The sequence below is a fragment of the Malaclemys terrapin genome, chromosome 2 (genome assembly GCF_027887155.1).
Source record: "Malaclemys terrapin pileata isolate rMalTer1 chromosome 2, rMalTer1.hap1, whole genome shotgun sequence".
Taxonomy (NCBI): Eukaryota; Metazoa; Chordata; order Testudines; family Emydidae; genus Malaclemys; species Malaclemys terrapin.
In genome coordinates this window covers 142662163-142731406 of record NC_071506.1, presented here as the reverse complement: position 1 = coordinate 142731406, position 69244 = coordinate 142662163, and the positions used below count along the sequence as shown (strand labels likewise).

General features: G+C 55.7%; 4 protein-coding genes across 4 annotated transcripts; 2 read left to right on the top strand and 2 right to left on the bottom strand.

Annotated features, from left to right (window-relative positions):
- Positions 1-6002: 6002 nt before the first annotated feature.
- On the bottom strand, positions 6003-19482 carry LOC128832631 (N-acetylglucosamine-6-sulfatase-like). Its single transcript, XM_054020165.1, has 13 exons — positions 19290-19482; positions 13803-13862; positions 12998-13201; positions 11795-11860; positions 11104-11202; positions 10016-10180; positions 9549-9631; positions 8897-9015; positions 8502-8605; positions 8099-8200; positions 7678-7788; positions 7011-7118; positions 6003-6669 (listed from the first exon to the last, which is right to left on the bottom strand). The coding sequence occupies exons 1-13, from the start codon at positions 19437-19439 to the stop codon at positions 6526-6528; spliced, it is 1515 nt and encodes a 504-aa protein (XP_053876140.1). The 5' UTR covers positions 19440-19482; the 3' UTR covers positions 6003-6525.
- On the top strand, positions 18396-26748 carry POLM (DNA polymerase mu). Its single transcript, XM_054020166.1, has 12 exons — positions 18396-18661; positions 20041-20256; positions 21009-21189; positions 21422-21511; positions 21737-21907; positions 22326-22397; positions 23574-23694; positions 24137-24269; positions 24574-24676; positions 24857-25090; positions 25521-25604; positions 26521-26748. Exons 2-12 carry the CDS (start codon positions 20075-20077, stop codon positions 26605-26607), a joined length of 1458 nt encoding a protein of 485 aa, XP_053876141.1. The 5' UTR covers positions 18396-18661; positions 20041-20074; the 3' UTR covers positions 26608-26748.
- A 9155-nt stretch (positions 26749-35903) lies between these two features.
- Positions 35904-37891, top strand: LOC128832326 (heparan sulfate glucosamine 3-O-sulfotransferase 1-like). The gene has a single exon (XM_054019616.1). The coding sequence runs from the start codon at positions 36136-36138 to the stop codon at positions 37048-37050; it is 915 nt and encodes a 304-aa protein (XP_053875591.1). The 5' UTR covers positions 35904-36135; the 3' UTR covers positions 37051-37891.
- A 2056-nt stretch (positions 37892-39947) lies between these two features.
- LOC128831848 (histone H2A.V) lies at positions 39948-60005 on the bottom strand. Its single transcript, XM_054018653.1, has 5 exons — positions 59877-60005; positions 47328-47405; positions 46128-46241; positions 43329-43458; positions 39948-41931 (listed from the first exon to the last, which is right to left on the bottom strand). The coding sequence occupies exons 1-5, from the start codon at positions 59877-59879 to the stop codon at positions 41870-41872; spliced, it is 387 nt and encodes a 128-aa protein (XP_053874628.1). The 5' UTR covers positions 59880-60005; the 3' UTR covers positions 39948-41869.
- Positions 60006-69244: the final 9239 nt, after the last annotated feature.

Sequence of the window (69244 nt, the reverse complement as noted above, 5' to 3'; positions counted from 1 at the left end):
TGGTCTGACCCAGTCTGGCCGCTCTTATGTTCTAACCAACTCTAATCTCTCTGCCTGCTACTTATAATCCCTCACAATTGATCTTTCTGATAATAAATCAATGTTATATTTCACCGAACACAGTGGGGTTTTGGTTGACTCTGAGCTCAGGTTAACAGGGACTGATGCCTGTTCACTACCCTTTGTCGAAGTGGTGAACTGATGAATGTGTGTGCACTGTCCAAGGGGCCCTTAAGCAGAGGAAGACGGTGCAGTTCTGGGGAGTGAGGCTGGGGGCTGGGTGAGGGGCTGGGGATTCGTGCGAGGCTCAAGGAGCGTGTGGTGTAGCTGGCTGTGGGGCTCCCCATGCTGGCGGTGACACTGATCACGGGCTGGCGTTGCTGTTTGTCACTGGCAAGGCTCTGCGAGGGACAGTCAGGCTGGCGAGCTGGGCGGGGGACTCAGGCTGTTCTGGGGGATCCCGTCACACCCTCCACACAGGGCAGGCTGGGGGAGCAATGCAGTCACCGCAGCACCGGCTTAGCCAGCGGCTGCCACCGACCCCCCAGCTCCTGGGGTTAGGACCATCACTTACCTGGCCGCTTGGGGGGTGGAGGCGGGGTCTGAGGCCTGTGTGGAGGAGACACAACAGGAGCCCCATGAGCCTCCCTGCTCCATCCCTACTGTGCCCACATCAACCCCACCCTGCATAGCCCCCCATGCCCACATCACCCCACTGCCCCACCCCCCAAATTACCCCCACCCTGCATAGCCCCCCATGCCCACAGCACCCCACTTCCCCCTCACGTTACCCCACCCCACATAGCCCCCCCATGCCCACATCACCCCACTGCCCCACCCCCCACATTACCCCCACCCCGCATAGCCCCCCATGCCCACAGCACCCCACTGCCCCCTCACGTTACCCCCACCCCGCATAGCCCCCCATGCCCACATCACCCCACTGCCCCCCCACCCTGCATAGGCCCCCATGCCCACATCACCCACTGCCCCACCCCCCACGTCACCCCCACCCCTCAAAGCCCCCCATGCCCACATCACCCCACTGCCCCACCCCCCACGTCACCTCCACACTGCATAGCCCCCCATGCCCACAGCACCCCACTGCCCCCCGTCACCCCCACCCCACATAGCCCCCCATGTTGACATCACCCCACTGCCCCGCCCCCACATCGCCCCCAACCCACATAGCCCCCATGCCCACATCACCCCACATTACCCCCACCCCGCATAGCCCCCCAAGCCCACATCACTCCACTGCCCCACACCCCATGTCACCCAACCCCACATAGCCCCCCATCACCCCCATGTCGACACCACCCCACTGCCCCGCCTCCCACATCACTCCCACTCCACATAGCCCCCCATGCCCACAGCACCCCACTGCCTCCCCATGTCACCCCACCCCACATAGCCCCCCATGCCCACATCACCCCACTGCCCCACCCCCCACATTACCCCCATCCTGCATAGCCCCTCATGCTCACATCACCCGCTGCCCCACAACCCACATCACCCCCACCCCACATATCCCCCCATTCCCACATCACCCCACTGCCCTGCCCCCATGTCACCCCACCCCCACATAGCCCCCCATGCCCACATCACCCCACTACCTCCCCACATCACCCCCACCCCACATAGCCCCCCATGCCCACATCACCCCACTGCCGCACACGCCACGCCACCCCACTCCGCATAGCCCCTCATGCCCACATCACCCCACTGCCCCCCCACGTCACCCCCACCCCACATAGCCCCCCATGCCCACAGCACCCGACTGCCCCACCCCGCATAGCCCCCCATGCCATCACCCCACTGCCCTGCCTCCCACGTCACCCCCACCCCCGCATAGCCCCCCATGCCCACATCACCCCACTGCCCCACACCCCACAGCACCCCCAACCCGCATAGCCCCCCATTCCCACATCACCCCACTGCCCCACATCCCACGTCACCCCCACTCCTCATAGCCCCCCATGCCCACATCAACCCACTGCCCTGCCCCCCATGTAACCCCACCCCCACATAGTCCCATCACCCATCACCCCCCTCCCCGCCTCCCACATCACCCCCACTCTACATTGCCCCCCATGCCAACAGCACCCCACTGCCCCCCCACGTCACCCCCACTCCACATAGCCCCCATGCCCACATCACCCTACTGCCCCACCCCCCACAATACCCCCACCCCGCATAGCCTCCCATGTCGACATCACCCCCCTGCCCCGCCTCCCATGTCACCCCCACTCCACGTAGCCCCACATGGCCACAGCACCCCACTGCCCCGCCCTCCATATCACCACCACCCCACATAGCCCCCCATGCCCACAGCACCCCACTGCCCCCCCACATCACCCACACCCCACATAGCCCCCCATGTCAAGATCACCCCACTGCCCCGCCTCCCACATCACCCCCACGCCACATAGCCCCCCCATGCCCACATCACCCCACTGCTCCACCGCCCCACCCCCCACATTACCCCCACCCCGCATAGCCCCCCATGCCATCATCCCACTGCCACAACCCCGTCACCCCCACCCCCGCATAGCCCCCCATGCTCACATCACCCCACTGCCCTGCCCCCCCACATCACCCCCACCCCGCATAGCCCCCCATGCCCACATCACCCCACTGCCCCACATGCCACGGCACCCCCACCCCGCGTAGCCCCCCATGCTGACATCACCCCACTGCCCCGCCCCCCACATCACCCCCACCCCGCATAGCTCCCCATGCCCACATCAGCCCCATGCCGACATCACCCCACTACCCTGCCTCCCCACGTCACCCCCACCCCACTTAGCCCCCCATGCCCACAGCACCACACTGCCCCACCCCCCACATCACACCCACCCTGCATAGCCCCCCATGCCATCACCCCACTGCCCCACCCCCCCACGTCACCCTCACCCCCACATAGCCCCCCATGCCCACATCACCCCACTGCCCCATACTCCATGTCACCCCCCCCGCATAGGCCCCCATGCCATCACCTCACTGTCCTGCCCCCACATCACCTCCTGCCTGCATAGCCCCCCATGCCCACACTGCCCCACCCCCCACATCACCCCCACCCATGTATAGCCCCCTCATGCCCACATCACCCCACTGCCCTGCCCCCCCACATCACCCCCACCCCCGCATAGGCCCCTGTGACGTTATTGACATAAATTGTAACCGTTTAGATCATTGTTGCAACCACTGTTATATATTTGCAGCAAATATTGTACAAAGGTTGTCATGTAAGGTGTCTATGGAAAGGTTATGATTTGCTGATTGTGATTATGCTATCTGTATGGGTGTACCATTTTTGTAGTTGACATTACGAATATTGGCTATGTACTTGTATCTCAATGTGTTTTGATTCTAAGTAGCCTCAGTGAAGCATTTGGTCAGCTTCTTGAGAAAGGACTATTCTCAGGGCTAGTCTACACTACCCGCCCAGATCGGCGGGTAGAAATCAATCTCTCGGGGTTCGATTTATTGCGTCTCATCTAGACGGTAAATCAATCCCCGAATCGACGCGCATACTCCCACCTCGTCAGGAGGAGTAAGCGCCGTCGACGGGGGAGCCGCGCGGTCGATTTGCCGCCGTCTTCACAGCAGTGAATAGGATATGTCTGTATCTTAAATCGATCCCTCCCCCTAGTGTAGACCTAGCCTCAGTAAGTGCCCAAACAAGAAACCCTTAACTGATAATGGACTTTGGGAGACGCCAATCCACATCTGAGCTTTCCTGGGAACGGTCAAACTAACATGTAAACAATGGCATCAGCCTGTAAAGAACTGAGTCATGCATGGACATGTGACTTGCCCATGTGACTCCAAACTCCATCTTGCTGCTGTAATTTCCACAGTAAGAATAAAGGGGTGTCCTTCCACATTTCAGAGTAGATAAAAGGCCTTGGAAACCCCTCCATCGTCTTCAATCCTGCTTCTTGCCTCTGGAGGAACCTTGCTACAAACTGAAGTTCTGAACAAAGGACTGAATGACCCATCCCAGCTGGGGATGTATTCCAGAGACTTGATTTGAACCTGCAGTTTATTCTATCACTGCTACAAGCCTGAACCAAGACTTTGCCATTACTGTATGTAATTGATTCCATGTAACCAATTCTAGCTCTCATCTCTATCTTTTTCCTTTTATGAATAAACCTTTAGATTTTAGATTCTAAGGATTGGCAACAGCGTGATTTGTGGGTAAGATATGACTTGTATATTGGCCTGGGTCTGGGTCTTGGTCCTTTGGGATCAAGAGAACCTTTTTTTTTTTTTTCTTTTACTGGGGTATTGGTTTTCATAACCATTCAGCCCCGTAACGAGTGGCACTGGTGGTGATACTGGGAAACTGGAGTGTCTGAGGGAATTGCTGGTGTGATTTGTGGTTGGCCAGTGGGGTGAGACCGAAGTCCTCTCTGTCTGACTGGTTTGGTGCCTTGGTGTGCAAAGGACCCCAGCCTGGGGCTGTAACTGCCCTGCTCTGAGCAATTTGTCCTGAATTGACACTCTCAGAAGTGTCCCACCAAGGGCAGCATCGTTATAGCCCCCCATGCCCATATCACCCCACTGCCCCCCATCATCCCCAGCCCCTCATAGCCCCCCCCAGGCCATCACCCCACTGCCCACCCCCACATAGCTCCTCCAGGCCCACGTCACCCCCTGCCCACACATTTTGCCCGCACCCTCCCTGCCTAGGCTGACCAGACAGTGTGAAAACTCGGGACATTTTCATTTTCAGGGTGGGGTGGGGGGGGAGGGGATAAGACAAAGCCCCCAATATCAGACGTCTGGTCACCCGATCCCAGCCCCCCACGTGCCCGTCCGGCCTCCAGGGACTGATCCCCCGGCAGGGACAGGGATGAGCCCAGAGGGGGCAAAGGGCTGGTGCTCCCTGGGCTGCCCCTCGCCCGGATCAGCTGGGGCTGCTACTCACGGGCTGCGGCTCCTCCCGAAGATGTTCTGCAAGGAAGCCAGAGTGGGGTCAGGGCAGGAGGGGGGCAGTGGGGAGCCTATCCCTGAACCAGCCCCCAGCATCCCCCTCTTCCCTCCCCATGGCACCCCCACTCCCCATGGTGCCCACCACCTGCTACGGCATCCCCTGCTGGATCTAGTAGCCAGCCCTGTCTCCCCTGCCCCCAAGGTGGGACCGGTCAGCCTGGGGGTGAGGCCAGGGCTGCAGGAGGCTCAAGCTGATGTTTATCACTATGGGGAAGCAAAAATGTAATAACAGCTGGGAGCTTTCCCAGGAGAGCCCCAGGGCTGGGCTAGCAGGGGCTGTGGGTCGGGACTGAGGGGCACCGGCAGAGCTGTGGGGGAGTCCAGGGCTGGGCTAGCAGGGGCTGCGGATCGGGAGTGAGGGGCACCGGCAGAGCTGGGGGGGCCCAGGGCTGAGTAGCAGGGGGCTGTGGGTTGGGAGTGAGGGGCACCAGGAGTGAGGGGGGAGCCCAGGGCTGGGCTAGCAGGGGCTGTGGGTCAGGAGTGGGGGGCACCAGCCGAGCTGGGGCTCAGGGATCCCGAAGGTGCTCACACCCCTAAGCCATCCCTGCATGGAGCTGCCCCCCGCAGTCCCTGCTCTCTGACCCCCCCAAATCCCCCAGCGCTCCCTGGACTCACCATGCTGGGAGACGCAGACCAGCCCTGCCAGCCCAGCAGCAGCACGGATGCAAATGGCCCAAAGGGCACAAACCCGCATTGTGCCGGGGATTTGCATGAGCAATGGGAGGGGGGAAAGAGACAGGAAGGAGCAGAATCTGCCCCCCCCCGCCACGAGTCCCTTTCCTCCTTCCCCCTCCCGAGCCCCAGGATCTGGCCGAGGAAGAGGGGGAAGGTGCTGGAGGAGTCTGCGGGGGAGCAAGGGAGGCTGGTTCCTGCTCCCTGATGAGGCTCACGGGGGATCTGATGTCTTGCCAGCTGCCCAGCTGGGGTGGCAGGGCCGAGCCCCCTCCCCCAGGGGCCGAGCCCCCAGGGAGGAACCCGCAAACAAACAGCCAAGCCCCTTCTACTAACCAGAGTTTATTTCACCTTCATGTCACAGGGCGGGGGGAAGATCAGAGACCCCAGCAGCTTCCAGGGGGGAAGGCGGGGAGAATCATCAGGGACGGGGCAGGGATGGGGACACCAGAGGCAGGGGAGGGGGCACTAGAGGCAGGGGAGGGGTGGAGAGGGGGACACCAGAGGAGGGGAGGGGCCAGGATGTTGGGTGGAGCAGGCACAGCTACAAATGGGTGAGGACAGAAATATCCCTGAGGGCAGAGCCTGAGTCTGGGGCAAATACTCCTGCCATATGGGGGGCAGCAAATGGGGGGTGGCTGCTGAGACCCCTGTCCAGGCTCAGGCTGGGGGAGCCCCTTTATCCAGCCCCAGGGCCCCCTGGCATCCTGCGCTGGGCTCCAGGCAGCATGCGAAGGGGCCAAGGTTGGGGAGGAGGGGGGCAGGGCCCATCCAGCCCTGGGTGTTTAACGTGTGCTGAGTTGTTGGCACTCGCGGGCGGGTTCCTGGCACAGCCGGAGGCGGGCGCCCCTATGCCCGGCAGCTGGGCCCCTCGCAGGCCTGGAGCTTGATCAGCCGCTGGTTCAAAGCCTCCAGCAGGGTGGGGTCCACGCTCCGGGCCACGTTGTGGAGCTGGTGGGGGTCGGCAGTCAGGTTGTACAGCTCCACGAAGGCCTGCAGGAGGCGCACTGGTCAGTGGGGAGCCCCCACCCCACCAGGCCCGCCTAGAACACCTGGCAAACCAAGGGGCTCAACGAGCCAACGGCCTCCCTGGGGGCAGGAACCAGGACACCCTCGGAGCCCCAGATCCCCCACCAGCCCCGGCATAGGTCCAGCCCTGCCCGGCTCCCCACACAGGGGACAGGCCCAGCCCTGCCTGGCTCCCCCCACCTCACCAGGGGGCAGAACCTGCCCTGCCCGGCTCCCCGCCCCGGGGGACAGGCCCAGGCCCATGCAGCCTAGGGGGCTGTGGCCGGGGGCACAGGGCTGGCTGCAGCGCCGGGCACCCAGCTCACCTGGCGGTCGGCGAACTCGCAGTACTGCAGGCTGTGTGGGTGCAGGGCTCGGATGCAGGCATAGGTGTTGTTGAAGGCGTCTTCGCACACGCAGTCGGGGAAGCATTGCTGGGGGCCAGGGATCACCGTCAGCGCGTTACAGCCTCTCCCGCCCCCGCTGACCGCCCCAGTCCCCCCTCGTCCCCGACACCTCCTTCACCATGGACCCGCCTGCCGCTGATATCCCCCGGCCTTCTGACCACTCCACAGCGGGGGGCCCAGCCCCCACAGCCAGCTGGGCTGAGCTGTGACAGGCCATCCTTGCGGGGTGCAAGCCCTCCCCCCAGTATCCTGCAGCCAGCGGGGCCCCCAGTCCATGTATTAGGAGCTGGGAGCCAGCTCTGGGCACAAGGGACTAGCGAGCCCTGGGGAAGGAGGAGGGAGGGTTGATGGGGGCCGGAGGGGGGAGGGAAGATGCCTGAGGGGGCACCCTGGGCGCTGGGGTTCTGTGCAGGGCCAGGCAGGGTGCCAACAGGCGAGAGAGTGTGGGGGTGGTGGGGGTTTGTAAATGCCATTGTGGAGAAATCAGCTGCTTTGCATGGCACCACAGGTGGGGGGAGGGGAGGCCTGGCCCTGACTGCTCCCCCGCCGGCCCTGGCAGCAATGGGCTCGGCCTGCACAGACTCACCGATACCCCTGGGCCCAGGGCTGGGCAGGCTGGGTCCCCGTCCGGATGCCCCTCCCCTGTGTACTGCACCAGGAAATCCGCCCGCCATGTGCTAGGCGGCGCCGGCGTCACCTGGGGCCAAGCACACGGTGGTTAGACCAGCCCCCCTGCATGGAGCCCCACCCAGCCAGAGGCTGCCCCGCTCCCCACAGCGCCCCTTGCTGGGAGAGGCCAGAGCTGGGGTCACCAGAAGCTCCCCCCAGCCAGTGCTCCAGCCCCGCTCCCCACAGTGCCCCCGCTGGGGTTGCCGGGAGCTCCCCACCAAGCCAGCGGCTTCCCTGCTCCCCACAGCGCCCTCTGCTGGGAGAGGCCTGGGCTGGGGTCGCTGGGAGCTCCCCCCACAGGTTTGCCCCTGCCCCCCACGCGCCCGGCGCAGTGTCACCAGCAGCGGCAGGAAGGACTGCCCGTCCATGGCGGTCTGCGAGACGTTGAGGCCGGCAATGTCCAGGAATGTGGGCCCCAGGTCAATATTAAGGATCGGCTCCTGGGCAGGGGAGAGGAGCACAAATCACCATGAGTCCTGGGGCTGGTGGGGGGAGGGCGGGCCCTGGCCTGGTCCCTGCTCTGGCTCCAGCACGCCCGCCCACCCAGCTCCCACCCAGCCCAGCTCCGGCTGGCCTTGACGAGCAGGGGCTAACCCAGAGCAGGGCCGACAGGACCCAGGCGTCCTGGTTCCTGAGGAGGGCAGGGCTGTGGGGACAGGGAGGGGACCCCAAAGGGCACAGGAACCCAGAATTCCCATGAGCCTCGGTGGCAGCATTGCCCACCGGGAGGGTGTCACCTACCAGTCGTGTCTGGTTCGCTTTGATGCCCGGCCCCCGCACCAGCAGCGGCACCCGGATGTCAAACTCGTACAGCTGGCGTTTATCGATGGGCAGGGAGAACTGGCCTGCGGGGAGGGCAGGGGTCAGCACCAGCCCCCACCCAGGCAGCCCCCTCCCCCACTGCCTGCAGGGACCCCACGGGGGGACCCCACCCACCAGGACCAAGGGCTCAGCTGCCCTGGCACTGGTGTGACACTGGGCTCCGGGGATGGAACCAGCGACCCCTAAAACTGGAGCCCCTCTGTGCTGAGCCCACAGGCCTGGCTCCAGGGCCCCCAGCCTGGGTCCAAGGCCAGGCCGCACTGGAGGGAGCCCGGGCGTGGCGCTACCCTGCAGAGGGGTGGCCGGGGGCTCACCTGCATGGTAGCCATTATCCGAAGTGTAGAAGACATAGGTGCTGGCCAGCAGGTCCAGGGCCTTTAGTCGGCACACCACCTTCTCCACCAGGTCGTCCACAGAGAGCAGAGTCTGCCACCTGCAGGCACACGGGGGTTAAAGGCCCCAGCCCCCAGCCAGGGACCTGTTCCCACACGGGCTGCTGCACCCCAGGCCGGGATCCCTCCCCCTCCGGCCACCAGCCAGCACTGCCCCTCCGGGGCAAAACCACCACCATGGGTCCCTCTGCCCTTAGAGCCACCAATCTCTGACCAGACCAGACCCGTGTCCTCCCACCAGATATCCCAGCCCTGCCCATCCCAGACCAGACCCCGAGGCTCCGCCCCCCCCCCCCCCCCCGCTGGTACCCCCCGCCCGTCCCAGATCAGACTAATGCAGTCTCTTCCATAAATCCTCACCCTCCCCCCCCACAAGCCAGGCGGGGTCATCCATCCCTGGGCGGAAACCTGGGCCATCTCCTGACCCCCACCCAGGCCCTCTATAACCCTCCCAGTCCCCTCTCCCAATGAGTCTCCCAACTCTGCCCCCTCCCAGCCAGCTCAGCTGCCTCCGGCTCTGACCTGTCCTGCACTGGGCTCCCTTTGACCCCCCCGCGGGGTGCAGCCCCCTCACCTCTCCCTGTAGACCTTGTCCAGGAACTCGATGGACGTGTTGGCCATGGGACTTCTGGCCTGTCTCACCAGCCAGTGCTTGTCCTGCAAGGAAGGGGGGGGGGGTTATGGGGGGAGCATCTCTGACTCCCCAGCCCGGGGCACAGCCTGGGAATGAGGCTCAAGTCCCCGCAGGGCCAGCTCAGTCCCCCCTCCTCCCATAACCTCATCTGCCCCGAGGGGCCATCACCAGCGCAGGGGACTGCATGGCCACGGTGCTGGGGGCAGGGCTGGAGAACAGAGCGTGGGCTCCTGGTGCCCAGCCCCGTGATCACACCACTAGCCCACAGCCCCCCGTGACAGCAGGCGTTTGCCCGATGGGGTATCGGCCACACCAGGGGAGAGACCCACCCCCACCCCGGCCCAGCGTGGGATGGGCAGGGCTGCAGGATGCTGGCACGGCGTGGCGGGCGCCTCGTCCCCATTCACCTTGCCGTGGACGTTGAAACTGCCGTTGCGGGGTGCCTTGGTGGTGTTGTAGGCCGTGGCGTAGCCTGGCGCCGCGGTCCAAGGGGAGTGGGAGGCGGGCGGGGCCAGCACCATCAGGAAGGGCGGGTGGGACCACTTCTGCAGGAATTCCAGGCTCCGATTGGTCTGCAGGCAGGAGGGCAGAGACCAGGGAGGGGATGGAGGTGGAGAGCTGTGGGCCAGTGGGGGCGGGGTGGAGCTGTGGGGGGAGGCTTGTGTCACCCCTCAGCACCCGCTCCAGCCAGGGATCAATGGGGTTCTGCGGAGGCCTCCCCCACCCCTACTGGGCAGCCATGAGAGGCGGGTGGGGTGGGGTGGGGCAAGGCTGGGGAAGGGGGGTGGGAGGAGTGCGGGCATTCCTAGGAAATGTCAAGTTTTGTCAAAAAGCTGAAATGGGGAATATTGCCCAGGGGCGATGCCACCGCGGTGCCTCCTGGGAGCTTCAGTTCAGGCAACCGTCCTCCCCATGGGCTGGGCTCCCCGGTTAGACTACATCTCCCATGATGCACCACGGCCTCCTCTCTTGGCAAGGGAAGGTGGACATGGTGACTGTTGCATAGGCACAGTGCATCATGGGAGATGTAGTCCGAGAAGGATGGGTAATATGGGCAGCTCCGTCCGGTCCGCCCCTTCATGCACTGATCTAGCGGCTCCCTGGGGCAGCTGGACCCTTCTCACCTCCAGCCCGTTTACCCCTGTGTGGCCCTGTGCCCGTGCCCTGCGCTGGCGGTCGTCCCCGAGGCGTTCACAGCCCCCGGCGCCGTGTTAGGCTCAACAAGCCCAGCTCTCTGGGCTCCCCTGCTAAGATCGGCTCCTCGCAGCCCTTCTCCACTCTCTCAGCCAGGATCCCCGTGATGTTTTCATGCCCCCTCACCTCGGTGACTCGGTTATCCCCCGGTCAGCCCCACACCCAGCCGAGGAGCCCCCATTTGAAGCAGAAATCCTGGGTGGGAATGACAGGCTCCCGACCAGCCCCAGCTCCGAGCCCCTGCTGAGGTCAGCGTGGCAGCTTGGCCAGGCTGTCCAGCAGGTGCCGGGCAGAGACTCACAATGAGATCCGTGAGGTAGTCGTCCTGGTAGCTCTGCCCGTGCCGCTCCTCTCGCCCGTTCGCCGACAGGGTGTAGTTATAATAGCGGGAATTCCCTACCTGCAGGGCAACCCAAGGGGTCAGCCGCACCCAGCCTACCCGCAGCCCCCACTCCTTCACCACCCAGTGGCCCTCGCCTCGCTGCGCCCCACCCGCCCATGCACCCTGGGGCGGGGAGACTAGCTCACCCCCCCATGCAGCCATAGTGTGGCCACTTCTGGCGTGACGCATGGCAGCTGGTCTGACAGTGAGCACAGGGATGCCGCAGCGGGGCAGGAAGGAGAATCCTGGGCTGGGAGATGGGGGGGAAGACGCCAGAGAGACACTTGGTCCTTCTCTCATCACCCTCCGCCCCCCACCCCCGGGTTCCGCCCACACCTTGTCACGCAGGCTGGGAGCTCTTCGGGGCAGAGAACAGATCTGGGCTAAGCCTCCACAGCTTGGGCTCAGTCCTGGGTCCCCACAGTCCCGAGGTTACGGACAGGGTCAACTGGGGGTTACAGCGACCTGGGGCCACCATCCACCTCCCCAGACTCAGAGCAGAGGCCCTGGCCAGGGTCCCCACAAGGCCCAGCAATTCCCAGTCCTCCCCAGGTCAGAGCAAGCCGCGAGCCACAGCCCGAAGGCTGCCAGGGGCAGAGCTGACACTCACCAGGCCGTTCCAATAGCTCCAGCCCAGGGGCACATGCTGGACGCCCCCGGCCGCGGGGTGTCCGTACTGCAAAGGGGGAGAGGCCCCGGTTACACACACTCACTGCTCAGAGGACAAAGGAAACCAAGCAAGCTCCTGTCTCTGCGTCCCCCCAGCAGCGATGGAGAAGCTCCAGCAGCCAAGCACAGTCTGGGGCCATTGGCCTGCTGGTTCAATGTCCAGAGAGTCCACCCAGACACCTCTATGGCCCCGTCCACACAGCGTCCCTCGGCCTCCCAAAGGTGGATCCATTTACCCTCATGGCTCGGCTCATGAGGCAGGGCTGGGTCACTAGCCTCATGTTTCACGGGGGAAACTGAGGCAGAGAGGCCCGTGCCATGTGAGATCTCACACATGAGGTCAGCAGCAGAGCTGGGAGTAGAACCCAGGCGTCCTGACGCCTCCTGCTCTAAACATTAGCCTGACGTGGAACCCAGGAGTCCTGGCTCCCAGCCACTAAAGAGCCCTTGGGAGGCAGCCCTGATCCGGCGCCCAGCCCTGGGCTCATCCCTCTTGCTGCACAGCAATCTCAGTTCGGCCTCCACCGGCCCCCCAGTCCCCTGGGACTGTTCGCTCAGAAGCCCCTGGCTGGCTCTCGCGGGGGCCGACTGGGGCCCTACACTGCGGCTGGACGATGGGAGGTGCCGGGGAGCTTCTGGCTGCTCCCTCTGCCCCAAACAGCAACATCCTGTTGGTACTGGGCCAGATCCTGAAATCAGTGGCAAAAATCCCATTGGCTCAACGGCTGCAAGTCCCAGGCCGTTCAAACTGGAAAGTGGCCCCTGCCCTCCCCTGGAGCTGGGCCCTGGGATCCCCTGCCAGCCGCCCGGGCTGCAGTGGTGAGGTGTACCCCAGGGCATGGCCAGCCACAGCCCCTCCAGAGCCAGCCCCACCCGTAAGGGGCCTCCGTAACAGAGGTGGCAGGTGGCAAACTCCCCCCACCCCAAGGACTCTCCATCTCAAGCAGGCTCAGTCTAGGGTCTTCCAGCCCCCCCGCTCTAACCACTAGACTCCACTCCCCTAGCAGAGCTGGGGATAGAACCCAGGCATCCTGGCTCCCAGCCCCCTGCTCTGCCCACTAGCCCCAGACATAGCACTCTGGCCGTGGCCTGCCCTGTGTCACTCAGTGAGGTCTCTCGGCACCAGCAGGGGGTGCCCCGTTACCTGGTTGAGGTATTTGCCGGCGTAGAAGGTCTGGTAGCCCTGCTTCTGCAGGTAGCTGGGGAAGGCCAGTGGCTCCTGGTTCTTCTGCCAGGCCGGGCTGCTGCAGTTGCCCTCCAGGGAGTTGTTCCTCACCAGGTGGTTGTGGGGGTAGCGCCCGCTCAGGAGGCTGCTGCGGCTGGGGCAGCACAGGGGCGTGACTGTGAACTGGGCACGAGACGAACGTTCAGCCCTGGCCCCCAGCGGCTCCCCCCATCCCGGGTCTTCAGGTGCATCCCCCGGCCCAGGAGGGGCGGCCTGTCCCCCACTCCCTTTCCTGGCATCAGTGCCAGGCAGTGTTGGGCAAAGGCTGTTGTCCCGGACACTTGGCTGAGGGCTGGCAGCCCCCCCCCAGGTGCAGGCAGAGCAGTGGGCTCTGGTCAGGCACCCAGGACACTCCTGGGCCTTGAAAAACAGGGGTGGGGGGATTGAGTGGGGTCCCGGTAATCAGGCCACGAGGCACCCCCAGCCATGCGGCCACAGGGGACACCCCTCTCAGAGCCCCCCAGTGGCTCTGACCTCCAGTGCCAGGGAGCCTGTCTGCCCCCAGAGTGCTGTCTGGGCTCCCCCTTCCTGTGGTCTCAGCTCCTGGGGCAGCTCTCTGGCTCTGTCCCGGGCTAGTCCCCCTGCCCCGCACGGACAGGAGAGCAGAGGAAGAGCCATGTGTGGCCTGGTCGTGGCACATGCAGCGTGGCCTACGAGGGGGCCAGTTTGCCCAGGCTCCGGCGCGCGTGTCCCAGGCCAGTCCCCACAGCACCGTGGCACTCACCGCATTGCGGAAGGAGACACCTGCTTGGCCGATCAGGGCTTGCGTCTTCTTCATTGGAGTCTGTAAGGAGACACAGAACTAGTCACCAGCCACGAACCCAACGTGGCAGGGACAGAACAACGCCCGCCCCTTCAGGGAGACAGGGAACATACGGACCAGTCTGTACGGAGGCGAGAGAGGCATATAAAATAGTGGAAAGACTAGAGAAGGGGAATCAGATGCTCCCATCCCCCTCTTCCATAATAGCAGCACAGTTCATGAATCTATGAAATCATACAGGCCTCAAACTGTAGCCAGATTAAAAAAAAAAGAATTAGCCATTCTCTGTGTCTGAACGACACTGATGGCTTCGTTAGACAGAACACACCTTTACAAACCTGCATGCTTCAGGGCAAGTGCCAGCCACTAACTGCCAGGGGTCATAGAATCACAGAACTGGAAGGGATCTCAAGAGGTATCTAGTCTGCTTCCCGGCACTCATGGCAGGACTGAGTATTATCTAGACTAGACCATCCCTGACAGGTGTTTGTCCAACCTGCTTTTAAAAATCTCCACTGATGGAGATTCCTCAACCTCCCAGGGCAATTTATTCCAGGGTTTAACCACCCTCACAGTTCGGAAGTTTTTCCTAATGTCCAACCTAAACCTCCCTTGCTGCAATTTAAGCCCATTGCTTCTTGTCCTGTCCACAGAAGTTAAGAACAATTTTTCTCCCTCCTCCTTGTAACAACCTTTTATGTACTTGAAAACTGTTACCATCTCCCTCCTCAGTCTTCTCCAGACTAAACAAACCCAATTTTGTCAATCTTCCCTCAGAGCTCATGTTTTCTAGACCTTTAATAATTTTTGTTGCTCTTCTCTGGACTTTCTCTAATTTGTCCATATCTTTCCTGAAATGTGGCACCCAGAACTGGACACACTACTCCAGTTGAGGCCTAATCAGCGTGGAGTAGAGCAGAAGAATTACTTCTCGTGTCTTGCTTACAACATTCCTGCTAATCCAGCCCAGAATGATGTTTGCTTTTTTTGCAGCAGCGTTACACTGTTGACTCATATTTAGTTTGTGATCCACTATGACCCCCAGATCCCTTTCCGCAGGACTCCTTCCTAGGCAGTCATTGCCCATTTTGTGTGTGTGCAACTGATTGTTCCTTCCTAAGCGGAGTACTGCGCATTTGTCCTTATTGAATTTCATCCTAATTACTTCACACCATTTCTCCAGTTTGTCCAGATCATTTTGAATTTTTATCCTGTCCCCCAAAGCCCTGGCAACCCCTCCTAGTGTGGTCAGGAAGGAATTTACTCTCCAAGAGGCTCCTTGGAGCTAGGCCAGATGGACCCTGGTCTGATTCACTGGAGTGATTCCTCTGGAGCTACCCTTTGCTCTGGAAAGTGTCACTTTGACTGTCAGTTGTTTAGGAACCTGGCATCACCCTCCCCCCGCCACATGGTGCTGTATAAAGAACAACTCTCAGTAGAACATGGCAATTAGGATTAGCGATAAATGTGGAATTGTTAAAGGGGAAAGACCTTAAACCTGAGAGCTCTGAGACACCCCTGGGCATTTTGGAATGCTCAGGCTTTCCCTTGGCGTCTCTGTCTGCTACGCTCTGCCCCAGAGCTGGCTGCATTTCAGAGATGCTGCAGCTTGGTGTGTATCATTTGTGCTTTAGGAACCCTCATGATCTGCAGAGTTTAAGGCCAGACTTGGCTGGGCCCGTCGGTCACAGGTCAGATAACCTTGCCCTGAGCCCCAAAACCTGTGTCTAACTAAAGCACATGTGTCTGTCAGGTGGGTGCAACTGGGGCTGTTCTGCATCAGAGAATAACAACCTACTACTGCTACCAGCTAATTAGCAGCTAGCTCAAAGGGTAGATGCTTTACCACTGAGGGCCTGGGCTTTGACCTCCACTGAAATCCACGGCACAGGGGGGCTGACAGACCAGAGCAGAGAAAGACCCATCTGGAAAAGGGAATCTCCCTGTGACAAAGTGGGAATTTTTCATATTTTGTATGGATAGTGTATGTGCCTCAGTTTCCTCATGTGCTGCATGGTTACTAGGTGATGGGAAAAGGTTGTTTGCAGAGATCCAGGCGTGACTGACCCCTGGCTGGCTGGGGCCTAGGCCCATGGAGAGCCCAAAAGGACAATGATCACTCCAATTCCCTGGACATTTGGTACCTAGCAACTAAGGCATGGACTGACACCCTGCCCCCCACCCTGCAGGAAGCTAGCCGGGTGGGAGCAGCTGGAGAGCAAAGGGCTGCAGAGGGGCCAAGTGGGGGTGTTAAATGCGGGGCTGCAGGAAGCAGGCGTCTCTCCTGGACTGGCACCAAGAAGGGGGCAGGCAGAGGGCTCTGGGCTGACCCTACTGGACCAGGCTGTCACTTTCTGCTCCCTGTGCTAACCAAGGACTTTCTACCCTGTGTTCCAGACATCTAATAAACTTGACTGCTTCTACCACGCTGGCTGAGCGGGACTGCACTCTAGGGAAGGTGGGGTGCAGTGCTCCCTTTGGGGGTACAAGTCTCCCTCAGGTTCCAACCCAGGGGACTCGACTCGCTGCAGGGAGCTCGTGCTGTGACCCAGGGGTGCTGATGGCTCCGGGGGTCAGTCCCAGGAGGCGGGGAAGCTGAGGGGCTGGCCCCAGTGAGAGTGTAACCCTGCGGGGGCTGACACACCAAGGGGGTCCTGCAGCGACTGTTCCAGAGCCATGGAGAGCTCCCCTGTGGAGCCGGGACACCCCCAGCTCGGGGAGAGCTGGGGTCGGGAGGTGAGAGCCCGGGCTGATCTCTTAACCCCTCTGCTCAGCCCAGCGTTTGCACAGTGGGAAGGGTGGGGGTTGCACAAGGCTGGCTCTGGAGGCGCGTGATGAGGGCGATATTAAACAGCAGCTCTGAGGGCAGGGCGGGCTCAGAGCCCGGCCTGGGCTAAATCCAGAGTCACTTCAGATTGACATCGGGATCCGAATCCGACTCTGAGATCCGACTTGGGCCCAGCCACTGTTCCCTGCCTGGTCCTTGGAGTGTAATTCCCCTCCCCCACTGGCTCTGCTCCATTGATTCCCGGGCTGTCACTTGTGATTCATCCCAAGGGCAGTGCACCAGAATCAGATCCTGGCCCCCGGGCTCGGAGCTGGACCCAGAGGGGCCGAGAGCAGGAGAGGAGGGGGGTGACTGCTGCTCCCCCAAGGCTGCTCTCCCCTGCTCTAATCCCCCAGCCCACACACCTGGCACCTCTGGATCACACCCGGCACCCACCAGCGGATCTCCACTAGCCGACCATGCTCTGGCACCGAGCCCCACGGGGCCGCTCAGTGCAGGATCGGGGCCTCGGAGCAACATGCGTAAGGTGCCAAGGCGAGAGAATCGCGTACAGGCACCTACGTAACCCAGGCGTCACTAGAGATCGGGGGGCAGAGCCTCAGCTGGTGTCACCCAGCACAGCTCCAAGCTGAGGCTGCGGCCCCTGGTTGCCACATCCACCCTGCGGCGCCCAGGGCAGGATCGGTCCCTCCAGCACGTCCCCTTGCGCTCTGGCCTCCAGAGGTGTAGGCGGTGTTAAGGGGATGGAGCTGCCAGGCTGGAGCAGCAGTGAGGGCAGAGCAGCGCCCGAAGGGTTAACGTTCGATCGCCCGGCATAGAGGTGACCTGACACACAGCGCCCCAGATCAGCCATGCTCCCCGCAGCTCCCAGATGGGCTCTGGCTCAGCTGGACCCAGAGGAAGGCTCCCATCCCAGATGGCAGGACACTGGGTACTTCCTCTCAGAGTTCAGCTGGCTTGGTCCTGGTAGCCCAGGAGCAGAACCAGAAGTGGAAGGAGGAAGTGGCACGTGTTGTGCTGCCTGGGTCACGAGTGACGGGTTCCACCGAGGGCGTTTACACCCGCCGAGCATATGGGAGTGGGGTCAAGTGCTTAGAGCAGGGGGTTGGGAGCCAGGACGCCTGGGTTCATAGCTCTTTCACTGACTTACTGTGCAAGTCCATGGCCAAGTCCCTCTTTGTGCCTCAGTTTCCCCTCTGTAACACGGGGATAATGGTACTGACCCACCTTTGAGAGCCCCAGGTGACAGCGTCCGGGTGAGGGGGCCAATGGCTAGGCACAAAGGGGGAGGGGGGGCGGACTTCAGGTGTGTTTGACTCAGAGGGGCAATTTCCCGCCCTCCAACGCCACAGAGCGCAAATTCCAGAAGCCTCTGTCGACGCTCCAGTGAACCCTGGAGTGGCTCTGCACTGCTCACAGACATTCGCTCATGGATTAGCGACCATCAGCTGCCTGCCAAGGGGAAACTGAGACACATGGCGGGGAAGTGACTTGCCCAGGATTGCTCAGTGGCTGGGCTGGGATCAAACACCAGGTCTCTAGGGGGGCTGTGAGGTTAACCATGAGACCCGTCCTTCCCACCACGACGGTCGGACAGCCCCCTCCCTCCATCATGCTGAAGCTCCCAAGCATGCCAATGATGTTCAGTCATCAACCCTGCACAGCTGCAGGATTTCCGTGCCTTCCCGGGGCAGACGGACCCCACCACGCGCCCACGCGGAGCACCGCGCTTCGGAGAGCGATTCAGACCCCACTTTTCTTCCAAACAGGGGCAACCCCCTGCCTCCTCCCCCCGGGGTCGGCAGAGCTGCCAGCTCCGAGTTTGAACCGTCTGCTGCTTCGGGGTTAACCACGCGTTAAGTAAACCCTGTGCAGCTGCACAGAACGCGCCAAACACCCCAGCTCCTGTCACACACCAGCGACTCGAAACAACCGCCAGGCTGGGACCGACCAGCGCCCTGACTGGGATTAGGATGGACACAGCCCCCCTCTGGGAGACAGCCCCACCCTGAAGAGCTCACAGTCTGAACAGGTGAGAGGGGAAACCGAGCCGGGGCGGTGAAGTAACTTGCCCAAAGCCACTGGCAGAGGCGGGATTAGAACCCAGCTCTCCTGGCTCCAGGACAGTGCCCTGGCTAGGGGAAGTTTGGCACTATCTGGGTCAGTCCCACTGCGGCGGGGGTGGGCGGCGTGGCCGGGCAGTAGCATTGTGTGTTTACTGTGTCCCCAAGGGCCCATGACACGCCTAAGCCATGGTGTGGCCATGCAGCGGGGCTGGGCCCCGATTGGAACCCCCTGGGCCTGTGACGTGGGGGGAATGTGGCTCTATCTATCAGTGTGGATAGAACCGTGTCAGCTGCACCCCCAGTCTTAGCTCATAAAAGGGGTCCCCCCAGCTCTCACAGGGGCCCAGAAGCCACTGATCCTTTGCAAAGGGGGGCAACTATGGGACCATGCCATGGCTGGGTGAGCAGTGCGACAGGGGCCGTGACACGAGGAGCACACGGGTGGGTCTGGCAGCATGGATGGGACCATGGCATGTGTGACCATGTTACAGGGCCCGTGACATGGGGCACACACAGGTGGCTCTGGCAGTTCAGGCCGGGGAACGGTGCCCACACTCTGTGGCCTGGGAGGGGCTGGTGGCCCCGGGCACTTACCATGCCCCCGATCTCCGTGTCCTGATCATCGGTCAGGATCAGCACGATGTTGTGCGGGCTCCGCCGGCCCCCTCCTGCTGCGCCCCCCAGCACCAGCTGCCAGGCGGCGCTCAGCACCAGCAGGGCAGCCCAGCTCGCCGGGTGCCCCATGGCTAGGCTGCGCCCCGCTGGCTGCACGGCCCCGAGCCCCCTGCCCAACCCCTGCCCCCGAGCCCAGCCCCCAGCGCACTTTCAGGAAGCGCAACTTTGCCGGTCATATGAGAGTTGCAATTGCACAAATCACCACATGCTCGGCCCCGCCCCCTGGCAAGCCCCGCCCAGGCCCCGCCCCTGACGGGGGGAGGGGCGCAGGAGAAGCAGCGGCCCGGGCTCGCAGGCGTGGCTATATTTGCATAAGGGGCGCGGCTGCGCTTGGCTCTGACCCACGTGGGGCGGGGGCGTTTCCGCCTCAAGCTCACGCGGCGCTTATGAGCTGGGGAAGTTTGGCTGGGGGGGGTACACAGGACCCCTCCCCCCCATAGAGTCCCCCATTGCTCCCTCCCCTTGACCCGAGCCCCTGCTCCAGCCCCCCATAAACCTCCATGCAATCCCCTCCCCCAGAGCTCCCATATAACCTCCCCCTAGCCCCATAAGCTGCCTGTTCCCCACAGCCCTGGCCTGCCACCGCCCCCACTCCCTGACCCTGCTGAGCTTCCAGGGGGCCCCGCTGTGTGGGGGACCCTGTCACTGACCCCCACCTGTGTCCCCCCAGCTCCCTGCCTGGCCTGCCCGGGGTCCTGCTGGCCATGGCCCTGGTGCCCCTGAAGAGGAGGCGAAGGGCCCCGTCCCCACCAGCTGGGCCCCCGGATGCTGGGCGCTTCCCTGCTGTGGTCCTGTGCTTGGTGGAGAAGCGGATGGGGGCCAGCCGCCGGGCCTTCCTCACCCAGCTGGCCCGGGCCAAGGGCTTCCGTGTGGACAGGGCCTATAGGTGAGAGAGATCAGCTTCCCCGGGCTGAGGGGGAGATGGGGCAACACCCACAGACCCCAGAGCTGTTGCCAGTCATCTCCCCCCAGCCTCACCCCAGCCTCACCCCGTTGACCCCTTGCAGCCCTCTGTAGCCCAGGGAGAGCAGCTGGCCAGCCTGGGCAGGACAAGGCACCTGTGACTCCAAGGCCTGGTAAAGCCCATACGGGCTGGGTGGCCCCGGCTACGCCCCTTCCCCCGCTCACTCGTCGGTGTCACCCTTTACTCCTCCTCCCCCAACCCAGGGTTCCTGGGGCCAAGAGGGGAGGGGCACCCTGATGGCACCAGGCTTGGCCAGTGCCGCCCCTGGCCTGATCTCCCCCGAGCTGAGTGGGGTGACACGGGAGGGGGGGGGTGACCTGGTTGGGACACTGGGTCTGGCACCTAATGGATCCAACTGAGTCTGGGCAAGACACTGGTGGGTCCAGGTGGGTTGGATCCCCCTTAGCTGGTACTGAGAGGTGTTTGGAAAAACCTACTGGGTCTCTTCCCTCCCCATGAGATCCCAGGGTTGGGACAGCAGGGGCTGTGGGTCGGGAGTGAGGGGCACCGGCAGAGCTGTGGGGATCCCAGGGCTGGGGTAAGTGGAGGGGAGAGCCATGCTCTGTCCTAGCCTGAGCCCCCCAGACTCACGTCGCTCCCCCAATTCCCTCCTGGGGTCCCAGCCTGATGTCCCCTCTCCTCCCTTTCTCCCCCGCCCGGTGGCGGCTCCCCAGCGCCGCAGTGACCCACGTGGTGTCGGAGCAGAACTCTGGGGATGAGGTGGCCCGGTGGCTGGAGCAGCAGCGGGAGGAGTGCGGTGCTGGGGGGGACCCCGCCCTGCTGGACATCAGCTGGTTCACGGAGAGCATGGGGGCCGGGCGGCCCGTGGAGATCGAGTCCCGGCACCGCCTCAGGGTGAGCTGGGCCTGGGGGGAGCCAGGGAATGGGGTGGGGGATCCCATAGAGAGGGCACAGACAAGAGTAGCCCAGCAGGGGGCACTGCGGGGAGCAGGGCGGGGGCTGGTTATGAGGCGCTCCTGGCACCTGAGCAGGAAGGGGAGATGGGAAATGCTGGGGGTTGGGCAGGGTGAGGGTCTCCTGGGTTCCTGGCACTGACCCCCCCCCCCTCCCCCACTCTCCTCCCCAGGTGACCGCGCTGGCTCCACTCGGGCAGCAGATGGCACCGTATGCCTGCCAACGCCGGACCCCGCTTCTCCACAGCAACCAGCCGCTGACGGTACAGGCTGCCCCCTGGGGCTGGGACCCCAGGACTCCTGGGCGGTTGAGGGGGCACGTTCTGGGGGTGGGAGCTGGGGCAGTACGGGCAGGGGAGGCGGGAGTTGAAGCTGGGGGAGGGGATTGGTCCTGGGGGCGCTCAGAGGCACTTGGGGTTCCCCTGGCTGCCCAGGGGCTGAACTCCATTTCCTGGTGCCCAACGGGGGGTGACTCTGCTCTGTCCCAGGAGGCGCTGGAGACCCTGGCGGAGGAGGCGGGTTTCAGCGGCAGCGAGGGGCGCAGCCTGGCGTTCACCAGGGCAGCCTCGGTGCTGAAGGCCCTGCCCGGCCGGCTCAGCGCCCTGGAGGAGCTGGGGCCTCTGCCTGGCATTGGGGAGCACTCCCGGCGGGTCATCCAGGTAACGCGCACGCGTACGCACGCACGCCCCACAGGACCCTCAGGAGCCAGGCCTGGGGGGTGGCCTGATCTGGGGGTACTGAACCTGAGAGAGCCAGAGAGATCCTGCAGCTCCCCTGCCATCCCTGCTCCCCCCCGCTCTGACCCCCCCTCAGCTCTGACCCACAGCTCCCTGCCATCCCTGCTCTGCCACCCAGCTCTGCCAGTGCCCCTCAGCCCCGACCAGCAGCCCCCTGCCATCCCAGCTCCCCCCAGCTCTGCCAGTGCCTCTCAGCCCCGACCCACAGCCCCCCTGCTGTCTCAGGTCGGATTTGGCACCAGGGTGTCATGTCCTGCAGCGAGGGGCTGGGCTGAGGGCACTGGCTCAGGCCCCATGGAAGGGGGCAGGCGCTGGGCTCAGGGCTGTCTCTCTCGGGCAGGATGTGCTGGAAGATGGCGTCTCAGTGGAGGTGGAGAGAGTGAAGCTGTCGGAGAGGTACCGGACTATGAAGGTACCAGAGCTGGGTGGGGCTCGTGGGATGTGGGACCGGGTGCTGTTGGGGGGTGGCCTGGGGGCCTGGCACAGGGGCCTGGCTGCTGCCCCCTGCTGCTTTGAATGAATGTCTGACGCCCCACGCTGCTCGTGCTCCGTGGATGGGGTTGGGAGGGTGGGTTCTGACCCAGAGGGGCGTGGTGCCAGCCTGTGCCACGGGGCTGGAGCTGGGGATTGGCTCGGACTCGGCAGCCCTCAGATTGATGCTGGCGTCCGAGTCTCCCGGCTCCATCGCGTTGCTTGCCCCCTGGGACCCTCCCCTGGCATCTCTATCACTCTAGGCTCAGTCGCCCTTCCCAGCCCGGAGCTGCCTCATCCGCTTGTGTGGAGCTTCATTCCACCCTGTTGGCGCCGCTCTGCCAGCGCTGCCCACCCCGTCTGCCCGCGCAGGCTCCCCCTGAGCTCCCACGTCTCTGCCCCCGGGAACCCTGGCTGGTCCAGCGGGGGCTGGACTAGGCGATCTCTGGAGGCCCCAGCCCGGGGCAGCTGGGGCTCGGTTCCCCTTCGATCCTGAGCTCTGAGTGCAGGGGGTTGAGCTGGGGGCTGGCGTGGGGCACACACTGGGCTGAGCACACGCTGTGCATGGCTTCAGATGTGGTGGTCACTGAGCTGGGGATTCGGCGGCTGCTCCCCGCTGCCCTCTGGTGGCTGCTTTAACCTCCTGCCGGCTCCAGTGGATTTATGGGCCCTGGCCATGGTGTTGAAAAGGCTTAGACCGGTTCCCTCCTGATGGGACTGTGGGTCAGCCATGACTAGACCCCATAGCATGTCTATTTCAGCCTCTCAGTGAGGGACCTTCCCGGTACAGGCTGGAGCTATAAGGTGTTTGATTGACAGGTTAATTATATGGTAGAGATGCCAGCTGAGCTGAAGGGGGATCCCCGTTAGCAGTATAGGGCACAGGACACACACCTGAGCAATTACTAGAGACATGAAACACTGCTGGGAAGCTGGCACTAGCTCCCAGGTCTCCCAGCTCCTCTGATTCGGTTTCCTGAGCTAACGGAGCACTCCTACGGCTGCCATTGGTCGTAGCTGCTTTATCCTGGCTGTGAGTGCAGCCACTGGGGGTGACATTGCACTGGTTCAGGCACAGCCAGCACCACCTGGAACCGTCTGGCTCCTGTCTCCTCAGCTCTTCACCAAGATCTTCGGGGTTGGGGTGAGGACGGCCAGCCGGTGGTACCAGGAGGGGCTCCGGACGCTCGTGGATCTGCAGGAGCGGAACACCAAACTGACCAGGCAGCAGCAGGCAGGTGAGGAACTGCGGGAGAAGCACCAGGACGGGCTGTGACACATCGAATAGGGGCTCTGCCCATAGGCTGCTGGACACGGACACACGCTGTGGGTCCCTCAGGCTTGTTCCTGGCCTGCACTGCCTGGCATTGTCCCACGGGCCCTCTGCGCCCTGGCCTGGACTCTGCAGACCTGGGAAGGATGAGTCCCCTGGGGCAGGGAGACATGAGCCGGGCTGAACCTGGGGTGCGGCTAGTTTGGTATTTGGGGCCCCCAGTAGCTTTCCATGGTGGCCGTTAGCTCCTGACGCGAGGCACTGACCCCGGCAGCCTCACAGCCAGCGCCGTAGCAGCCCATGCAGCGGGGCTTGGGGCAGACCTAAGGGAAGGGAACCTCGCACCCGTCTCCCGGCCGGTACCTCGTGCCCTGGGATCCTGAGCGACCCCGGCGGTTCTCCTGCAGGGCTGCGGCACTATGAGGACCTCAACACCCCGGTGGAGCGTGGCGAGGCGGAGTCCATCAGCCGGATGGTGCAGGAGGCTGTGCAGCGGTTTCTGCCCGGAGCCTCGGTGACGCTGGCCGGCGGGTTCAGACGGTAACGGGCTGGGGGCCTGCTGCCTCCCAAGTGGCAACGGCAAAGAAAGAACCAACGTCAGGTCTCCCTGGGAGCATGCGCGTGTGGGCAGCCATGCTCTCCCCAGCATGCATGGCCTGTGTGTGTGTGTGTGGCAGGGGGGGATCCCAGCCCCAAACCAGACAGGCCCCCACCTCTTAAACCCCCTGGGCACGAGAGATCCCTGCCGGCCCTGGGACGTACGGCGCCCCCTCTGGAGCTGACCTGGCTACTGCTGGGCTGGGCTCTACGTGCTGCTGAGTGATCTTCCGTTTCTCCCCCGCAGGGGGAAGCCACGCGGCCACGACGTCGACCTGCTCCTCACGCATCCCGAGGCTGGCAGAGAGGCGGGGCTGCTGAGCCGCGTCGTCAGCTGGCTGGACAGCCAGGTGGAGGAGGGGTGGGATGTGGGGGTTCAGATGGGGGGGGGGGGGGGAGAGATCCCAGCTCTGGGAGGGGAGTGGGGGCTGGTGGTTCGGGGTCAGCACTAGGCGGGTGGGGTGGGCAGCCCTGGAAATACCCCATGTGCCCCACGTGGCTGAGGTGCTGTCTGTCTCTCTCCCCACCAGGGTTTGATACTCTATCAGCACAGCCAGGAGAACAGCTTCGCGCTCCACGAGGGCCCCGAGCCGCCCGGGGGCAGGGACGTCCTGGACCGATTTGAGAGGTGCTTCTCCATATTCCGCTTGGAGGCGCAGGGGCACCTGGGTGCTGTCCGAGGCTGGAAGGCCGTCAGGGTGGACCTGGTCGTGGCTCCAGTCGATCAGTTCCCGTTCGCTCTTCTCGGCTGGACTGGCTCCCGGGTAGGTGACTGGCCAGGGCAGGGGGAGCTGAGACACGTGGGCGAGGGCCGGACCTCTGGATCCTGGCATGGCAGGTGCCAGAGATGAGCCAGCCCCTACAGGGGAGGCTTTGGGTTCTAGATCCTAGCCCCGCTCCGGGGGGCGTTCTAGATTTGAGCCCGTCCCACCCTATGGCAGGGTCCTGGGGGGGTTTAGATCCCTGCCCTGCCCGTGCTGAGCTTTGAATCCAGATCCATGCAGCCCTTTCCAATGGGCCAAACGCCCCCTGAGTCCAGACGCCCCATGTGCAGGGGAGCGGAGATCTGAACCTGGGTCAGCGCTTCCCAGCTGGGTCTGAACCAGACCCCTGGGGCCCTGAACTCTGGCTCCGAGACCCTCAGCCTGCCAGAGCGACCGGCGCTAACTCCAGGCTCTGCGCCCTTCTCCCCAGCACTTTGAACGCGAGCTCCGGCGCTTCGCCGGCCATGAGAGGAAGATGGTCCTGAACAGCCACACCCTGTACGACACCAGGCTGGTACGGTGCTGCGCGTGGATGGGGACGCGGGGCTGAATGGATGGGGGTGCGGGGAAGCCTGGTCTGGGGTTTGATCCTGCCCCTGGTGGTGATGTGCCTGCAGAGACCCGGCCCCCATAGGAGCCCCACCCCCAGGCAGGTGGTTGCATCCTTTGCTCTGCAGGAGGGATCCCCAGGCCCTCGCTACCCCTCCCGAGGGGCACCAAGGTGCTGGGCCCTACCTACAACCCCTGCATGCCCTGGCACTGTCCTCTCCCAGATGCCTGCTCCCTGCCGGGCCTGCCATGAACCGACTCCCCAGGCATGGGCAGCCCAGTGATTGACAGGTCTGGATGGAGGGTCCCCGACCTCGGGGAGCAGCGAAACCCACGGTCCCTCTCACCCGGTCCAAGGGGGCAGCAGCCCTGGTATGCCCGGCGTAGCCCCAGCACGGCTGAGCTGACAGCGCGGGAAGCACTGGCCCCAGGAAAGCGCGGGGTGCGTGTGGTTTGGTGGATCCTCTGATGGTTGGGGACCCCCCTGCATGTGGAGGGGGAGAGTCGTGTGGCCGGTCCTGCGTGGCTTGCAGCGCGATGGGAGTGACAGTGGCCATGACCGGTGCTTGCCGGGACAGAGACAGATTCTGGCCCCCTCCCCGGGCTCTCGCTGGCTGCCCATCCCCAGGAGGTGGGGCAATGGGGAAGGCAGCCAATCAGAGTGGCTTTCCCTGCACAGTGCTGAACTCCCCAGGCACGGGGAGCTGATGGCACATGGTGCCTCCGGGGCGGGACATCGGTGTGGGGGGCTGAGCAGTGCGGTAGCAGGGTCTGCATTAGCCCAGCTCCAGCTGCTGCGTAAGGACCCCCAACCTGCCCTGCAAGCTGGGATCGCCCCAGGGAGCTGCTCTCAGCTCGGGCACTGGTTTCTTTCCGTCCAGAACCTCTTTCTACCTGCTGCATCCGAAGAAGAAATCTTCCAGCACCTGGGCCTGGAGTATGTGCCACCCACGCAGAGAAACGCCTGAGCCCGGGACGTGGGGTACGTGCCCCCCCAGAGACCCTTCACTGCACAGGAATGCCCTCTCCAGCCCCGGAAACGCCCCCTACTGCCACCCGTGCTGGCTGACTCGTGTGTTCCCCAAGTGACCCAAGAGCTGATCAATAAACCCCTGGCCCCGCACTCCTGGCTGGCTGGTTGCTTGGTGTGGGGGAGGGGGGCGCCAGCAGCTCTGCAGGTCACGGTTCCTCTCTGCCCCCCACCCACGCTTGCCAGCAGGGCTCTGTCTCCCTCCGTGGCAGCAGCAGAGGGATGGGGTCCCCTGGGGGTGGGAGTAGGGCCAGGCGGCTGGGTGCCCAGGTGAGAGGGGAGTCCAGGGGGCAGTCTGGGGGGGGCGGGGGATTGAGTCCAGGGACTGCGTACAGCCGGGGCACAGCACACAGCTGGCTCCCACGGTGCAGGACGAGGGCCCACAGTGGTGCCCAGGCCCCCTTGCTGAGGAGGCGGACAGGCGGGCTGTGCCATGTTGCGTGCCAAGGCCCGGGAAGCTATGCTGGCATCTCGGTGTCTCCTGCCAGGGCCCAGCTGGCTGGGCTCCGTGCCAGGCATGCAGCGGGGCTATGAATATTTCATGGTGGTTCCCGCCATGACCTCATCACAAACTACCCCTCCATCACACTCAAGCCTTTCTCCTGGGGGGCCGTGTCTGGCCCCCAGGGTCCCCGCTGGGGTCAGCCAGGGTTCAGTGCCTCCTGCCAGCGCAGCTCTGCGGACGGTGGGGGGGAGCGTTGGTGGGTCCCTGGGGCCTTCACCCTGCTGGGGGTGAGGGCACAACCACAGGGTCCCCACCCATGTCTTCAGGGGGTGAGGAGCTGGGTGGGAGTCAGGACTCCTGGGTTCCAACCCTGGGAGGGGGTATAGGCTGGGCATGCGGAGGGGGGCTTCTGTCCCCACCCCTGGGGGGAGTGGGGTCCAGGGGTGGGATTGCACGTGCGTCTACTGCCCTGCGCCCCCTTGGGGCCTCTGATAGGCCCATGGGCGACTGGGCCTCAGCTCCCAGCTGTGCAGGGCAGTGAGCCAGGTGCTCAGCGCTATCCACCCATGCCTCAGTTTCCCTGCCTGACACTGCTGAGGTGGGGGAGGGGCTCAGCCCCATGTGGCTGGGTAAGCAGCTGGCTGCCTCTCTGCCCCCCTCTGTAGCAGAAATGGCAGATAACGAAATGTGAAAAGCATCACCTGCGAGCTGGTCTGCAAGCTGCTCCCCTGCATGACTGACGAGGTGGGGGGTCCCAGGCGGCTCCTGGTACGTTTCCATTAGCAGGGTACAGGGCCCAGGCAGCAGCAGGAGCTCAGCAGAGCAGCTGCGGGGGCCAGACCGGGCACAATCCGAGGGCAGCTGGTACGTAGGCGGTGTCACGGAGTCCCCGGGCGATGCTCTGGAACTGCTCCCCATAAAGCCACTCAGGACATTGGGGAGCCTCCTCTCCCTCGGAGCAGACCGTCTTCAGGGCAAGAAGCTCACACGGCTTCACCTCCTGGGTCTCTCCTTGGAGCATTCAGCATATGCCCCTCTGTGTGCTTTCCACAGCGAGTCCGCCCCGGTGGGGTCCTGGGGAAGCCAGAGGGTCCTGCACCCCCAACTTCGCAGTCAGACGTGACTCTCAGCCAGCCAGTAAAACAGAGGTTTATTAGATGACAGGAACATGGTCTAAAACAGAGCTTTTAGGTACAGGGGCGAACGGGACCCCTCAGCCAGGTCCATTATGGGGTTCAGAGAGCCAGACACCCACGTCTGCCCTCACTCCTAGTCCTCAGGTAGCTCCAACTCTGAAACCCCCTCCAGCCCCTCCTTCTCCCGGCTTTGTCTCTTTCCTGGGCCAGGAGGTCACCTGATCTTTATTCACCTTTAGCTATTTCCTTGCAGGGGGGGGGAGGGGCCCTGGCCATTTGTTGCCAGGGAGACAGTGTCAGTGATTTATGCACAGTGGCCTTTCCCCACCACCTTAAGAAATGCATAGGGGAAACTGAGGCACCCACACAGTATTCAGAGGAAACATTAAGAACAGTCCTACTTCGTCACAGGGAGGTCTGGGGGTAATTGCAGGGTGGGGGCTGGGCTTGCTGGGGAAGGCTGTAATTTGTGCAGCGGGGTGATCAGCATTGGGGGCGGGGGCACCTGGCTCACTCCTGTCTGCACTGGGCTCACCCTGGCTGTGCCAGGCCGGCCTTCCCCGCTCAGTCAGGGATTGGCAGAGCAGGGCCACATCTGGGAGTTTCCCAGGTGCGGGAGGGGGCTCAGGAGCCCAGTTCTTGGAGGGGCTGGCACCCTGTACACCCAGCTCCCCCCCACCATGGGCAGCCTCAGCCCCCTTCCTGCCCCATAGGCTGAATGAATGGAATCCATACACCCCCCCCCCCCCCGGATCCTGCTATTTATGGGCATGGGCCCCAAGTCCTTAGGCAGGGGCTGGCACCTGGGCTGGGCACTGGCACCTGGGCTGGGCACTCACACTCAGACTCAGGCAGTGCTGTGCCTAACCCCTAGAAGTGTTGGCACCCAGGGGACCCCTGAGCTGTGTGCTCAGGCTGCCCCCCATGCGTGGGGAGAGCTGGCATGTGGGCCAGAAAACCAGCTGCCTCCGTCAGCCAGGAGTGAAACGTAGGGGGGCGGGGGGCCTAGGCCCTGCCCCTCAGAGGTTTTTAGCTCTTGCTGGTCGGGGCCTCCAGGCATTTGCCAGGCTTAGGGCGGTGCCCGTCTCTGCCCAGAGTTCTCAGCCAGAGCAAGCGACGTGCCATGTTGCAGCCAGGGCATCTCCTGGGACGTCAGCTGGGTTCGTGGCCCCGATGTGGGGCAAGGACTTGATCCCTCGTGCCTCATGAGTGCCCAATTCCCGGGCCATGGGCTCTGCAGGGGTGGGGAGCTCAGCCGCTCCTGCTGGCACCGTTCTGCTTTGTATAAATAATCAGCTGGTAGCTGGGCCAAGCTGGGAGGGTTCCCAGACCGTGTCTGCACTCGGCACGGGACCATGCTCCCGTGGGTGTGGGGACAGGCCGCAGGGCTGAGTCGTGCTCCTAGGCAAGCCTATGGGGGTGGGCACCGGGGGGTGGGGGGGAGCACCTTCTGTGAGACCCCCGCCTTGGGAGTGCCTGGGCTCCCAGCAGCTCGTTGGCTGTGGGGCAGCCCCAGAACTCAGGCTCCTTTGCACATGCCGGCCAGTGGAGAGGTGGTGCCTGCAGGGTCAGGTGCCAGCTGGGCAGGGGGTTGTCAGTGCTGATGGCGGATGCCCCTTGGCACTGTTGTGGGCCTGTCCCTGCCCCCCAGAGGGGAGATGCCACTAGCTGCAGCTTGGCAGGCCTGGGTCACATCCTGCTCCAAACAGGCCCCTGGCGTGGCCCTGGTCTGTCACCAAGCCCAGCTCCTGTCCCCTCCCGGCATGACCCCAGCGGGAGAGGCTGTGGGGACACTGGGGATCAGAGCTGCGGGGGGGGCAGACAAACCAGCTTGCACTGCCTTGGCCCTGGGGTCAGTAACCCCCGGAGTAAGGCCCCTGGCTGGCTCTGGGGGGATTCAGCCCAAGTTCTCCGCATAAGTGAGCGGCTGGGAAGCGCTGGCGGTTCTGGCCCTAGAGGGGGGCAAAGAGCCGACCTGGGCCTGCGACGTGCTCCCAGGAGGCAGCAAGCTGAGCCACGAGCAGGCCTGGAGCCTGACATCCCACCTGGGCCGCCTGTCCCCCTGGGGTCTCCTGCAGCTGGGCTGGGCTCTCACTGGCTGCTTCCCAACTCGCGCAAGCAAGAGGGCAGTGCCGGGACAGGGAGATGGGACAGAGCTCAGCTGGTGTGGGGCTGTGCATGCTGTCCCCTGCCTGCCTGTGCCCTGGAGGGACCGACAGCTCCCCACTGCCCACATTCAGCACTGGATGGCGCCGGGGGGAGTGAAAACGGGTCCAATGGCTGCCAGTTTCTCGGGGACTTCAGGAGCTGTGGACAATTCTCTACCCGCTTGTCAGGGCAGCTGCCAATGTGGAGAGGGCCGTGCTCTCAGAGTGTATCCATGCAGGGGGCTGGGGTTCCCGTCGCAGCTGCTCCCAGGAAATGGACCCATGGGGGCAGGGCAGGGCGGACGCGTGAGGGGCTGATAGTGGGCACTGCTGCAGGAGAGCTGGGCCCGAGGCCTGCTTGAGGACAGCAGCAAGGAAAGGGACAGGTGGGGCAGAAGGTGGGCTTGGGGGCAGAAGGCTTATGGGTCCAGGGTGGGAGTCAGGAGAGCTGAGCTGGCTAGGTGAGCTCCTCGGGGCAGTGCCCAGCACTGGGAGGGGTGGGGGGGGCACCTCATTCAGAGCTGCTACTGCACCAGGACAAGGGGCTGAGCTGGAATTCGGGGGGGCAGGGAGCAAATGGGCAGGAGTGGGGGAGGGGAGGCAGCAGACTGCAAAGGGAGGGGGGAAAGCGGGGGAGGGAATGAAGGGGGGGGGGCACTGCAGAGATTCTCTCAGCCTGACACTAATTTTTGAAGCCTCCCTTAATTATTTAGCGCTGGCTGCCCCCGGGGAGGGCGAGGGGGAGGTCAGTGGGTTGTGAACTCTGGGTGAACCTGAGCTACTGAATCTGTGTAATTGTGTCACACACACCCATGGGGGAGGGGGGAAAGAGCTGGCACATTTAAAGGGAACGTGTCCCTTTGGCGGGCAGGTAGGATGGGCTGGTGTGTGTGTGGGGGTGTTTGGGCCCATGTGCAATGCTCAGGCCAGTCTCCATGTGTGGGGGGCCACGTCTAGGGCCCCTGAGGCTCAGGAGAGGGGCCAAGGGCGAACTCAGCCCCCTCCCCACCCCACACACGCACCAGAGGACGGACCACACCTGAGCACTGGGCCTGGCACCCTCTGACCCTCAGCCTGCACTTTGCATCCCTGCATTAAAGTCTGGTGGTTACAGCACAGAACTGGGCGCTGGGACGCCTGGGTTCCATCCCCAGCACTGGGAGAGGAGTGGGTGCTAGTGGCGGGGAGCTGGGAGCCAGGACGCCTGGGTTCTATCCCTAGCTGTGACTTGCTGTGTGCTTTGGGGTAAGCGGGTAAGCAGCTATTCCTGCTGGCGAGGGGGCCCATGATGGGGAGTCAGGGACATGGGGCTCTGTGTGTGGCAAGGGCGGGGCTGGGCACGGCCCATGCCAGGCGAGGGTACCCTGGGCTGGGAAAAGGGGGAGCTTTGGGGCAGGAACCCCCCCCGCCGCGCGCGGCTCCCGATGCAGCATGGGGGGCGGAGGCGGGGACGGGGCGGTTCGGGGGCGGGGCCGGCGGGTTACAAAGACGCTGGCCCCGGCACTCCAGAGCAGTGCGGACTCCCGGACTGCAGGAGCCGTCCCGCGTACGGGACGGGTCGGGTCGGGTCGGGGTCCCAGCGGCGGCTTGGCGGTGTCGCTTCGCGCCCGGACCAGCTCGTGAGTTGCAGCCCCCGGCCGGCCGGATCCCACCCCGGCTCCGAGGGGAGTCCCCGGTCCAGTTCCAAGCTGCCGCCTCCCCTGGGCTGGGATCCTGCTCGGACGGAGCGAAAGACACCCAGGGCAGCTGGGGAAACTGAGGCAGGGGCAGCTGGAAGCGGGGGCGCCGCAGTGTGAGCGGCCCGGGCGACTGGACCCGAACACGTGTTCGCAGGTGGCATGTCCCCAGGACAGCGCCGGGACATCCCGGGGGGAGCCCCCGTGTGATAACCCGCTCGGGAACTGGGGGAGGCCGTGGGGCAGGGAGGGACGGATATGGGGGGGCTGTAACCCAATTGGGGTTGCTCCGGGGGATCTGGCTCAGGCTGCCCGGGACAGGCGGTGTTAGGTCACCTGCCCCCCACTTGACCCGTCCCTGTGGCCGGGATCGCCCCGGGCCTGGGCAGGTGTTTTTAACCCTTGCCTCGCCTGGCGGGCTGGGGGGGGGGGTCAGGGTAGTGGGGGGGCTGGTGCTGCTGGGGCCGATCGCCGCATCTCTTTAAACCACCGAGGGGCCTAGACCCATAGACCCGACCCCACTCCCAGCACAAGCCGGGGCCGTGTCGCTACATCAGCGCCATGGGGGATTTCTGCCCCTGGCTCCCATCCCGTACGGGAACTCCGCTCCGCCCCGCCCCCCAGGTGAGAGACCTGCCGGCTCCTTGTCTGGCACCTCGCCCCCTGCTCACCCCCCACGGGGGGCACCTTCCCCGGGAGAGCGGCACCAGGCTGGCGGGGCCGGAGCAGGAGCGAGGGGGAGGACAGGCCCCGGTCCAGATGCCCTCTGGGGGAGGCAGATGGGGGCCGGGTACTTGGTACGGGGCTGTCCCGGGCTGGGTCCCTGGTATGACGCCAGCCGGGGTCATGGGCACTGGGTGCCCCCCAGGAAAGAGGCGCTGGGGCTCGAGCCGGGCCCGGGGTGCCCGGGCTAGGAACTGCCGGGACCAGGGGTGCCAGGCTCGGCCCAGACACGCCAGGGCACAAACTGAGCCCTGGTGCTCCCTCCCCTCTCCTCGGCGGGCAGTTGGACCCCCGGCTGGGTCCCTGGGGCGCTGCAACTACGTGGGGCCCCGCGGGCTGGGGCTCAATCTCCCCCATCCCCATAGTGAGGCGTTCGTCCCTTTAAACCCTCCGCGACCGCAGTGACAGTCTGCGCAGCCCCCCGGCCGCCTGGTTCCCCCTAATTAGCAGCATCCGCCAGGAAGAGGGGATCGTCCCGCGGGGCCCGCCTCACTAGAGCAAGACACGTCACCGAGCCAAACAGCGTCCCCGCGAGAGACAGGCAGGCTCAGCCCCCGGCCCTGCCCCAGCCCCTCCCGGGCGGGCGTCACTAGCCCCAGGGGGACCTGAGAGGGGAGCTCCAGCCAAGACCGCGCAGTTCCTTAACTGCAGAGCCGGGGAGAGAACCCAGGAGTCCTGGCTCCCCCAACCACCACTCCTGTCCCTGAGCCGGGGATGGAACCCAGGAGTCCTGGCTCCCCCCCCGCCAACCACCACTCCTGTCCCTGAGCCGGGGATGGAACCCAGGAGTCCTGGCTCTCCCCCCCTCCCCCTTCCAGAGCCGGGACGATCACAGTGGTTCGGTCTGTGCCCGCGCCGGATGCCGGGTCTGTCCGGGCCCGCCTGTGACGGGGACTGGGCCGTTCCCAGTAGGGTACCCGCTGACCCCTGGCCCAGCCAGGCTCCCCGAGCCGGGGAACGCGCCCCCCTCCCGGCCGGCAGCTGGGGGCCTCCCCCGCAGCCCAGGGCGCTGAGAGCGGCACCGCCAGCCTCGATTTCCCCTCGGCCTAGGGAGCAGAGTTTGCTGGGTCTCAGCAGCCCCCGCTCCCCCGCGCGGTGTCCATAGCGACACACCTGTCCCCCCCTTCCCCCCCGGCCGGGATACGGGGCTCGACGCTCGGTGACGCCAGCCGGGCTCCCCGGGGCTTGATTAGGGCGTCAGGCGGGCGGGGGAAGTGCGTCGCCGAGGATCCCTCGTGGCCCGGAGCAGCAGCTCCTGTGGGGCGGGGCTGGCTGGGCACCTGGGGGTGTTTGTGTGTGTGTGTGGGGAGGGGGGGCTGATCGCTGCACGCGGGGTGGGAAGAACCCCCCCGCACATTGGCAGGGGGGGTCACTGCGGGTTTAAACTGGTGTAAATGGGGGAGTCTGGAACGTGGAGTCTTTAAATGCAGCTTGGAGGAGCCGCGTGACCCCGCCGGAGGCTCTGGGGGACGGGGGGGTTGGGCCTGTGGGGAGTACATGGCTGACGCGGTGGGGCTGGTGCGCTCTGTGGGACCCTACATGCCAGGAGATTCCTGCCACGGGGGCTGTTATTTCATCCCGGTGGGTCCTGCTCCATCCCTGGGCTGCTCCTGCGGGGGATAGGGGGAGCCGTGTTAGTCTGAATCCCCAAGAACAACGGGGAGTCCGGTCGCACCTTAAAGACTAACTGATTTCTTTGGGTATCAGCTTTGGTGAGCTAACACCCACTTCTTCAGCTGCATGGAGTGAAAATGACAGATACCGGCACAGACATATTGACACACGGAGAGGAGGGAGAACCAGTGATGACAAGACCAATGCAGCCAGGGGGGATCTGGGCCACTCCCAGTAATTGAGGAGGCGTCAATACCCGGAGAGGGGAAATTGCTTTTGTAGTGATGGTGTTAAATTCCCTCTCCTGGTATTGACACCTCCTCAATTACTGGGAGTGGATCAAATCCACCCTGGCTGTATTGGCCTTGTCAACACTGGTTCTCCCTCCTCTCCCTGTGTCAGTATGTCTGTGTCTGCACCTGTAATTTTCACTCCATGCAGCTGATGAAGTGGGTTTTAGCCCACAAAAGCTGATACCCAAAGAAATTGGTTAGTCGTTAAAGTGTGACCGGACTCCTGTGCCATTGTTTTTGTACTGGGGCTGGGTGCTGGGACATGTTTTCCGAAGCCCCTGGAGGAGATCCCAGTGGGGTCCCGACCCAGGGAAGATTTTCCATGGGACCAAGGCTCTCCCCTTGCTCAGCTGGCAGGCCAGTGCCCTCCTGCACCAGGACAGCAGCTTGTCCAGAACCTAGGGGGACTGGTCTCTACTGGCCCCTTGTCAGGGCTGCTCCGTGGGTCGGGAACAGGAGGGCGCAATTCTTCATGCCCACACGTCTGTGTCTGTGTCTGCCCACACCTGCCTCTGCTCAGCCAGTGCAGCCCAGCCCCCCCCCCCCCCAATGCAGTCACAGCTTGTGCCATCTCCTACCTGCCCTGCCTATGGACAAGGGCCCAAGGCACAGGCCTTCCAGCCAGGGATGGGGAAACAACCTGGGAGTGAGGGCTGCCGAATCCCGCAGCGAACGGCAGGTAGTTTCCAGAGCCTGGGAACCTGTCTGCACAGCAGCAACTTTCCAGGGCTGGAGTGAAACTCCCCTGAGCTCAGGAGTGGGGCCCTTCCTTCACAGCTCCCCCATACATGAATGGTTGGCACTGCAATGCTACCAGTGGCCACTAGAGGGCAGGCATTGGCCCACAGTGTCCTTCATGGGGCGAGGAGCAGCTGGGTTGGGGGCTCGGGCCTGGGCCCCAGGCCAGCCCAGCCCAGCTGATCAGGAGGGGCTGGGGAGCAGGGCCCAGTAGCAGAATGGAAATTCCCCCGCTCAGCTCCTTCTCACGTCCCTGCCCAGGATAGGCACCTGGGGACCATGAGAGACCATGGAGCCCACCCCATCGCACTGGCCCCACTGGTCTGAGCTGCTCCAGCTGATGCCCCATTTCTCCCCTTCCTCCCACAGGTGGCCACCAGCCCTGGGCTGCTCCAGGCATTGAGGAGCCGGATACTCGAACAAGGGGCCCAAGAGAGAGCGGCGGCAGGAAGCCGACTGGGGCCATAGCGCTCCGCTGCCCCTCTGAGCGGAGACTGTGCCAGGGAAGGGGCTCTGCCAGCCAGGATCAGGGTGGGACCCTACTGGGGGCAAGGGAGGGGAGCCCCTGGAGTTAACCCTGCTCATGGAAGGGAGTTGGGTGTGAGCTGAGCAGCCTTTAGTCTACGCAGCAGACCCCCAGCTCCTACCAAGAGCCCAGTCTACTTGTGCCCATCTATCCTGGGCAAGGGCAGCCATGGCCTGTTGGTGGGCTGGCTGGCTGCTCCTGCTGGTGGAGGCTTGGGGGGCCCACCTGGCGCAGGGGATGCTGGAGCCCTGGGCCCAGGAGGCTCTGTGGCTGGGAAACACATCTGCGTTCCAGGCCAGCAGCCTGCAGCGCCGCCTGCCTCAGGGGATCATCATTGGGGTGCGGAAGGGGGGCACGCGGGCCCTGTTGGAGATGCTGGCGCTGCACCCCCAGGTGGCCGCTGCCCGTGCCGAGGTGCACTTCTTCAACCGGGAGGAGAACTACCGCCGGGGGCTGGGCTGGTACTGCCAGCAGATGCCCCTCTCGCACCCCGGCCAGCTCACCGTGGAGAAGACCCCAGGCTACTTCTCCTCCCCGCGGGCCCCCGAGCGCATCCGCGCCATGGACCCTGCCGTGAGGCTCCTGCTCATCGTGCGGGACCCAGTGGAGCGGCTGGTGTCAGACTATACCCAGATCCTGCACAACCGCCGGGCACGGCACAAGCCCTACCCGCCCCTAGAGGGGCTCCTGCTGCAGGGGGACCGGGGCCTCGACACCCGCTACAAGGCTATCCAGCGCAGCCTCTATGCCCTGCAACTGGCCCGCTGGCTGGCCGCCTTCCCCTCGGCCCACATCCACGTGGTGGACGGGGGCGGCCTGATCCGCGAGCCCCTGCCCGAGCTGCGCCGCGTGGAGCAGTTCCTGGGCCTGGCACCCAGCCTGGGCCCCAACAACTTCTACTTCAACCAGACCAAGGGCTTCTATTGCCTGCGGGCTGGGGCCCGCCAGCGCTGCCTGGATGAGTCCAAGGGGCGGCCCCACCCGCCCATCGCCGAGCAGCTGCTGGAGCAGCTCTGCACCTACTTCAGCGCCCACAACGAGCACTTCTTCAGCCTGGTGGGGCGCACGTTCAACTGGTGCTGAACTGGGCAGGGCCTGTGGGGCCAGACCCCCCCAGTGTGCCGAGCCCTGCGGGGACAGAGCCCCCTCCCCAGGGCAGAGGCTGTGAAATGAGGGGAGGGGGAGTTGGTACCACAACAGGCTGGGCAGCTCTCCCTGCCCCCCCAGCTCAGAGGACTTAAGTGCTCAGAGCAGGCTGTGAGGGGGCTCCTGCTGAGGCTGTATCCCCTGGACATGAGAGGGTTGATGGGAAAGGGGGTGGGAGAAACCAATCAGGGCAGGAGTGGGTGGCTCCCCCCCCCTGCAGGGACAAGGCAGAGGCCCACAGCTGCCCCGGAAGCACACTCCTAAAAGGGTCCAGAAAGAAACATTTGCCCTGCAGAGCTGTGGGGCAAGGCAGGTGGGATGAAGGGACAGGGGGCTTCTACAATTCAGGGCATCTTCCCCCTCAGGCTGCCAGCCCCCCACCCATCACCTCCCGGGAGGGCAGGAGACCCACCTCTCCCAACAGAGGCTGCCTGTTTTCCTGCCCACTCAATTCCCCAGTCAGCCTGCAGTGCCTTCTCTGCGGGCTATACGCAGCGTTACAGGCCCCAGCTCTTCCTAAGCAAGCCCCAGCCTAAGGCAAAAACCCAACAGACAGCCCCCTCCCTTGGTTTAGGGGTTGTCTTTTGCAGCCCAGGGGTGTCAGGCTCACTCTGGCTGGGGCAGGCTGACAGCTGAAGCCAGGTGCCCCCTTATCCTGGCTTTTGACTGACTCCTGCCTGGAGGGGAGCGCAGAGCAGCATGTGGTCACAGTGCAAGCCATTCAGGCTGCAGCCCACAAGACTTCCTGCTCCCTCTCCCCCCCCCCCCCCGTGGACCGGAAGCCCAGCCAACACCAAGCCCAGCTACTCCATCTCCACTGCCCCCTGGTCACTGCACATTGGTGCCTGTGGAGCAGCTGGCCCATTTCCCCCCCCCCCCCCCCCCCGGGCAGCCAGCTCCTCCCTCAGGCAGAGCACCCAGGCCTTGCAACTTTGCCTGCACAGGTGTAACAGCAGCTTAGTGCAAGGTGGTTATTGCCCTCTAGTGTCTGGCTCTGGGAACTACAGGTTCCTGCTACCACTGTAGCCCAGTTGCATCATTAGAAATGGCAGTGGGGGTGTGGTTCTGGTGCTGGAATCACTCAGAGCCCAGGGGTAGACACATTTCACACACCCCACCCTGTTACATAAACTCAGAACACAGCCTCATAACTCTAGTACTGAAGTATGCCCCTGCCAGCACACCTAGCACAAGTGTTAACAGTGCCAGCCCCCCGTCCTGCATGGGGTTTGAGCCATCAAAGCCCCAACTGCCTTGGCCTTGCAGCCAAGGAAATAGGGATGAACTCCCTCAGCTATAGCACTAGGTAGGAGCACACAGAGCAGCCCCAGAACAGCCCATGGGGGTCACACTGCTATGCACACAACCTCACACCCAGCCTGTACCTCAGTTCAGCTCCTGGGGTCCCCTCCCACGGCTAACAAAAGTGACTGTCTTTTCATTCTTGTATCACACTGAGTGGCAGTGCTCTCTTTGTCTGACAAAAACTTTGCCATGGGTCTGCAGCACATGTCAGGGAGACCCAGCTGAGCGGAGGCAGTGGCAGTGCTGGCACTGAGGATGGCTGCTGCCTGCTGAACATGGATTACGTTTGCTGAGATTTTTTTAATTGGGTACAACAAACACTAAGGAAATGGTGTCAACATTGTTGGGGTGGTTTGTTCCCCCAACCAGTTCACTCAGTGCATGGTAATGAGGCACAGAATTGAGTCCTGAGCAAAAATCTCAGGGTCAAATTCCAATTTAGGTCTTTGCTCTGTAATAGAGACAAGAGGAAAGTTCTTCCCCTCCACCCAAAGCTTTGAAACAAGAAAATTTTCCCTCTAAAAATATATATATATATTTGAATGGAAAATGTAGTTAAAATTCTTGCACTGATGGGATTAGATCCAATACATGCCACTGGCAGGAGTGTGAGGATTGATTTACCACCCTGCCCGCTGCCCCAAACATCCTGTTACGTAACTGCCAGACCAGACACGAGAATGGAGATGGTTATTCCTAGACTGACCACTTCCAATGTCAATTCCAGGTCTGACCTGAATGGACATTACCATGCTGAGCACCTTCCCCAGGAACCTGTAAGAGCTCCACGCGCTGAGGGCTAAGAGGATGGGCCCCTGGAAGGCAGCCATAAAGAGCACTCTATCAAGTTTCCGTCCCCTATGTACATATTTTAGATTATGTTTAGGTCACTCCTTAACCTCTTTGAAGAGTTACATAGCTCCATCTCCTGGAGTCCCTCACTATAAGGCATGTTTTCCAACACTAACAGTTCTCATGTCTCTCTTCTCAACCCTCTCCAATTTTTCAGCACCTTTTGTTAATTGTCGACACCAGAGCTGGACACAGTATTCCAGAAGCAACACCAGTGCCAAATACTTTCACAGTTTAGCTGTTTGATGCAAGAGCCCCATTTTCACTGTTTTGATCTCAGCAGCACTGTTTCAGAGGTTTAGAAAGCCAAAACCATATAGATAGTTCCCTCCCCTCCTCTAAGTACTGGTATGTAGCATTTACTGTTTATACAAGGCATGGCAGACAAAGGACCTTTAGAGTTCTTCAGATTCAAAGCTTTGAAAAAAGGCCCATTCTAGAGCAGGCTGAAAATATTTAAACCAGTCTGATCAGCATTACAAGATACACTAGTCTGCACATTTCACCACACCAAGCTATTTTGCCACAGTCCTTGCTGCTTTCATATTCAAACACAAAAAGTCTCTCCTCAGATCTGACAGTGTTTGGTGCAGTGATAGTTCTCATAAGTGAAAACTTGTTCTCATGGGGAATGACTGGTAGATAAGTTGGTGGATAAAAAAAATAAAACCTCTATCTGAATTGAAACTTATTTATCAATGCACAGATCCGTAATATTTTTGCTGTTGTTACAAAAAGTGATGGACTCAGAATTGTGCCAACATTAACATCCACCAGGATGGACTTGTGCTAAATAAAATATGAAAGAATCAGATGCTTTCAAGCAGCCATAAGGGGATGGAAATCAGAAACTAGTTAAATGACAGTTTACACTGTCAAAAAAATTTGCTCATTTAATCTCTGAAGCAGTAGGCAGAAGCTATAGATTTCAGCCCCATTTTCACCTCAGCATTTGCTCAGAAAGTGTTTTAAGGAAAGATCGTACTTGCTGTTTGAACAACATCTTAAAATGGTCTCCCTAACCAGAAGCTTTTGTTAACAGCAAGCGTCTCCTGGACTACAGTACTCTTACCAAAACTAATGATTGCAGGTGAAGTGTCTTAAATGATGCTCAGAAGACCTAGCTTGAAACAAATTGAGCACCAAGCGTTGAGCACTTGAACTATGTCACTTATTTCAAAGGTGCTGAGCACATCTCACTCCCATTGTCTTGCGTGAGAACTGCAGATGATCAACACCTTTTTTTTTGGGGGGGGGGGGGGGGGGGGGAGAATCTGGCCACATTCTCTCCCACCTCTCACCCCTTCTGAATAAGGTCTGATCAACCTGAACTTTTGGCTAAAGAAAATGGGAGCTCTAGATAACACCTGCGAAAAATCAAGGCATTGTGTTTCAATATCTAAATCTACATTTGTTTAACTTTGGGTACCCAAATTCCAAACTGAAGATTTTACTTGGGAATGGCTTTGAGGCTTAGAAGGGAAGTGATGCAGACGCCCATTTGATTTATCCACAGCACACTGGAAAGTAACTTGCGATGCTGCCATTCTACTCTTTCTATTCTGACAGCTGAAATCACTCGTGGGTCAGGGCAGAATCCCCACTACCACGATGAGCTGTTCTTCATAGCTAAGAAAATAAGTACGTTTTGTAAAAAATAAAATAAAAAAAAAATTAAAAAAGGAAGCGTTATCACAGGTCTCTAGGGCAGTGTGTTAATCCACACACATACACTTTCTATTAGTTTAAAATGTGCAGTATCTGTGATCCTTACTAGTGACAACAGGTATACTTAACAATGGAAAATGCTTTCTAACCATTGTGGTCAGCCCCTCCATTGACCTGTCAGCAGCAGTGATAGCAGAGCTGCTATCAGAAACACCAGTCAAATAGTTTCTTCCTTTAGATACTTGTGGTGTCCTCAGCTCTTGCAATGCAACTGGAACCCTGAATTCAGATCTTGGCAGATAAGTGAGAGAATGATTTTCCAGCAACATTTAGTAAGTGAAATTTTAAGTAGCAAATCAACTTTGTCATTACTTTAACAGTGATAGCATTTACCTTTTAATAGATTCCTATACTATAGGCCAATTCAATTTTTTTTGCACCATTAAAAGTTTACTCATTTGCTACCAAGATTGCCCATGCCATTCAACAGGTTATATTACAAACCATCCAAGTGAAGTAGTCATGGATGTGGCTGATCTAAAGAGGGAAAGAGCTTTTGCCTGTATACCTAGTCCAGTGGAGTTTGAGGGAGCCAGCTTCACAGAGAAGATGTGAAGTCTCTACTACATGATTTTTGCACCTGAACACCACGAGAGCAAATTTTGTAAAAAATGGTTTTATCAGTTCCATTTTTGTATAAAACACACGGGAGAAACCTAGCCAATCAACACACGAATTGCTGCCACATGACAAGATACTTTTTGTCAAACTTTGAATCTAAAGAACATACAAATGTTTTCTCATGTCTACAGTCAATTGTCTATGCTCTTCCATTTAACTATTTCTTAAAAAATTCCACATATCCCCATATTTCTTCTGTCCCAGTTACAGTACAATGACAGGGAGGAAGAGGGTTGGTTAAAACTCCTCTCTATGCAGTTTTCTGCTGTCCCTTCTTTCCAATCAGAGACTTATGGATGTGAGGGATTACACCTGCAAAGAGAACAATGGATTAGAATAGTGGTGCACACAACATTTTTCAACAGAATAAGTTCTGTTAGTTCAAAGGTTTGTTTGTTGCCTGAATAGCTAGAAAGCTTTCAGTGTTCTGTTCTCTAAGTTTTCACCTTTTCTTGTTCTTTGACTATCCTAGAATCCCCCGATTATACTGCATGTTCTCCAGCGGTATTTCATCCCACCCCAATGGATCCCACCTTATTTCAATCATAGGTTTGTTGATCCAACAGCTCATTTCTAAGCTGTAAAGCTAAAATGGAAGTTGTAAGAGTACATGAAACAGACATAATTAAGTTGCCCTATACTTACTCCTAAGGTTGATTACGGCGATGTCTGCAGGTAGAGCAGGCTGTAGAGCACAGACACTGCACACTCAGCTAGCACAGGCATAATGGCAGTGTAGATAGGGAGGCACTGCTTAGGCAAGTGGAGTACAGATATGCCAGAACCCGAGAGTACATACCCAACACAGCTCTCTACATGCCCAAGTAGTGCCTCCCACATCTACACTGCTATTTTTCTGCAGCATACTGTCCTGCTGCCAGAGCCTTTCCCCATCACAGTGAAAAGTTCAGGTAGCAAGGAAAGGCTCTGGCAGCTCCCCAAGCAGAGCCTTTTACTGCTGTGGGTAGTTACATGGTGCAGAGTGGACGCAGCCTGCTTTTCACTGCAGCACGTAGCTTCATGTACCCTGCATGCCACCTGGCATATCCCAATATTCCACGTATCTCAACAGAACATCCACAAAGGAAAGCACAAAGGCATGGATGCAGCAACAGAAGAGTTAAGTAGGACCATTCATCTACGTCTCTCAAATTACTGCAGGCTATTTTGTACAGTATAGAATTACAACGAACTCAACATCGTTATTACACGGTATATGAAGAGCACTTCTGTGAAGCTTAGTCTTCTTCCTACCTAAACTACCTCATACAGCCCAGTTCTATCTGTAAGGAAAGTTGCAGTAAAGAAGTAAGGGTTATAAAGAGGGAGGGTGGACAGAGAAGCTGCAATCCTAGGATCTTTAATAAAAGTGAAACAAATCCAGATTTCCCTCAATTTACAGTTACTTTAAGTTTAATGCTCATGGAAGGTGCGGAGTGGATCATCCATAGAATATGCACTACAAGGAGAAGAGTAATTCAGTGGCCCATCCAGTCCTCTTTCTATGAGGCTGCCAAATTTCAATTGCTATGATGTTTTAGATGGAAACTGATACAAATCTGGCCAGAATGTCTGCCATTATTGATCTATGTGAAGTAGTGTGACAGAAGAAATTAAAGTGACGTTAACTTATTGTCTGTCATCTTCCTTGCAACTGGCTGTGCACTTTTGTATCAACCCAATAAGTTATGAAGCCCAGCTATACCTACCTCCACCAGCAATGGTAGCTTTAATAAGGGAATCCAACTCTTCATCCCCACGAATAGCAAGTTGCAAGTGACGAGGAGTGATACGCTTTACTTTGAGATCCTTGGAGGCATTACCTGCCAACTCCAGCACCTGACAAATTAGGAGGCTATTTTAGTAAGAATTAGACCTGTTAAAGTTTACAGAAAGCAAAACGTGGTGTCAGCTGGAACATGAAATCATGAACAACTCTCAATTAGGTACTTACATGATGCGCATTACTGCAGTATGCAAGTACCTCAATATCTAATGTATTTATCTTCATAACACCCCTGGGCAGTAAGGCAGTGCTACTATCCTCATTTTACAGATGGGAAAATGAGGCACAGAGACACTAACCAATTTGACCATGGTCACAAAGGGAGTTTGTGGTAGAGCAGGGAATCGAATCCAATCCCTCTACCACAAACTCCCTTTGTGACCTAAGCTAGCACCGTAGCCATTGGACCTTCCTTCCTCTAACCATTCATTGATTCCAAGGCCAAAAGGGACCAATGTGATAACTTAAAATTTTACACCTTATTTCCAGTCTGAATTTGTCTAGCTTCAACTTCCAGCCATTGGACTGTGTTGTCTGCTAGACTGAGGAGCCCATTATGAAATATTTGTTTCCCATGTAGGTACTTACAGGCTGCAATCAATTCAACCCTTAACCTTCTTTGTTAAACTAAATAGTTTGAGCTCAAGTGTGTCACTATAAAGCATGTTTTAATCATTCTCATATGTCTTATCTGAACCCTCTCTTATTTATCAACATACTCCTGGACACAGTATCCCAGCTGCAGTAGCACCTGTGCCAAGTATAGAGGTAAAAGAACCTCTACTCCTACTTGAGATTCCCTCGTTTATGGATTTAGCCCTTTTGGCCACAGCGTTACACTGGGAGCTCATATTCAAGTCCACCGTGACCCCCAAATCTTTTTCCAGTGTCATGCTTCCCAGGATAGAGTCCCCCATCTTGCAAATATGGCCTACATTCTTTGTTCATGGCACCCACTCACTGTTTAGTTACAATCAAAAGCCTATTCTGGACAAACAAGGTATACCTAGGATGGCTTGCCTTTAATATAAGTGGCCTTCACCCATTAGTTATAGATGTAAAGGTCCACTTGTCTTTTAACCAGTTATCCAGTGTATTTTTTGCAGCTGACATAGCTTATGAGAATCAGACAGATCTGCTTAGTCAGTTTCACTTTTGAGCTCTTATACAGCATCACAAAGCTGCACAAACGGGTGATGCAAGTTCAAAAATCCTTTATGTTGAAATGAAGTTTATTAGGTTTTTACAAAATAAGAAGCTGAAGTTCGTGTGCCTACACAGATTTTCCAATAGTTTAATCAACTCTTTGCATCTACAGAGTAATGCATTAGCTATCACCCAGCTTAACCAACTGGAGGGAAAAAAACAACTATTGTCATTTAGATTTTAATATTCCCATGCTGCTTGGTTTCTACCACATACATTTGGAAGAATATTTTAGAGAAACTATTTGCTGCTATTTGTTTAATTTATTAGGATAAATCAAGTTAAAGTTTAACAGAGAGGAAAACTGAACGCAATGAAGGTCTAAACCAGGGGTCTCAAACTCAAATGACCATGAGGGCCACATGAGGGCTAGTTCATTGGCCCAAGGGCCACATCACTGACCCGACCCCCCCACCCCCGCTGCCCCCGGCCCTGTCCCCACTCCACCCCTTCCATGAGGCCCCGCCTCTTCCCACCCCTTCCCTGCCCCCATTCCAACCTCTTCCCTGAAGTCCCCACCCCAACTCCACCCCCTCCCTGTCCCCAGAGGGTGCATGAGGGATGTGGTGGGGGCTCAGGGCAGGGAGCTGAGGTGCAGCAGGGGTTGGGGTGCAGCAGGGGGCTCAGGGCAGGGGATTGGGGGGCGGGGTGCAGGAGGGCTCCGGGGTGGCAGCAGCGCACACCAGGGCCAGGGCAGGCTGCCGGCCCCGCTCCGGGAAGTATCTGGAACCATGTCCCTGCGGCCCCTAGGGGAGGGGGACACAGGGCTCTGCACACTGCTTGCCGTGCCTCCAGGTACCTCACCCGAAGCTCCCATTGGCCGCGGTTCCCCGTTCCCGGCCAATGGCAGCTGCGGGGGGGGGGGGGGGGAGGGGGGGAAGGGGAGTGTGTGTGTGTGTGTGCGCGCCTGGAAGCCAGGGCAATACCCCACCTGGCCGCAGGGACCTGATGCCAGACGCTTCAGGGAGCAGCGTGGGGCTTGAGGCAGGCAATCCTGTGGCTGTAGTTTGCCCACCCCTGGCCTGGAGGGGGGGGAGGGGGGGAGGGGCGGGCGCAGGCCACTTGGCGGGCCATAGGAAATAGCCCCGCAGGCCATGTGTTTGAGACCCCTGGTCTAAACGCTATGTGCTCTGCAAAACAAAAGCTGGGATAATCATTCATATCACATTTACAACAAACGGAATTACAAACATCTTTCTTTCGGTATCCAAACAATGTTGCAGTTTGGTGTCAGCAGCTTGCAATACTTACATCCCACTTGTCTTCAACATTTATTTGGGTAGCTATTCAGAGCTACCAAGAATATATTTAGTTTCTTGTAATATCAGGCAAATTTAATTGCAGACACTTCTCCGATCTTTCTGCCCAGCTGACTGGATGTTTGTTCTCCATAGGTTTGGAAACACAAGCATGCGAAATAAGGAGGACTATAGACAAACAGAAATATATCCACCTACCTATCTCTCTAGTCTGTTATGTACAATGTGGTTTTGACAGTGGTTACTTCAAAACCTACCTCAGCAGTGAGATACTCAAGAATTGCAGCACTGTACACTGCAGCAGTAGCACCAACTCGCCCATGACTCGTAGTGCGAGTCTTCAAGTGTCTGTGGATACGACCCACTGGGAACTGAAGTAGAAACATTTGTTAGGCACTTGAGATCAAAGTCTATGCTGAAGCACTAAATTCTTGCCTAATGTTGATTAATGTCTATAATAATCTGGTGTAAGAAATGTAAATGGAGTAAAAACTTACTGAAGTAGAATACTGGATTAACCCCCACAGTGAATACAAATAAATGGCGAGCTTATTTTCAATGGGGCTGGCGAGTTTTACATCTCTAAATTTTCCTCAACAGGGACACCTCTGAAAAGTATGTTAGTTTAAAGTCAGGATTACACGGCCTTTACATACTAGTCAGTCAAGTGTCAAATCACATACAGGGTTTGTGTTGTAAAAAACCAAAACTTTTTCAGAAGCAGATCTGTAGTACTAAAGAGTTTACACTGTGTACTGTCAAATCAGCAGAATAATTTACATAAACCACGCAACAGGAGAGTGTTCATGGACTACTGCCAGAACTGCCTGAATTTACTCTACAACCAAGGAAGTTCCAATACAGAAAGTTACATTTTACAACTAAGTTTTTGGTCACATGGTGGGAGTGGACTTTAAACGGTCCTATGCAGGCATAGGAACTTATTGAATGGGCACAGCAGACTGTTTGGACTTCTATATAGTGCTGTGTTTCCAAAGCACTCTGGAAGTATCCAAGTCAATCCCCACAACCCTGAAAGGCTGGTAAGTAACAAACATTAATATGATAGACAAGAATTGACACAAGTACTATTTGGGGGCAAACAACACATTCAGGGCTTTTAAAAGAAGTCCAATCAATCATTGCATTTAGTTACAAATTCTGAGAAATACCAAAACATTCAAAGTAATAGGAATTGTAAAATTTAATTCATGTTAGAGGGTCAGAGTAGCAGGAAAAAGCATGTCTATAGGAGCAAGAAGAAACTTAGCATTTGATTTTGTAGTTATAAGTAGTCATGAAAAATTTCACAATAAAGCTAGAAGTGCATTTTCATTTTCCTTCCACCTCCCCTCCCCTGAACCTGCTCCACAAAAATGAAAGTTTTACTTAACAAAATTAATTATTGCATTCAAATTGTAAACACTAAAGCAATACATAATTTAGCACCACTTTACCTGCAGTCCTGCTCTTTGTGAGCGAGAAACCGCCTTCGCCTTGGCCTTTCCACTGTCCTTTCCAGCCTTGCCACCAGCCTGAATAAGAGAGCAATATTAAGAATTAAGAAAGCAAGCCCATGCACAGAGAAGAAAAACCTGCACTGCTTCACCTTACCTCCACCACCACACTTAGGAATCCAGGAGTCTTACCTCTTCTGCTTAAACTTGGAAAATTTATCCCAAAACCGAATAAGGAACATCTCTCAGTGGTTTGAGCATTGGCCTGCTAAGCCCAGGGTTGTGAGTTCAATCCTTGAGGGGGCCATTTAGGGATCTGGGACAAAAATCTGTCTAGGGATTGGTCCTGCTTTGAGCAGGGGGTTGGACTAGATACCTCCTGAGGTTCCTTCCAACCCTGATATTCTAGGATTCTTTAGAACAAGTCACTTTTGTATACAACAGTTGGATATGCAATGTCTCGAGAGAAACTCCCAAATATAATTCACTGCAAACTTTCTTCAAGCATCAAGAGTTCTCTATATTAAAAATAGATGAGGCATGAAGGCTGGACTATTTAGTTGCACCTAACTTTTCAGGTCTGCCGCTGCTTAAAAATGTTTACATAAGAAGCTGTAACCAAACCCACCCCATACATATATTCCTTTCTTGCCAGTTTTCTTAAGATCTCATGACTGCTTCATGCTAGAGCCAGAAAAAATTGAGAACACAGCCATGTTACTTCAAAAGTCAGTACTTGTGCTGATATAACAGTTTGTTAGCAGACCAGAATCTTAAGCAATTCTATTTCAATTGTAATTTTCCACAATGAATTTTCATGAATTAGCTGATCACCTAATGGATATTCTTACCTGAACTATTTTATTCGGCTGAATAGGTAAATTTATCTGACAATCCCAAGAAATCTAGACACTAACCCCACCCCCACCGGTTTTTGTTATACCAAACTGCAAGGCTCACCATGCAATTATTTTGATAAATTACCTAAGGTGTAGAAGCTGGGGGTGTGTGTGAGAAAATTCATAGATTCCAAGGCCACAAGGGACTACTGTGATCAGTTAGTCTGAGCTCCTATTAACAGGTCGTAGCACTTCCTCAAAATTTCTAGAGCACAGAGACGCTCCATGGGTTACGCAAACCTGACTTATGGAAATCTGGACTTACGGAAAAAGTTCCGTAACCTTCCCTCCCCCCCCCCCCCCCCCCCCCCCCACGTAATTGTCGGATACACGTTCCCGACTTATGCAAGGCGTTCCGGAACGGAATGCTTGCGTAAGTTGGGGAGCTTCTGTATCTTGATTTAAAAATAGTGTGTGATGGACAATCCATCACGACCCTTGATAAGTTGTTCCAATGATTAATTGCTCTCAGTTAAAAATGTACACCTTATTTCCAATCTGTATTTGTCTAGCTTCAACTTCCAGCCATTGGATCATGTTAGACCTTTCTCTACACTGAAGAGCCTGTCATCAAATATTTGTTTCCCATGTAGATACTTGGACTAATCATGTCACACCTTAACCTTCTCTTTGTAAACTAAGTAGATTGAGCTCCTTGAGTCTATCACTATGAAGCATGTTTTCTAATCCTTTAATCATTCTCATGGCTCTTCTCTGACTGCTCTCCAATTTATCTCCTTGAATTGTGCACATCAAAGCTGAATAATGTATACCAGCAGTATAACCTCTCTACTCCTACTTGAGATTCCCTGGATTAGCCCTTTTGGTCACAGCACAGGACTGGAAGCAGATTATTCACCACAAACCCTAAATCTTTTTCACAGATTACTACTTCCTATGGTAGAGCCCCCCTACTTATAAGTATGGCCTGTATCTTTTGTTCCTAGATGTATACATTTGTATTTAGATATTAAAACGCCCATTGTTTGCTTGTGCCTATCTTAGATAATTGTCTGGATCGCTTGGTATCTTCATTGTTTACCACTCTCCCAAACTGTCTCATCTGAAAGCTTTATCAGGGATGATGATTTTATGATTTCTTCCATGTCATTAATAAAAAACCTTAACAGCATAGGGCCAAGAACCGATACCTGCAGGATCCTACTAGAACAGTGATTCTCAAACTTTTGTACTGGTGACCCCTTTCACAGGGAGCCTCTGAGTGCGATCCCCCTTATAAATTAAAAACACTTAAATATATTTAACACCATTATAAATGCTGGAGGCAAAGCAGGGTTTGGGGTGGAAGATGACAGCTCGCAACCCCCCACATAATAACCTCACGACCCCCTGAGGGGTCCTGCCCCCCAGTTTGAGAACTCCTGCACTAGAAACACACCTGTTCAGTGATGAATATCCATTTGAGAGAAGGTGCATCTCCCACCCCTGCACACACCACATGTGGCCAGATGTTAAGTTTTGGCCCCGTCAACACTGGTTCTCCACTTGCGAGGTAACTCCCTTCTCTTCATGTGTCACTATATAATGCCTGCATCTGTAATTTTCACTCCATGCATCTGAAGAAGTGAGGTTTTTTACCCACAAAAGCTTATGCCCAAATAAATCTGTTAGTCTTTAAGATGCCACCGGACTCCTTGTTCTTTTTAGCAAAGTCATCCAACCCCATTAAAATAATGCTTTCTTCTGCTAATGCTGTGAACTAGATTCACTTGTAGCGAGGATGCAGTGCCGCCTACTGGATAGAGAACTGGACTGGGACTCCAGACAGGAGACAAGGTTCTATTTCTGCTCTGCCACTGGCCTAGTGGGTGACTATGGGCAAGTCGCTTCACCTCTATGCCTGAGTTTCACCATCTGTAAAATGGAGATAATGATGTTTACCTCTTTTATAAAGTGCTTTGAGATCAACTGATAAAGATAATGTATTATTGTGTTGAAAGAGTAGTTTTGATACTCCTGGATCTTTTGGAAAGCAATGAACATGCAGCTTTCAATTCACCTACTATTTCCCTACTCCTCAATTAAGCCAGTTTTCAAAACAGGAACATTGTTTCCACTTAAAGAAAAAGATCTCTCTCCACACTAAGGAAACCCACAACCTAACCATCTCTAGCTTTCAACAGCAGCCAAGATAAATGAAGGTGTTAAACAATGTAAATCCTCAAATGTAGTGTAATCCTCCCAAAAACAGACTGGCCTATTAGTGTAAAGTATCATCCCATCAACTTGCACATGCCTGGCAGACTGCCTGATAACTGTCTAAAATTTCAGCCACTTTTTTTTGCTCCCAACACTGAATTTACAAAATACAATAGTACTTATTATCTGCCAGGGAAAACTACTGTCTTGACATAGTCCCACCTCTCCCAGACCCAATTATGAGGCACAGGGTGCAACTTTTCCTTCCCTTTAATATATTTGGGCAGTTTAGCAATTTCAATGAGACATCACTAACCAGAAATCTAAGCAAGCTGTAAGTATCTGAACCCTATATCTGCCCCAACTTTCCTTACCAATTTAAATTAAAAAAATAAAAATAAAAATCATGATTTCCCCTATTGTTCAGTCTTCACAAAGTGTTGTCAAATGCATACAAGTAAATAGATGGAAAAAGGGTCTCTTTCCCTTGCGTGTCCTCTCCCCCCGTTTTTCAGCTACAATCTCCAATACTACTTGTAACATTAGTAGGTAAAAAGATTTCAAACAGAAGTATGATTTTTAAGTTGTGTCCCTTTAAGACTAGTCCCCCCTACTTTTATTTCCTTATAAAAAGCTTGATACATTTTTATTTCCTGTTGCCACCCAACAGTTCCATTATTTTTCAGAAGGTGGAAACATTTAAAAAATGCAGGGCAGGGTTTGTGCATAAACTATTTGCACAGCGGCAGTTTAGAAGACTACATCAGCTTTATCTACTCAAGGTGGGGGAAGGGGAAAAAAATATCACACAGATAACTTTGTATATTGATGTATTAATCCTTGAGTCCCAATTGCTACCATCAGAAAAATGAGTAACGGAACAGAAAGTTCTTTCAGAGAGATTTATAGGAAAGGTACGAGTGAATTTGCTATGAGACTACTGATTTCAAGGATTACCCTTCGCCACCCTAACGTAGTAAAGTTAGGGTTAGGGAAACTGGAGAATCCCCCTAAACCAGGCTTTTAACAGAAACACCCCTGAAACTTTACCATGCAATGAATACCACTGCCCCATAATTAGTGTAATTTCCCTTTGATTTCATCTCTTCATATACATACACATTACATTTGTCATTACATATAAAAAATCTGAACTCTACTTTTCTGTGAGCTGCACAACATTTTGGGGCTATTAAAAAATGAACAAGGAGGGGATTTACAAGTTTCCCACAAACTCCTAAAGAAAACTAAATTCAGACTTCCACACACATGGACTCAAGTGACAATGGAAGTAGTTGTGGAGTCAGTTAATAACTGAAGATAGGACTGGATAGAATGTTTCCTGACTAGGAATTGCTAAGGACCAACCAGCCAAAAAACTAAGCCATTCAGAAATATTAAGTTCCGCTAAAACTGGGAAGATTGCAGCTGGCCCAGAATTTCCACTGGCACTGTACCATATTACCACAGTGGGGAAACAGCTTCACAATGAATTAAAGAAGAGAACAGGGACATTATGAAACATATTATTGTACTGGGTGTAATAGTAGCTATCTGAAAGTGGCACTCAGGTCAGAGCACCCTCCACTTCACAGTATGGCTTGAAGGTTCTGATTAGGCTACTTCTCAAAGAGGACTAAGGAATACAGAGGGAGTTAAAAAATTGGATGACATTTTCCATTCAACATTCCACATCCAGAGAGGGAAAGAGAACTCCCTGACCAAGATAGAGCTTAAAGTTTAAAAACCTAATGTCTATATTAAAGGGTCATTACCAACTTGAAATCTAGCCTATTTAAGAAATTGTTAGAAATCCACCCCCCACTAATTTTTGATACTTAAAAATATATATATATATTTTAACCACACAGCATCAGGAAAGACGAAAAACCCTACATAAACAAGGGAAAATGGAAAAAGGAAAATAGTAAAAGTGACTAGAGCACAAAACTCAAACAAATGTGGTGGTTTTATTTATTTTTTTTTAAACCTGATGTTATCTAGATATCTTGGGTACTTATATGGCCCAATTATCTCTGTAAGCCTCACAACTGTTTTTATTTATGAGGTAACAAAGTACTATTCTCCCCATTTTACAGATTGGGAATGATGGCAGAGACACTAAGTGACTGTCAGAGGTCACACAGGAAGTCTCTGGTAGAGCTGGGAACTGAACCATGGTCTCCAGAGACCTAAGCTAGTGTCCTAACTAGTGGGCTAATCTGTCTCTACCCTTTAAAGAATTGTATCCTGCTCAAGCAGAAATCTCTTGGAGACAAAACATGATCAACACAACAATGGCTTACATTAAACATGCATACTATTTTAGTGATTAACATGTGAAAAGCACCACTGTTTAAGCAAGTGCAAAGTCTTCACACCTGTGTATAGTAATTTGGTAGTTTAACATTTAAATACTGTACCTGCTCTAGATGTTACAGTATTACTCCAGTTAAGCTAGTTTAAAGACTGAAAAGGTTAAGAAGAGAAGCTGTTTTTGGAAACTCATTTGAGCCACTGTTGCCACACACATGCATTGTATGTTAGGCCAGGTCTATGCTACCAGCACTTTGGTGATATAGCTATACCACCAAAGTACTCCTAACATGTATGCTGCTTAAGAACATAATGACTATTCTGGGTCAGACCAATGGTCCATCAAGCCCGGTATCCAGTCTTCCGACAGTGCTCAGTGCCAGTGCTTCAGAGTACAATTATTGAGTAATCCATCCTGTCATCCACTCTCAGCTTCTGGCCATCACTGGTTTAAGAGACACACAGAGCATGGGGTTGCGTCCTATCTTGGCTAATAGTCACTGATGGACCTACCCTTCCTGTGTTATGTGAAGGGGTAAATAACACTTCCCTATTCACTTTCTCCACACCAGTCATGATTTTATAGACCTCTATTGTATCCCCTCCCCCCTTAGTTATTTCTTTTCTAAGCTGAACAGTCCCAGTTTTTCTTAACTCTCCTCATATGGATGCTGTTCCATATCCCTAATCATTTTTTGTTGACCTTCTCTGTACCTTTTCCAATTCTAATACAACTTTTTTGAGATTGGGGCCCAGATATGCACACAGTATTCAAGTATGAATGGACCATGGATTTATATTTTGGCATTATAATATTTTTCTATCCCTTTCCTAATGGTTGCTAATATTGTTAGCTTTTTTGACTGCCACAGCACATTGAGCAGGTGTTTTCAGAGAACAATCCACAATGAGTCCAAGATCTCTTTCTTGAATTGTAACAGCTAATTTAGACCCCATCACTTTGTATGTTCAGTTGGGATGTTTTCCAATGTACATCATTTTGCATTTATCAACATAAAAATGTCATTGCCATTTTGTTTCCCAGTCACCCAGTTTTGTGAGATCCTTTTGTAAATCTCTGCAGTCAGTTTTGGACTTAACTATCTTGAGTGATTTTGTATCATCTGCAAGCTTTTCCAACCCCTTTTTTCAGATAATGTAGGAATAAGCTGAACAGCATTTACCCCAGTACAGATCTTGGGGGGACCCTGCTATTTACCTCTCCACTGTGAAAACAGACCATTTATTCCTATCTTTTGTTTTAACCAGATCCATGAGAGGACCTTCCCTCTTAGCCCATGACTGCTAACTTTGTTTAAGAGCCTTTGGTGAGAAACCTTGTCAAAGGCTTTCTGAAAGTCCAAGTACACTATATCTGCTGGATCACTCACGTCCATATACTTGCTGACAGCCTCAAACAATTGTAACCGATTAGTGAGGTATGATTTCCCTTGACAAAAACCATGTTGACTCTTCCCCAACATACCATGTTCATCTGTGTGTCTGATCATTTTGTTCTTTAATACAGTTTCAGCCAATTAGCCTGGTACTGAAGTTAGGTTTACCGGCCTGTAATTGTCAGGACCGCCTCTGGAGCCTCTTTCAAAAAGAAAAATCAGCATTACAGTAGCTATCCTCCAGTCTCCTGCTACAGAGGCTGATTTAAGCGATAGGTTACACAACATGAAGTAGTAGTCCTGCAATTTTATATCGAGGTCTTTCAGAACTTAGGGTGAATACCATCTAATCCTGGTGACATATTATTGTTTAATTTATCAGTTTCTTCCAAAACTACTTCTACTCACAGCTCAGTCTGGGACATTTCCTCAGAACTGTCACCTAAAAAGAATGGCTCAGATGTGGGAATCTCCGGAACATCCTCTGTTGTGAAGACTGGTGCAAAGAATTTATTTAGCTTCTCCGCAAGAGCCTGGTCTTCCTTGAGTGCTCCTTCAGCTTATACTGGAAAGACTGCTTTTGCCTCTACAACTTATTCCAGGCCCCACCCACAAGAGCAAAATAAATTATACCAGCAAAGGTGCAATTTTGCCAGCACACTATATCAGTGAGAGATCACAACTCTTCATACCCCTGACCAACATAGCTGTGCCAGAAAGTGTGTAGTATAGTCCTGACCTACTTTACTATAGAAGAGGACAAATGTATATAAAAATCAGTAAGGTTTTCAGAGGGTCACTGCTCTCTAATCCTGACCACTAGTCATTCTTCTGGCAAAGAATGACTAAATGAGGCTTTGTTCCAAAACAGTCAGTTCTATCCCTTAAAGAAAAAAGCCACTGATTATAAATTGTCTAAATTAGCTATCCAAATTACAACATTTTGAAAACAGTTTACCTATCACAGATTTGGCATTTACATGCCTGTGAAGGGGGCTGTTTTTGGTTCAATATCAAGTAGTACTGAGTCAGCTTTACCATTAGAAATCAAAATCTCAAAGTTTGTTGTAAGACTTCTTAGTAAATCTTTTGAAACCAATTTCTGCTGCTTTTTAGTAGAGAAGCTCAACCTCTCCCCTAGTTTTCATAAAATTGTCAAGATGGCAGGTTCTTGTCTGCTCATTAGTGTGAGCTTATAGCGGGGCAGTTACCCTGCTCCTGAGAGAAAAGGCTAGGCTGACTGAGGAAGCAGCTCCAATCAGGCCACACCTGGCCCTGTTATAAGGGCTCAGGGATAAGATGGGTCAGTCTCTCTCTCTAGCTGTGGAAAGGGAAGGACCAAGCTATTGGGAAGAAAAGGGTACCTGGAGTGGAGCAGGGCTGGGGAAAGGCCAGAGGAGCTGGGGAGCTCCAGCCTGGCAACTCCCTGGGCTGAGGCCTTGGTAAAGGCCTATGCAGGTATTTGGGCTGGGAGGTGCAGCCCAGAGTTAGGCAGAGGGTCCAACCTCCTTGCCAATGATGAGTAGCCATGACAGACTGCAGTTTGCTCCAGTGAGGGGGGGGGGGGGGGGGAGGAGGGCAGCGCTAGATGATGACTCAGGCAAGATGGGTGAGAGGGTTGGGGGTTCCCCTGGGAGGGGAGACCTAGACTGTGGTGGGGTACTGCTGGGGCAGCACCCCAAGGTAAAGGGCACGGGGCTCCAGGAGGGGGACAGAGGGCCAGCGACAGGCGAGACACTAGCCAGTAGGAGGTGCTCTGTATGCTGGAGAGCTAATTCTCGAGATAACCAGCAGGAGGTGCTGCACCGGTGAGTCTCACTTTGCTTCAGTACTATATTTGACAGGTGAAACCAACTTGTCAAAAAAATCCACTAGGTCATCCTGAATACATCCCCTGCCATCTGACATTGTTTAGGGCAGTGGTCTCCAAACTTTTTGATCGTGCACCCCTATCAGTAAAAAAAAAAAAGGCTCTACCATTGCCACCCCAAGTGTGCAAAAAAAAGTGCTCAGACTCCTGCCCGAACTGCTGAGCGCACACACAAAAAAAGCTGCCCAAACTGTCACGCACCCCAAAGGATCCTATTGTGCACCCCACTTATGAGACCACTGGTTTAGGGCACAAATAAGACTCCACCACCCATCTATCTTGGGCTACACTTTGCACGACCACTATGTTAAGTCCCATAAGTCTTCCCTCTCTGGTAGCATCCAGAGGGATTCTTTCAGTCAGCTCCTTTAGCTACAAGATTTATCCTACTCACCATAGGTGCTCAAATGGCACACACGATTTGGAATGGACATGGGTTGGCCAGAAAGGGTTGAAACTTTGCAGAAGTTCAAGACGTACAATAGCTTTGAGGAATAAGACTAAGATAGAATATAGCAAGGTTTCAGATATAGTACTTCCACTCAGGTCTTGAAGTTTCTGAGCAGAACAATAATTTGTCTAAAAAGTCTCTTGCTTCATCAGTGAAGCTGCATTTAAGGAGTCCAACCAAGGGGGAAGCAAACTGTCTCTGCTCTGCTGGGTCTCTGAGTGCCAATGCACAGCAAGGATTCAGGAGCATAGCTGATAGTTCCACCTCTATATTTAGTGGCAGACAGTATATACTAACTATAGAGCTGTTCTATCAGGATGAGTACACCACCTGGTTGCTGAGGTTGTTCACGAGGATTTGAATCTTAGGCAGTTAAGTCACACCTCCATCACTCAAGGTTGCCTGCAGAATCAAGGTAACTACAACATTGGTCCAAGTTTTCTTCACGATCATAGTGAGACTTTAGATTTTAAAAAAGTAATTTCTACAGAAGCAACATTTCTCTCAAGGGAAATCTCACTATATGCCACAGGTAAGCAAATGCTTGAACAGGACTTGGCCTACCTTAGTAATTTACACTTTGTAATTAAAACAGTTCTTTATACTGGCATTTTCCTTTAGTATAGGTTGCAAGCCAAGCTTGCTGTTACCATACCCACAGCCCAGGAGCAATGACTTGGAAAGTAACCTGGGTACTAAGCATAAGTGACTATTACTACCATTAGGCTAATTTAAAGTACTTAGATGGTGGAATTCAAGAGGACTAATGATATTTTCCTATTCAGGAGAGCAAAAAGACTCTTTTGGATTTAGAAATTTACATTTTTCTTGCAATCTTAATAGTTGTAATATGTCTTATTGGTTTAAATTAAGCATCTCCTGTGCAGGATCACTGTTCAGCACAAATCTGGAAATGTTTGCTGACTGAAGCTGATGTTCCAGCAGAGACAGAACAGTATGGTGTTGTGTCCCCTCTCTTTCTCTCCTTCCCCCTCCCCCCTTCAGCTCAAGAAAGTTTGGTTTAAAAGAATTTTCAACTATTATGTGTTGTCTTAGTAGATTCCACATTTTACCTGCACAGCCATATTCTAGCATTTTTTTGGGGGAGGGGGGAGGGGAAAAAAGCAATCAAACTTTAGCCCTAATCTTATGACAACTACTTTAAGTCTCAGAGTGAGTCATTTGAATGTTTTATTTCTGCTTTTATACATTTTGAAGAAGTGGAAGAGTCTCAGTACTAAGTGTTGTTTTCTTAAGCAATAAATCTAGATGTTCAGTCTTTTCTAACCACCATTCTAAACTTCCTTTTGTTATTTAGGGACTGCCATGGGTGAAGTTTGATGTGCAATAAATATTTGTGTCTTGTGACACTATGGGGCTCTCTTACCCTATTGATGATATGGATTAAGTCTAAGATAAAGGACTAGGCAAATAAATATCAGAACTTCTGGAAAGATTCACTGGTACACAGAGATCATTGGCCACCCCAAGGAAAGAAGCATTTAAGTCAGGTAAATCCCTGTATTCTATTTACCATCATGATTATGCTACTAGAAGATATTCCTAGAATATGCTGCTACATTTAACCTGATGTTGTGTTTATAATATTGCTTGTTTATGATATAGTAGCAGTGCTTCACTTAATCTGAGACAGCATTTAATAATACAATTTGTTAATCATTTGCCCAGAAGTAGGAGATGAGCTTATCATAGACAGTTATTCAAGGATAATTTCTTAAATCTTGCAAAGCACTCCTACTTTAACCCTTACAATTATATCCCTTTGCTTTGGGTCAGGAAAGACCATATGCACAAAAGGGAAAATGCCCATAAAATACAGCCTGTAGAGAACTCTTTGTGACTATTTTGATTGATGATTAAATCTGCAATGAGTTAAAAAATGAATTCAGTTCTCAAGACAGAAGCAAATATGGTTATGTGCATTTTTTAAATTTAAATAAGTCTATACAATCTAGGTGCAGTTCTCGAGCTTCTGCAAATTTCCAATGTGATCTTGTTCAAAGTTTGGGTATTCCTGCCATAAGTGTGCAAACCCCTGTATAAGCATTAATGTTAATACTCCTGTGAGGCTGGAAATACTATCCTCATTTTATGGATGTAGTTTCTGTGAGTTTGAAATTCAAGGTCACAAGTTCAACAGAATGGCCTTCCCTCACCATCCTGTACTCATTCCTCCAGGTTCTGTACTACTTAATGTGGTTACAGCTGTCTTTAAGAGCCCTCACTGAACTGTAATTTGACAGTGAGAAGAGCCTCAGTGGAGTACAGAGTAGATCTTCACTCATGTCTAGAGATTAAACTTGAATACTGTGTCTAATAACTTTGAGCAATGACATCCTGCTTGCGCTATCCATTAAGTGGAAACATGGTCCCTGACCCATGGGTTTTACTACCTTAGACAAAAATAACTGACTTTTCTAGCATTACCTACTCCTGTAAAGGAAGGCAATTCTTAACTGCAGAAGACACCTCCAAGAACCTAAACCCAGAAAAAGTTTCAAAGAAGTTACCTTAAGACTATTTACAACCAAACTATTTACTACCACAGCCATCTGTGGTAGAAAGCAAACTTTTTGAAAAAGCCTAACATGCATATGAGACTCAAGTAAACTTTTTAATGCAGTCTCCCTCTTGAGTTGACTCCGCTCTCTGATCCGGCTTCCAGATGTGCAATTATTAATTCGCGTTGACCCACACTCTGCAGCCCCAGCTTTCGGAGAGCGCAGACACCGCTACACTCTCAAGGGCGAGGAGGAGACAAAACTAAGCTTGGCCGAAGGTTCTTTTCTACCTTCAATTCCCTGCGCATCACGGGCAGTTTTGAAAATCTTCAGATTACTCCCTACACCCCCTTGGAGCACGGAGGGGGGCAGCTACCACGTTGCCAGCGGGGAAACTGAGCGGTCACAGCGGGTCACTGGCGAACTTGGGACCGGCACCTCCCAGTCCGGCCCCCCGCCGCGGGAGCCGCGAGTGACGGCTGCCGGGCTGGATGGGAGGCACGGACGGTCACCGAGGTAACGCAGCCCGGCGCGCGCTCTGACAGCCGAGGACAGGGCCGCTGCCTGGGGAGTCACTAACCCGCCGTCCCGGGCCGGCGCCAGGAGCGCGCTCGCACCCCGCCGGCCGGACTTTCACCCGCTCGCCGCAGGCAGCGCCCGGCCCAGCTGCCTTGGAGACGCTTCCGCGGGAAGCGGGCCCCGCTCGCCCGCTTAGGAGTCCCGAGGCGCCCGGCGCGATCGCGGCCCGAGGCAGCTCGGCGGCCCCGCTCCCCACTGCGGGCCCCCGCCCCGGGAGCCAGGGCAGGGGCGCGCCCCGCCTGAGGGACCCCGGGGAGCCAGGTGCCCTCTCTCCGCGCTGCCGCTTCGGAAGAGGGCGCAGGCACCCGGCGCTTCCCGCCAACAGGAGCCCGGCCGGGTCGGCCCCGTCCCTCACCATGGTTTCGCCGCTGCCGTGCGAGGTCCGGTCCCGATTCCGCCGCGCTAGAGCCGCCTCAGGAGCCGCGAGACAATAAACCGCCTGAGCGCGAGGAGGGAGCCTGGCCTGCCGCGGCCGCTCCAAGCCAATCAGGCCGCCCCATGCTAGTTTGAACCTCCCGCCCCGACCAATCCCGCCATCGCTTCTTGTCTCCTCGGCTGGCTGGCCCCGCCCCGCGCCCGTTTAACGGCTGTTTTTCCTTTGCACACGGCACGCAGGGGCGAGGGAAGTGAGGCCGAGGGGGCTCGGCGTGGGAGGGAGGAATGGGAGAGTGACGTGGCCAGCGGCCAATAGTAGCAGCAAAACCGTCCTCGGAAGGCGGGGCTACACGAATGATTGCTCTCACTGCCAATGGAAAGAACAGAAAGTTTCCCGCCCATTCTCTCCCCTTCCCCCCACTTGTTTGTTTGCGCTCAGAAAAAATGGAGACGGGGGTTCCGGGCGGAGTCGCCTCTCCGGCAGCCCACGTAGTGGAGCAACAGTGCACCCCCCATATACACCCCTCCCTCCCGCAACGGGGACCGAACCCCCAACTCCTTCCTCCGCTGCAACGGGCTGGGGGCAACCCCCGAGCCCCCATCTACACCCCTCCCCCATTCAGTGGGGCATGCACCCATCCCCCATATACACCCGCAGCTGCCCCATAGTCTACATGGTGGGGAACTTGCAGCCTCAATGGGTGTGACCTTCCTCCCCCATACAGAGGCCCCACACCTATCACCTCATGTATGCGGCAGCCCCCAAGATGCCTTCCCACCTACACAGGTGGGTGCCCCACCCCGACACATTTATTACATAGTTGCATTACCTGAGCACTCAGAGGCCTCTCTCAGGTGCTGGGCCCACAGTGCTGGGCTCTGTACATGTCTGAAGAAGACACACCTAGTCCATGCCCTCACTGAGCTTCTCGGGAAAGACAAATGCCATTCGAAGGGTGGGGGCAGAGCAATACAATGACATTTGCACATTTCTGTTTACTATTATTATTTACATTATGGTAACACCATCTAGAGGCCTTAGCTGGAATCAGGCCCCCACTATGCCAGGTGCTGTACAAACATGATAAGAGACCTAGGGATCTGACAATAAATAAGACTGGGTGGGAGGAGAGGGGACTTGTCCAAGGTCAATGGTCAAGTCGGGAGTAGAACACGGATCTCCTGGTATCTAGTTTGTTGCTCTTCTCTACTTACTGGAAGTTTTTTTTTATTAGATGTACCACCCTCACCCAGAAGGGGGCTCCCATCTTCTATGTATCCTCTCCCCTAATATGACCCACTCTTGATGGAGGGTGCCCAATCTCACACGAAGGTAGGTCTGCCCAATATGTGTCCCTCCATCACACACGTAAATGGAATAGGATCGCCAACTTTCTAATTGCACAAAGCCAAACACCTTAGGTCCGCCCTTTCCCCGAGGCCATGCCCTCCGCTCACTTCTCCCCCACCCTCACTCACTTTCAGTGGGCTGGGGCAGGGATGCAGGAGCGGGTGAGGGCTCTAACTGAGGGTGTGGGCTCTGGGTGGGGCCAGAAATGCGGGGTTTGGGGTGTGGGAGGGGGCTCTGGGCTGGGGCAGGGGGTTGGGGTGCAGGAGGGGGTGAGGACTACGGCTAGGGATGTGGGCTCTGGGGTGGGGCTGGGGATGAGTGGTTTGGGGTGCAGGAGGGGGCTTGGGGTTGGAGCACGGGCTTACCTCTGGCGGCTCCCAGTCAACAGCACAGCAGGGCTAAGGCAGGCTCCCCGCCTGTCCTGGCTCCGCACTGCACCCCGGAAGTGATCAGCAGGTCCAGCTCCTAGGCGGGGCGGCCACAGCCAATGGGAGTGTGGAGCCAGTGTTTGGGGCAGGGGCAGCACGCGGAGCCCCGTGACCCCCTACCTAGGAGCTGGACTAGTCTGCCTTAGCTCCTCACCACCGCTGACCAGACGTTTAACTGCCTGTTCAGTGGTGCTGCCTGGAACTGCCAGGGTTCCTTTTCGACCGGGTGTTCCGGTTGAAAATCGGACATCTGGTCACCTTAAATTGGAAGGCTTACCACTATGTGCCTCTTCCCTGAACCCCACTGTGACAGGGGTCCCCGGGGTGAAACCTGGACTGTGGGACTGCTGTGTCCTCCAAACCCATCAGCCTGGGCTGTCCCTCACACTGTGATGCTGATGTCAAGCTACAACCTCTGATAGGCACTGCACTTACTATCCACAGGCAGGGCCACACTCAACTGAGTTACATGAATGATCTCCCAGCCACTCATGAACCACCAATAAAGAGGCTTCAGCCTCATGCAGTGTTTTTTTCATACCCCTGACCAACAAAAGTCTTACAACAAAAGTGCTAGTGTAGACAAAGCTCTGCAAAGAGATTATAGGTCCGAGTGTGCAATGTTGCAATTTGCCTGACTCATAGGGGTCTGTTACGAAGTCCCACCTAACTTGGATACACAAGTGCGACCCACAGAGGCTAAAGTCCTACTGCAAAGTGATCTGCCCTGGAACACGTAGTCTGCACAGTCTGGTCCTTGGCAAGCTTGTAACACCCGGAGCTGTTAATGCCAAGGGTGACCTTTGCGAGAACAGGTGATGGGACTTTCTCAGCAAATGGCCCAACTTCTCTATTACAAGAAGTCAGCATGACTGCAAATCTCACCCCTTTCAGAACAAAATGTAAGGCAGGGCTTTCCCCACAATAATAAATTCCTATCTGCGCTGTGCACCCTCTCCTCCGATCTGGGGAAGATAGAACCAAAGGTCATCTAGTAAATTCACTTCTGCCATGATGCCCACAATGTACCCAGCTGACAACAGCTAGAGGTGTTGAATCACCATGACTGTTTAGCTGTGCTGAGGTAAGATTGTGGTACGATTACTTTGCCCATCAAACTCTCCCCGCCACTTTGTTTTCTTTGTCTACCTGCTATGTTCTATTGCAACCTAGATTGTAAGCTCATTGGGGCAGGGAATTAGTATCTGTACAATGACTAGCTCAATGGAACATTGGTCACTGACTGGGATCTTTAGGCATTAACTATTATTAGTGTTAAGATGATAACTGCATGTAATTCTATGTGACTCTCAGGTATCATGGAGGTAGACGTGGTATATGGCAAATGCTAAAACTCCATGAGCCAAACCACACTGCTCAAAAAGGAGTGCTGCATGTTGGGGCTCGTAGCACTAGGGCCACGCCTTCGGTACTAGCGATGATGTGGCTGGCGGCAGGTAGGTGTGGTTCTGGTTCCCCCACCTCTGTCCTGCAGGGTCTAGGAAAGTTGCCAACACAGCACCTTGGCTGGGCAAAGTTTAGAATTGCAGTTGTGCTAACAGGCCACACCTAATTTATATCGACGAGCTAATTACAGCCACCCTCTTTGTAACTGGGGCTTGGCAGAGGGAAGAATTTGTTTTGAACTTCTGTTGATGAGAACCTTTTATATGAGAACACCTTTCTAGCTGGCACCTCAGTAAGTAAGGGTTCAAGTGTGTACTTTCCCCACCCTTGTAGATGTTGGCCAGGATTCCCATGTGGTATCAGATCAGTCCAGCCACTGAAATACACTAGAATGTGTGAAAAGATAGTATTTTTTTTTTTAAAAAAAAGCTCTAGTCAGTTGCAAACAAAAACCCCACACAACTGACCCCAGGGCCTAACTTCCCATTTTGCCTCTCTTACAGGCAGGGCAGGCTCCAGGCACCAGCCCACCAAGCATGTGTTTGGGGCGGCACCTGGAGGGGGGCGGCGCGGTGCTCCGGCCCGAGAGTGGGGCCGCGACTGGGCTCGCCGCCCTCCCTGCAGCGCTCCGGCCGGTCGGGGAGAGTGGAGCTGCAGTGGACTCGCCGCCCTCCCCTGGCGCTCCGGCCGGTTGGGGAGAGTGGGGCCCCGGCCGGGCTTGCCGCCCTCCTCCCGGCGCTCCGGCCACCAGGGAGAGCAGAGCTGCGGCGGGCTCAACGCCCTTCCCCTGGTGCTCCGGCCGGGCTCTCCGCCCTCCTCCCGGCGCTCCGGCCACCAGGGAGAGCGGAGCTGCGGCGGGCTCAATGCCCTTCCCCCGGTGCTCTGGCTGCCGGGGAGAGCGGAGCCCCGGCCGGGCTCTCCGCCGTCCTCCCAGCACTCTGGCCACCGGGGAGAGCGGAGCCCTGGCCGGGCTCTCTGCCCTCCTCCCGGCGCTCCGGCCGCCGGGGAGAGCGGAGCCGCGGTGGGCTCGCCGCCCCGGTGCTCCAGCTGGTTGGGGAGAGCGGGCCCGCGGCCAAGCTCGGTGCCCTCCCCTGCCACGCTCCCCGCCGGGGGCGGGGGGAGGCTTTTTTGCCTGGGGCGGCAAAAAAGCCAGAGCCGGCCCTGCTTACAGGGCCTTTTTGTGTGAAAGAGTGGCATTCTCAGGCTCTCAGGCCTGTCACAAAAGTGTCAGTATTTTTGGCAGCACCGCAGTCTTAAAAGTGACAGATAAACTGGGTCAGGAATGGAGAGGTAGATTCGATCCAGACAAATTGCAAATAATCATGGAAGTTAGGACTGGGAAAGGTCTGTTAAATCATCTAGTCCGTCACCCTGCAAATGCAGCATCGGTCCCAATACTTTTAGTGTTTTATCCACGCTTGTTTTAGAACTGGCAGGCAATTGGATTTCCACCACATCACTACGAAGCAATTATTCCACAGCCAATGATAGGAAAGTTTCCTGATAGTTCAGCCTAAGGTTTATGTTTCTTGATTGCATCACACTAAAGAACTCTACTCCTTCCTGAATATTTACACCTGGCAAATTATTGCAACCTCCTCTGCCTATGAATACATTCAGGTTGGAAATGAGAAGAAGGTTTCTAGCCAGCAGAGGAGGGAAGTTCAGATACAGCCTCCCAATAAAAGTAATGGGGGCTAGCAACCTAACTAATTTTAAGAGGGAGCTTGATAAATGTATGAATGGGATTATATGACAGGGTTGCCTCCCTCACTCTTTGTTGTCATTACTCATTAAGTTATGTCTTCCCCATTCTGCTGTTTGCTAAATCCCATCCCCAATAATGTACTGTCTAATTATAACCTGTCATTAGTTCGTGTGTGTAAAGTCAAAAATTAGGAAGTGCCAGAGCTAAGGTTGCCCGTGCAACCTTCATTTGCCTCCCCCACCCCATGCACCCTGCATATGCATTCAGATACAATCTTTAATTATATGATCAAATACTTGTTCTTTCATAGACCCTCGCTTTATTCAGTGCACAGGACAGACGGTGCTCACTGAATGAGCAGCTAGATCATATTTTGTTTTGTTCAATATGTTTCCATTGGCCTTATTTGCTGCAGACAATTCACACCCTGCTCCGAACACAGAATTATTAATTTCCTCCTGGGCATTTCTGTGGTGCTTGACACTATAATATCTGAGGGCTTTACAAACATTAATTCATTCGTTTGTACAATGCCCTGTGAGGTGAGGGGTGGGATTATCCCCATTTTACACATGGAGAACGGAGGCAGAGAATGATAGAGGTCACAAGTATCCACTGATTTAGGGTGCCCAATTTTAGATGCCGGAGTTTTCAGAATATTTAGCTTTTTATAGCACTTTATATGCTCAGAGGACAGGTCCCAGAGACTCCAGTTGTAGTGTGAATGCTCAACACTTCTGCTAATCAGACCCCAGGGTCTCAAGTTGGGTGCCTAGAAATTAGGTATATAATTAGGGACCATATGTGAAAAGTCTGGTTTATATGATTTGCCCAGCATCACATAGGAATGCTGTGGCAGAGGCAGGGATAGAAGCCAGTTCTCTAGGATGGCATGAGACCATCCTTTCTCTTCTTGCAACCCGCTGCCTCATTTACTACACACTTCCCACCTCAATGTCCTCTTCCAGTTGCCTTATTTTTACCCTATGACCCTCACTGCCATCCCTGTGTTTTCATTTGTTGTCCCCTGCAATTACTTGTCTGGGGTCCATTGGCCCCTTCCCCTCAGTGAGCTTATTTCCCACCACCTCCCAGGCTCATATATAGGTACACAATTTCCACCTCCTGCAACAAACAAGGCAGGGATCCTAGAGATAACAGCCTCTTCATTACACAGCCTTGATTCATTGCTGGAACACAATCCATCCTGTGCAGAGTATGAGGCGGGGTCCTCTGGAAAAAGTAGTGGGTGGTCAGGTGATTAAAGACACCCCTAATGCATATACACAAGGGAGCTGAATGAAGTTGCACTGGCAACCTTAATTCTGGCATCTCCTAGTTTCTGAATGCTTGAGTTTGTAACCTAAACAGCCTTTTAACCCAGTTTTTAGTGGCTAAATCCCTGTGTTGCCTCAAATACCAGCACAAAAACCAAACTGAGACCCCCATGGATCATCAGCAGGGTTGGAGCCTTTAGATCCACAGCACAGACCTCTACCATTTGAAGCAAGGGAATAAGTGACAGCTGTAGTGTGAGTTGTCATCCCCTCTGTGGAGGAGCCACTGATTAGAGGCGGCGAGACACATGCCTTGCCTGTGAGTTTTCCAGGTATTTGCTAACAGCAGAGGAATGTTCAGATTCATGGGTTCTACAAGGAAGTTTCTCCAGGGGGGACAGACTTTTTGGGGGGGAGGGATAGCTCAGTGGTTTGAGCATTGGCCTGCTAAACACAAGGTTGTGAGCTCAATCCTTAAGGGGGGCCATTTAGGGATCTGGGGCAAAACTCTGTGTGGGGATTGGTCCCCCTTTGAGCAGGGGGTTGGACTAGATGACCTCCTGAGGTCCCTTCCAACCCTGACATTCTGTTCCTTCCCCCTCGCCTGACCTCTTTTGCACCTGTCCTATGTCAGTTGCTGTAGGTCTCAAACCCAGGCCTGGAGGTTGCTGCATAAGAACCTTAACTGCTATGCCACCATACAGCAAGGCCAGACCAGCAAACTGAAGTGGGATTATTGGACTAGCAACAGACTCTTGATTGGCCAGCTCAGCATAAAGCTTCCTGTTCCTACCACACCCTTTGTCTGAGCACCTAGTTGCTAGGCCTGCTGTGCTGACCAGACCCCAGAGAGCAAGTTCCTGCCACCTGGCCTGGTTCCTGGTCCTGTTTCCACACCTTGTTCTTGGTTCCTGCTTTCTCATTCCAGACCCCTTCCTCACCCAGCCCCTCTTGTCCTCTGTCCATCCAATCTCAGCCTTCACCCATTCCTGGCTCCCAGTCCTAGTTTCCTTTCCCAGTTAGTCTCAGTCCCTGCTCCACACCAGCGCCAGTCTCTTCTCACCCCCGCAAGGCTTATTGTCCCAATCTGTTCCCTCTCTTGCCCTCTCCCAGTTTGGTTCTTGTCCCGAGGCTGCTGCTCTTTCTTCTGGCTGCCTGGACACCAATAGGAGGGGCACAGAGAGCATAGGATAGACAGTCTCCCTGCTCTAAGTTTTGGTTCCTAGCTCTACAATGGCCTGCAGTTGCTGGAAGGAGCAGTTGCAGGGAAGGTCCTGAATTCCTGCAGCCCTAGGCTGGAGCACACCCAGTACAGACAAAATATTCAGAGAATTTAGGTTTGTTTGGTTTTTTCTTCCCCCAGCCTAGCAGGAGGGACCACTGGACCCGGGAACCAAATGAAGACCGGGGACAACTAATGAAAAACAGGGTCAGGAGTGAAGGTCACAGGTTCAAAACTAGGGATCCAGAGGGAGACACCAAGCAGAGAACCCCAGACAGCGCCCACTGCTCCTCAAAGTTGTTTAGGGAGCCAGAGGAACTCTGTCCAGAGGCGTGAGACCAGGGAGGACCGGAAATAGGCTCCACAGTTGCAGAGCACCCCGCCATCCAGCATCCTCCTCCTGGTATTATAGATGGTGATTTTGGCCAGGGCCAGGAGGAGGTCTCACAACTTTGTGGGGTTGCTAGATTCTAACACATCTTTACTGAGCCTGTGTGAACTGAGATTTTTTTAGAGGCTTATAACTTGGCCAAATTTGGACATTTTTTGTTGGTTTGTTTTATAGGAACAGCAAAAGACACACCTTGACACCAGGGTGCCCTCTTTGCCAAATTTCAAAGTCCTTGCTACAAAATATGAAGGTGCTGGAGCTTCTCAACAAAAACAGCTGTAAGATGATTTTTTTTAACACGGACAAAACAATGTATTCTTCTTTAATCTTTGTTCTCTGAAATGGCTGAACAGTTTTGTTTAAATGTTTCAAAAATTTCAGATTGAGGCTGTCTAGTTGGCAGCTGGTATCAAGCGGAGTGCCCCAGGGGTTGGTCCTGGGGCCAGTTTTGTTCAACATCTTCATTAATGATCTGGATGATGGGATGGATTGCACCCTCAGCAAGTTCACGGATGATACTAAACTGGGGGGAGAGGTAGATATGTTGGAGGGTAGGAATAGGGTCCAGAGTGACTTAAACAAATTGGAGGATTGGGCCAAAAGAAATCTTATGAGGTTCAACAAGGACAAGTGCAGAGTCCTGCACTTAGGACGGAAGAATCCCATGCACTGCTACAGGCTGGGGACCAACTGGCTAAGTGGCAGTTCTGCAGAAAAGTGGACGAGAAGCTGGATATGAGTCAGCAGTGTGCCCTTGTTGCCAAGAAGGCTAACGGCATATTGGGCTGCATTAGTAGGAGCATTGCCATCAGATCAAGGGACGTGATCATTCCCCTCTATTCGGCACTGGTGAGGCCACACCTGGAGTATTGCATCCAGTTTTGGGCCCCACACTACAAGAAGGATGTGGACAAATTGGAGAAAGTCCAGCAGAGGGCAACGAAAATGATCAGGGGGCTGGGGCACATGACTTATGAGGAGAGGCTGAGGGAATTGGGATTATTTAGTCTGCAGAAGAGAAGAGTGAGGGGGGATTTGATAGCAGCCTTCAACTACCTGAATGGGGTTCCAAAGAGGATGGAGCTCAGCTGTTCTCAGTGGTGGCAGAACAAGGAGTAATGGTCTCAAGTTGCAGTGGGGGAGGTCTAGGTTAGATATTAGGAAACACTATTTCACTAGGAGGGTGGTGAAGCACTGGAATGGGTTACCTAGGGAGGTGGTGGAGTCTCCTTCCTTAGAGTTTTTTAAGGTCAGGCTTGATAAAGCCCTGGCTGGGATGATTTAGTTGGGGATTGGTCCTGCTTTGAGCAGGGGATTGGACCAGATGACCTCCTGAGGTCTCTTCCAACCCTAATCTTCTATGATTCTATGATCACCCGGCATAGGAAATTTCAGCCTGAACAATTAAAGTTTTGTAAAGTTTATAAGCAGAGCTCTGCCTATATTGGTAGCTGTAGTGATGCCCCGTCCAACTCATCGTTTAGCCATGCTGGACACATTTAGTGCTTAAGAATTTCCTTATAGCTCATTCCGATGACCTTTTTTTTTTTTGCTCTTCTCCGAG

Bases quoted from the DNA above. Each gene is read 5' to 3' on its own strand.
- LOC128832631 (XM_054020165.1), bottom strand. From the start codon at position 19,439: ATGGGGCACCCGGCGAGCTGGGCTGCCCTGCTGGTGCTGAGCGCCGCC. The intron at 11,203-11,794 runs GTGAGTGTCAGC...GTTGCCCTGCAG, and splicing joins GGAGCTATTGGAACGGCCTG to GTAGGGAATTCCCGCTATTA. The intron at 8,606-8,896 runs GTGAGCCCCCGG...CCCTCCCCGCAG, and splicing joins GGATAATGGCTACCATGCAG to GCCAGTTCTCCCTGCCCATC.
- POLM (XM_054020166.1), top strand. From the start codon at position 20,075: ATGGCCCTGGTGCCCCTGAAGAGGAGGCGAAGGGCCCCGTCCCCACCA. The intron at 22,398-23,573 runs GTACCAGAGCTG...CTGTCTCCTCAG, and splicing joins AGAGGTACCGGACTATGAAG to CTCTTCACCAAGATCTTCGG. The intron at 23,695-24,136 runs GTGAGGAACTGC...GTTCTCCTGCAG, and splicing joins GACCAGGCAGCAGCAGGCAG to GGCTGCGGCACTATGAGGAC.
- LOC128832326 (XM_054019616.1), top strand. From the start codon at position 36,136: ATGGCCTGTTGGTGGGCTGGCTGGCTGCTCCTGCTGGTGGAGGCTTGG.
- LOC128831848 (XM_054018653.1), bottom strand. The intron at 46,242-47,327 runs GTAAAGTGGTGC...TTTCTACTTCAG, and splicing joins CACAAAGAGCAGGACTGCAG to TTCCCAGTGGGTCGTATCCA. The intron at 41,932-43,328 runs GTAGGTATAGCT...TTCTCTTTGCAG, and splicing joins AGCTACCATTGCTGGTGGAG to GTGTAATCCCTCACATCCAT.